This window comes from Chamaea fasciata, unplaced genomic scaffold, assembly GCF_029207755.1.
Source record: "Chamaea fasciata isolate MVZ Bird 193981 ecotype frontalis unplaced genomic scaffold, bChaFas1.0.hap1 SCAF_5, whole genome shotgun sequence".
Classification (NCBI taxonomy): Eukaryota; Metazoa; Chordata; class Aves; order Passeriformes; family Sylviidae; genus Chamaea; species Chamaea fasciata.
This window is the reverse complement of record NW_027094090.1, coordinates 43,388,549-43,460,637: the sequence shown is the minus strand read 5'-3', so window position 1 is coordinate 43,460,637 and position 72,089 is coordinate 43,388,549.

The window sequence follows — 72,089 nt, the reverse complement described above, 5'->3', positions numbered from 1 at the left end:
TCCTGCTTCTCCTGCCAGCTCCGGAGCAGCGCCTCGCTAGCTGCCTCTGCCACACGGCCAGCCGCGGCGCTGCCCAGCAGCGGCCCCGCTCCGCTGCACTCCGGAGCTGCTGCCAAACAGGGCAGCAGCGGCGTTTCGTCACTGTCAGTTCTACGCGTATTTGTCACGACGAAACTGGCAGGCCCTTTGCAGCAAAAGGGTTTTATTTGTGATTGTAGCTTTTTGTCAGATCCGAGCTTTCATTCCTGGCACTGAAACCCGTCTCTGTTCAGCAGAGCTTTTAGCACCAAGCTACTGCTGACTGAAAGGAACAGATAAAACTCAAAATATCCTTTCAATTTCCCTAACACATGACACCTGGGCACTCAGGCATTACATTTTTTGGGCAGGGAAGGGACAGTCATTTTAGGACAAGTCCTATATAGTTTAGTAGCCTTAATGGTTAAGAAAAAAAATAATTCAAGAAAGCATGAATAACCTGCCCTCAGCCATGTAAACTCTGAATTTCAATCTCCACTCCAGTCCTGGCATTCTGAATCGTGATGAGTGAATTGCCAAACAAATTTAAGCTTTGATTTTTCCACAGACAAAACAGCAATCTTTTTCTTGAGGCTGCTGGATATTCCAGTGTGTTTAATCCATTCATAAACAGTTTAGAAAACTGTGGATGCACACTGCAAAAGAAATAAAAATATTTGTGTATCCAGGGGTCAGCCCAGCTCTTGTTTCAGGTGGGGAGTATTTTTAACTGTTACTGAGAAGCAAGAACTGAAAGGCAAGAGAAGAGGCTGGTTTCAGCCCCAAAGAGGATTGAGGGTTGAAAGTGGGAGGAGAAAAATTTGAAGGCAGTAAAAATTCCCGGGAACTGAAAAGCATCTACTGCCTGAATCTCACTGCTGGTGGGAGTAGTACAAGCTTTCCATCTGCTCATATCTGGTATGCAGAGCTAGTCAGAGAGCCTAACAGAGCATTTTCCTGCTTGAAAACACAGTTTGTCAAAATTAAAGCATAGTCCAGGTTCACAATGAAAAATTGTCACTGTTTAGAAAAGAACAATGGTGACAGAGGGGGAGATTCTGCTAAAAGCAAAATGGAACATGTTATAGTTTTTTTTCCAAGTAATTTTTCATTTCTATTAACATGAGTTTTAAGAAACTGAATTATCTATAGATGATAATACCAGGTCCATCATATATCCCAAAATATTGCTAAAAATTACCATTATATTCTGCTGCCATGTTGTCTGGACATGGCACAAAGGGTGCATAAGAGCTACTTTAGAAATGTTTTGGAGACTTAAAAAAAAAGTCCACACATTGATTTTTTTTAATGTCATTATCTCTATGGAATAGAGCTTGAGAGGATGAAACCATCCCCAATTCATTAAGTATAGTGGTTATGTTATGCCCACATATTGAAAAAAAGTGTGAGATTTGTTTAGAAAGGTGCCAATAGCTGGTGAAATATGCCACTGAATTTGGCACTTTGATGCAAAAACACAGTTTTACCATTCTAGGGTTGAATTTTCTCCTTTTTAGGCTCAGTAAAATAAAGGTTAGATATACCTTGCTCTTAAATGTAGGAGAAAACTGACTTGTAATAGATTATCTGAGGAGACAGAGGCAAATTAAAATATAACAGTAACTTTCAGAAAAAGGAGTACTCAGCAAGAAAATGTCTGAGATCACGGGAGATTCATGAGGTCTTCATGCACTGGCAGAGAAAAACAATAAACTGTTCTCCAAAGACTTTGTCTTCATAATATTGCTTCTTTCATAGGTAACCAAGCTCATGAAGATTTTTTAAAGGCTAGCAAATTGTCCTATTTACTGTACGTTTGAGGCATAATGGAAGGTGCAACAAAATTATTCTACTATTCCTGTGACTTCATGGGAAGGAAGACCCTCCAACTGCCTGGGGAACTAAACTGCCTGGCTATATTCTATCTTCTCTCCCTGCCCTCAGCACCCAGCCCATGACAGCATGCTGCTGAGTAGTTTGCTAGAAAAATTACAAAAATCCAAAACACATCAAGTCTAATTTTCAGTCTATAATAGTAAGATTGTTATTTGTATCAGTGGAACTCTGTCACTTTGTATAGATATACGTCATCCATATTATTTAAAATGCATGCAGATTTGTCTTGATCTTTCCACCAGCTTTTTTTGCTGTCTTGCCTAATTATCAAAGTGATGTCTTTCCCCTAGAGAGAAAGTAATTTGATATGTTTTTCTAGTTGCTGCAGTAGCTGAGTCATAATACATGGTTTGTGAAATTACATCCTTTCTTTGGTGATGGCAATAAGATAGAGGGAGCTGCATGAATTAGTATATACGTAGGAGAGTTTCAGAGAAGAGAAAGATTTTGGCAAGGTAAGGTCTACTTTTAATCCACAGAAGTGTCTCTGCTGTAGAAAAGAGGACTAAAAAACCCACTGGCAAACTAATGGTTTTGGCAGAACATTTCTCCTGGAACCATGTTTTGGTGTGAATTGTCTCTAAAAAAAAAACCCTTAGATAATACATTAAAGTAGCTTGAAAGTACTTGTACATTTTTACATCCCTAAGCACGTTTAAAAAAACCTAGAAATTTTTAAGAAGAAGATGGCTAATTAGAACAGAAATTGCGAAACTTCTGTAGTGTACTGGAAAACAAATATTCACAGGGAAATTTTTTTCCTGTTTTTTTTTTTGCAATTAATCTTTTAAATAAATGCCTCCACTGATTAAGATAGCTATCTTGGCCAAATAATTAATTAAGAAAGCAGTCAAACAGAAGGCGTAAGTGAACAGAGTCCTGTGACTGGAGGGCTTTTTAATGCTGCACATGTTCCTACCAGTCAGCATTTCCTTTGAAAGGCTGGAACAGCCTTGTTTGCTCTTCAGTGACAGATTAAGCACAGATGGCAATTCAACAGTCTTGTCTGCACACATTGGCCCAGAGAACGTGACCTGCATCCGTTTTAAGCAAGAGACTAATGTGTTTGCTCAAGACACCAGCAGGCATTGCTGAGTAATCCTTGGATTCACACGACAGCCTCTTTTCTTTCCTCCAAGACTTCTCCAATGTGGAAGAGCGAGTGTTCATACGTGCTTGCTCTAGGTTGAATGACGGCTTTCGGAAACAAGGCTGAAATTTCTATTTTGAGAGATTTTTTGTGGAGAATGTGAAAAGGAGCATATTATATTTTAGAGAAAGGTTAGTGGATGCTATGCCACCAAGATTTTGTTCTTAATATGTAATCATATTAATCATGGCAGCAGGCTATGATTCAAATGTGCATTTTGAATAAAAATCAAAACATTTGTTGCAAGTCTAAGAATATTTACTCTGTACATGTACAGCATTATTTGCAAACCAATATTTTTGTGAAGTAAACACAAAATCTACATAAAGCAAGTTTTCCTTCAAATAAACAAACAAAACCACTTTATAGTTTCCTTATTGTATAAATTTCTATGCAACACTGGATAAAACAGCACAAATTTCGTCCTTTGTTCAGAAAACTGGTAAGATATAATTAACATGGAAAATAACAGTTTTGTGGATTTTTTGGAAAGAACTCTGAGGTACTATCCCAGAGATGTCAGATAAGGCTGAGATCCTAATGCCCAATGTTGGCGCTTTTTTTTTTTTTTTTGGGGGGGGGTGGGTTTTTTTAATCTTAATGAAATCTTTACCTTGTGTGTAACATTCAAACAATTGCTATTAAAAAAAAAAAAAAGTGCAGTCACATTTTGAAAGAGTTGCTCAAACTTCACATTGCTGGAATTTCTATCTGGTTGTCACAGGAATTTTTTTTCAAAAATCAGTTTTATTTGTCCTTTTTTCCACTGATGATAATATTGCTCTGGTGATAATATTGCATTAGACCAGGATCACAAAATGTGCATTTTGGGGGTTATGGCAAAAAGGCTGAGGACTGCATCACAATAATAAGGAGAAACTATTCATAATGTAGGGACAATTGTAAATTTTAGACATTTTTGTTGTCAGATTATATACATTGCTTTCAAGGAAAAGAAATTTCATGGTTTTCACACAATTCAGTTGGCACGACCTGCAATTCAGCAGTTAATTTTAATGCTGATATACTTACTTTTTAAAATACATTCCTAAAACTCTTTAAACTCACAAATAGAATTAACTTGAAGTTCAGTCTTAAGAAACTTATAATTTAATAGGTTTTTCAACCCTTCCAGCTCTTTTTGCAATATTTTTTCACTTGTTCTTCACAAGGAGGACAGATATAAATTCTACAATTTTAAGGAACTAAGAACAGGAGATTTTGGAGTTAAAATATTAAATCATTTTTTGATACAAAATTCCTGAAGCACATCCTTGCACTTTAATGAATGTCTCAGTACACAATACTCCTAAAACAAGCTAAATGTGTATTTTTTTGTCAATTTTCAGCATTAAAACCTTGCAATTTCATGAAAAATCAACATTTATTTTTCTCCAGAGATGGTAGTTGAACCTTGTAATATTTTTTCTTCTGGAATCAATTTCTGGAGCCAAATGGCAAGACTCAATCAATATGACTAAAGAAAATCCCTGATCAGTTTTTCTATTTTCCTTGGAAGGTATTTTTGAGGAAAAAAATTATAAGAGTCTGTCATTTATTTTTTACATGTAACTTGCTCTTCAGTAAAAAGTGTCAGAAAATAAAAACTTTGAATTTTTAGATCATGTCACTGATTAACTTATTTTAAAAGAAATAGAAGTAAGAATCACTGAAGTGTCTGCAGTGTCCCTGTCTAAATGAATCAAGCAGCCTTCACCTAATAAAGGCTGTTACTTGGAACTGTTGGAACAGATGGTTAGATTTTATATTTTTTTAAATTTTTTTTCATAAAGACAAAAATGAATAGCATGTTTGGTCACATGCAAATCTTTTTCCCTTTTAAGTGTTAGATTTTGTGAAACTTGAAAAACACAGGAGACCAAAGGAAGACTAGGAAATGTGGGCTAATTCTTCACTGAATTGTGGACCTGGTTGCACAGGACACAGGACATGGAACAGATGGAAATACCGAATACCCTCTTTGTCTCACACTTGACTAGCAAGACTGGCCTTCAGGAATTCCAGGAGGAAAAGTTAGAGCTGGACCCTTACTGGAAGAGGATCAAGCCAAGGAATAGTTAAGAAACTTGGCATTGATCATGGTGTCTGAGAGACCTGCCTGAAGACTGGAGGAAAACAAATGTCCTCAATGTCTTCCAGAAGGGTAAGAGACAGGACCTGAGGAACTACAGGCTGGTCAGCCTTCATCCCTGGGAAGGTAATTCCAGAAACTATTTCCAGGCATATTAAGAATGAGAAGGTCATCAAAGTAGACAGTGTGGCTTCACCAAAGTTAAGTCATGGATGGATGAGCACACAGTGAGGCAGATTGAAAACTGGATGAATGGCTGGCCCCAGAGGTGATAGACAGTGTCATAAAGTCTAGCTGGAGGCCAGTGACTAGCGGTGTACCCCAAGGATCAATACTGGAGCCATTCTCGTTTAGTATTCTCCATTAATTGTCTGGATGATGGGGCAGAGTGCAACTTTTCAAATGCCAAATTGAGAGGGAAGGCTGTTACACCAGCGGGTTGCGCTGCTATCTGGAGAAACCAGACAGACTGGTGAAATGGACTGCCAAGAGCTTCATGAAGTTCAGCAATGGGAACTGTGAAGGCCTGCACCTAGGGAGGAACCAGCCCAGGTAGCCAAATGTGCCGTGAGCCACACAGCAGGAGAGTAGCTTGGCAGAAAATGACCTGGGGGTCCTGGTAGACACGACATGGAATGAGAGCCAGCCATCCTTCCCCTTTATTCAGATCATCAAGGCCATTTCAAAAGTATTGGGGCCAGAGATCCCTTCCAGCTTCATCCATTCTGTTACCCTGATTTTGTGACATTCTCTCTGCTTAGCATTCAGCCCTTGCTCAAATGCCTTCAGAAGTGCAAATATACACTTAAAATACACAGGAGAGAAAAAGAAAATCCAGATAAGGAATGTTGACAGATATCTACTAAACACACAAACTGAAAGTGCAGCAAGTTTTAATTGCTTTACTTCAGGAGGACAGAAATAGATATTGCTAAGTACGTTATCTTTCCAACTCAGTACAACTTGAAAAAAAAAAAGTATTAAAAACTTTTAAAAAGATAATCCAAACCAATCAAATGAGGAGGCATATGAGGATGAAAAAAGTAATCAATGTGAAAAATTTTACAGATTAAATTCCTGAAAATACTGGATATTTTAAAAGAAAGATTCAGTTCAAACTTATGCACATATTAGGCATCTTTTGTTTCTCATTAATTTAGAGCTATGGAGAGAAGTAGATCAGAGCAGTGCTATCCTGACTTTGCTGAAGTAACCAAAAATTGGATATTTTCTAAGATCTTTCCTTCAAAACTCTGTTCTCTCTGTAGTTTCGATCTTCACCTGCAGCATTATTCTATAATATTTAATCTTGCATATCTCGATAGGGTCGCAATATTGCTCATTTTATCTAAAGAGATATCTGAAACATCTATTGATGTGCTTACTTGTCTTATTGCATCCAAATTCCTCTTCAGCCACAGCATAGGAACACTCAGGATTTTATACATTTCTATAAATATGTTGCTAGAGAAACAAATAACCTGTATCTCTAGTAATAAACTGAAGAGTACAAAAGTATATTTCCAGACCCTGAAGAAATCAGCATAGAACACCAAATTGTTAGACTAGGTGCCGTGGTGATCTGGCAAGCCAGCTATCCCTGCTTCAAACACCTCCTGAGTGCTGTTCAGGGGTTAACATGGGTTGAGTATTACCCCCATTAGGCAGTTAAAAGGCTGTTTTGGTTAGAAGAGAAGAGTTTAATACCACAGATCATGGTCCCCAATACATTGAGCTCATTAGTCTAGATGGTTCCTAATGTCTCTAGTCTTTTGGTAGCTGTAGTCTGAAAGCTTCACACATAGCCTGAAAGCCAGTCAACCCTAAAGCTTTTTGTCTTCTCTTGGTCACAGAAAAAAAAAATGAATTAGGCAAATTGCATGACAGCCCAAATTTACCAAATTCAGGCTCAGATAGATCATCACAAGAATCTCATGAAACCTTTTATTTACTCCTCCTTAAAGGAACCAGACACTTTTTGCCTGATGGTCTCAAACAATCACCATTCACCTTCAAGATGAATAACTACATAAAACAACATAGCTAAAATATAAAGACACCTAAATTTTATGCTCACACTCTTATCTAAGATCACAAAAGAATGTAGATTTTGCCACTGTAATGACAGTCTACACACCTTGCTCAATGTAGGTCTGAAATTCTACTTAGAGATCCCTGCATTAGGTGCCATAATCTACAAACTGAATCTGATTCTTCCTCTATCACTACAAATCCAAACTAAATTCTGAAACTAATTTAGGGTTGATTTGTTGTTTGTTGTTTTTTTTTTCCCCTTTTGATACAATGGAGTTATAACTATTTTTATTTATTGACTAAAATAGCTAAATGGTGTCTGAGCAACCCCTAAAAAGTGTATCTATGAATGAAAGCTCAAACTAAAGGAAGCTAAAAATAAAGGCCTTGACTTTAGTATGGCAATCAGTGTTGACTGTCATCTTCCCATTTCAAATTCTAGTTACTTTAATGTTTTATTTTGGTTTTGGTTTCTGTTCAAAGATACTCTGTCAACATTTTGGAGCGTCTCAATTGGTCTTGCTGATACAGGTCAAGTCGGACAGAAAACAATTGATTTTTGATCTCATCATTGAAATATTTTCCTCCTTTTTCTTGTTATTATAAAGTATTGATCTGTGACATAGATAGGGCTTTAAACACGTGCCTTAGAACCAGTGGATATTAGGAATTCATTAGTTCCACTACATCTTCAGAGAGATTTGAAATGTCTTGACAGATAACTCACATGATATTGTGCCATAGATTTTTCTTATGGCACCTCCCTACATTAAAGAATTCAAAGATTTATTAACTGCAACTAGAACTTAACCCAATGCATCTTGACAAACAACAACAAGGACAGTGAACTGGACTATACATATGTAATTATAGAAAAATAACTACTCTTTCTTTGACAAGATGATTTCAAATTCTTGCAAAATACCAAATAAAGCATGTGTATGCTAAGAAAGGAAAATTAGCAATGAAATGGCTGTAAAAGCATCCATCTCAATAGCTCTTCTGTAATAAGATTCATAGGGTTTTTTGAAGAGAAGTCTTATAAAGCTGTAATAAAAAATATAAATGCTACAGAAGAGGTGTGTCACATACATAGATTTGATGTTTTGATAGTCCTGAGATTGAAGAATTAATGTTAACACAGGAAAAATCAGCATACTGTTTTTATTCCCAAAACAAAATAATTACTATTGACAAGGTTTAATTTGATAAATATTATTTATGCTATAAAACCTAGAAGTACAATTGACTATTTTAATGTCATTCATTTTTATTTAGAATCCGTTTCATTCAGCCTTGATATGAAGAGTTTTCTTAAAACAAGTTTATTTTCCAGGCGTGTCAATGAAATGGTTTTAAGACTGACAGAAGACAGATGAAGAGAAGACAAGCATCGACAGACAGTACTTCACTGTAATTAAATGTAATGTAATTAAATCTATGATTGTAAATAGTAAAAGCATTTAGATGAGTCTCTGATGTTTCTTTTTAGAGTTCACAGCAATTGATTGAGCTTTTAAGCCTGTCAAGGAAGAGAGGTATTTATCTACGGTGGCCCAGGAATCATAGCCTGAGCTCTTAGTCAACAGCATTGAAAATTTCCATGTACCATTTTCAAAATTGTGTCACCAGTGTAATCTCTTCCAGCCCTCAGTTACAGAGCTGCCTCCTTCACTGTCTCTGCACACAATTTTGAATTCACTGCTCTAGCACATCTGCCACATACTCCTATGGTAGTTAGAAGATTAGACTTTTCAGAAAACTGCTAGAAATGAAATAATTTTTAATATTGCACTGTTGGTGTGAAGTAAGACTGTAGCAACTGCTGTCCCAAGCCTACAGATACAAAATCTAAATTCTGATTTATTTCATTACAGATTTCTCCAGGTCTGTGAAAAGTGGAAAACAAGATTATCCTTAGTCCATGCAAAGGAGGAACACCCTTAGGTGGCTGTGTTCTGTGCTATTAATGATTAAAGAGAAAGAAAAACAGAAGAGTTCATCAGTTTTCACCAGCACAGAATGTGAGTGTCATCAATTTAAGACACATTTTGTGACCTATAGAGCATCCCTGCCCCATCCTTTGCAGACTGTGATATCCTATGTTGCTTGAATGAGAGCTGTCATGCCTCATCACATTCCCTGAATACATTTAAGAATGGGGTTTAAATGTCATAAATGCCAAGCAGTTTTCTTCAGAGGATAATGAATTTGATCCTCGCTATTTTGAGGAATGCTTGTTGACACCTTGATATGTATCATGATTAGAGAAAGGAAATTAAGTTAATGCAGAACTGATAGTTTGCTTAAAACATAGGCTTATACTTCCCATAGACCAAACACTTTTAGCCTAGGTATAGAGGGAGAAACTGAATAGCCTAGGAACTTTGAAAAACATCTCCTTTATGATCCCCTGTATTTTTAAACAAGCATGTACTTCCAGTAAACAGGCAGAAATTCTCCAGCAGCACTGAGAAACCTCTTTGACAGACTCAAATTCCAACTCAGACTCCCAATTCAGGGGCATTACCCTGACTTTCTAACCCATACATTTTTTTTTGCTGCATAAAAGGCTTTGAGAATAGTTGATACTTCTAGTTGGTGGAAATGGTTTTTAAATATTGTGTAGTCAAACAAAAATGATTTTTCTTAATATCCAAGGTGTTTGACACTTTCAAAAACTTTTTCACCCTTTCACTCATATTTTCAATTGCAAATAAAAACTTTTCAAAGACTGGAGACTCTTTCCAAAAATAACAACAACAGCAACAACAAGGTTATAACATTTCCAAATTTTTCCATCATCCAATTCTTTTTTTAGCTGATCCTGAAATTGAGGGATGTTCACCATTTGAGAAGGCAACATTCTGCCTGACATGGTTTTCACCCTTTCTGATGGAGATGATGTAATTATCTCCTTTTTCAAATCATTCTCCAAACTGAATGGAGATATGTAAAGAATTAAACTTTAGTGCCTGACAAATTTACTGTGGAATTAAAAAATGTGTGTTGTAGAAATATCACATACAAATGAGAACTTAGCCTTTTAATTTTTTTCTAGCAATAGATGAAATAACACAGGGACATTTCAATACACTTAGGTGGCACATGGTTGTTCAAAAGTACTCTAACATGTCTGATTTTCTACTTTTAGCAGTAGGGTCTTTTTGTTCTAGGCTTTTTTGTTGATAACTATGACATACAGTAGCACATCTCCTGTCCAAATTTGGGTCTACTTTCTTGGAGATCCTGGTCCTCAGGCACTATAAAGTTCAGCTATAAAAGAGATATTGTAGATCTGGGAGTTAATCTCATCTTTTCAATAATTTGTGTATGTTAGAAACTTCTCTAAAGCTTTTCATTTCTGCATGACTTTCTTGTAGGATCCTAAATGAGGGTACCATGCTAGCTGTGGCTTCTAGCTAATAAGATGATTATTTTTATCATCTGTAGTAATTAATTGGAATGGGTCACATACCTGAAGGCAATGAAAAAATAAATCAAAAGAACTGAGTTAATCAGGTGAAAATTTAAAATGTCTGCAGAAGATTTTTTTCCAGTATATAAACTAACTTTGATGAAAGTGCCATAAAGTGACATAGTTGAACTAAATACAACTTTTCAGATAATTGGAAAAAAAAAAATTGGTCTAAATCCTGGAATGCAAAAGGGAAATCTTGTAGCAATAATATGTAAGATTTTTATTCATAAAGCTACATTTCCAGTTCAATTCCTTTCTAGTTGAAAAGTGTTTTTCCTGATCAGTATATGCATCTGAAATAAATCAGATCAATAGGAGACTTGCCAAGGCTTGGATTTCACTCTAAGTGCTTTGCATGTAAGAAGATGACCTTTTTAAAATAGCAACATTGGCTACTAGGTCTGATGATCCTTAGACTTAGATTTAAATTTCTGCTTGCATACTAACAGAAAGAAAGGCAGATTCATAGGAAGAAAAGCTATGTAATTAGACTTTCAGTTTCTGTATTCCCACTGCATTTGAGAAATTACGAGGGGCTGACTCAGTATTGTTATGAAGTGGGAAATGACTTACCCTTTCAAAAACAATTTTTTGGTACAGAAGCAGTTCTATGTTATTTTGCAGTAATTTGTTAGAAATCACTCTTCATAGCTGCTCAAAGCAGAACTGGACAAGAGCTTGATAAACACTTCTTTTGGTCTGTTTTCTCCTCTCCTGATTGTAAGGACTCAGGGTGCTCTATTTCTGTTGCAGCTTGAAGAGACCTATGTAGTTTCATTATTGCTGCTGTATTAGAGGAGTTCCTTGTGGATCTTCATTTCCCACAGCCCTAATTTCCTTTCAACCAACATACAAATACTTCGGGTTATCAGTATTTTAAACTATTCTAGAGATCATGGAGGTGGAGGGGAAAAGGAGTGCTGCTGTGCTGAAAGATGGTGGCTCCATAGCAGGAGAACTTGTTATGACACAAGAGGTTTGACTATCAGACACAGCTAATATCCACACAAGACACTTCTGACAGAGCAGGCATCTTGCCTGCCATAATCTCTGCTAATTCATTGTAACTCAAGAATCTATAGTATCAATATACATGATAAGCAGATATAGATCTGAGATTCTTCTCTACAAGGAGATCACATTTTTTCTAAAAGTATGTAATGTCCTCTACTGCACTTTCTGCTACTCATCTTCTTGTGGAAACCCTTTGTTAAACATGAAGAAGTTTTGCTTTCTTTGGTTTGTTTTCTACTTTCCATGACAGACAGTCTCCCTTTCCAAAGCTTTCCTTAATGTATACCACAGAAATCTCTTCTGAGGAACCAGGGGTTGCTTTTTTTTCTGGAATAGAGTTTCTGAACAGCTATTTCTAATAACTTGTTTGCTTACAGCAGAGGTTAATTAAACCCTTTATTTATACTTGCTGGGTGGCTGCATAACTCAGGGATGTTTATACTCTATCATAAGTTCCATGTGTGCCTTGTGAGTCGCTGTGGTTTCCTAATTTCCAGTTAATAGACATTCCCACAGATGTCTTGTTCATTTCTTAAGACTTGTTCAAAAATCACTGTACTTCAGTCAGAAAAGCTAACATTTGGTGAACAGGACCTTACTGTCTTTTTGGATATCGATGATACAGTTTGAAAGGATAAAGAAAAGCCAGGCTAAGGTACAAGGCACATGGAATTTTGTACTTGTGCACCAATGCTGGTATGTCACATAGTCACACCTAGTCAGTGATGTTCTGTGTCTTGTGTACTGCGGTCAGACATGGTTTAGAGCTGCTGTTTCAAACTAGTTGTGGGGCATTGTTAGGAGTGGTGATCTAAGGAATGGACCATTTGTAGTCTTGCTGTCATACTGTCTACATGTGGGCTTTCTGAGACACTGAAAATATAATTCCACTAATTCAAAGCTCTGGTTATTTCAGACAGAAGGACTGACATGAATTAGTCTTTTGATATGTTTTTTTCCCATTGGACAAAGAGCTCAGATTGTCTTTCTATAGTCACACAAGTGAAATAGTTTCTAATTGATCCTCTGAGGCACTGACAGCACTTTCATCCAGTCAGAGAAATGGAAAGAAGAGTGTTGATTTTCTATAGAAAGACAAGATTCAGCTTTCAAGTGCATCACAGAAGAGTATCAAAAGATGTTTGCAGACAGGCAGGAAGAACACAAAGTTTGTACCAGCTGCAATTAAAAGTTCAGAGAAGGTTTGCTGGAACTAATACCTGAATACTGAGCAGACGTGAATCAGAGCTGCAAGGTGCTTGACATTTTGATAGTATGTTTCACAGACCTTCAATGAGCATATAAAGCTACAGAGCAAATGGTGGACTAATGAATACATAAAGCAACAAAGCAAAAAATAGATTGTCATTGAAGAATAAAGCTACATAGCTGACAGGAGACAGCCATTGTGCACATTTCCCTACCAGATTATCCTTTGGGAATGCACACAAAAGGGAACCACTCCACATCCATAGCTGGTGAAGGAAGTCAGGGAAGAAATGGAAAGGAAGAGTAAAGGAGAAGATTGCAGTAAGCTGTCATTAACAACTGTTAATACAGCTTCTAGGTAGTATAATGGTCTAAACAGATCAATAATGACAAATTTCCCACAACTGTTGGAAGCAGCAGATTGAGTAATATTGTCTGTCCATGGCTCAAAGCTAAAGTGGAGACCACGTGGGCACTCACACCTCATGTGCCATGCCATCACCAGCAGTTTCCAGAGTTTCAAATGAGGCTGAAGGCAAGATGGGCTAGCAAAGGGTAAGGTTCCTGCAAGTTCTGAGTTGTGAGATTTTAAGATCTTTCTCTCTGCTAAACATTTGTTCATCTCTTAAAAAAAAAAAAGGTTAGAAAAAGAAAAAACAAACAAAACAAAAAACAGCAACAACAACAAAACCCCCAACAAACCAAACCAACAAACAAAAAACCAGGACTGAACATAGTGGTACGGCTTTCTTTCAAATGCACCCTTCTCCATCTCCCACTTCCCTCCACCACCTCCCTGCAAAGATCACAAATTTTACAGAATCACAGTGGAAGCAGAACTTTGATATCCCAAAATATACAAAGCTACTGAATGCTAAAGGACATGTGACTGTCTTTTGCTGGCTCTTTAGATACTGAGGAGAGTGAGAGAATTATAGTAGACCTTGCACTGATATAAGTTTTTTTAATGGCATCCACCTGTGGCAGTGTATATTCCAGGAAGAGACTGGAGAGCAGGGTGTCATTCATCTAGAAGTTATATCTACATTCAGGATGAAATTCACCTCTTTTCCAAGAAATCCCCAGAGTTATTTATAGAGAAATCTCATATACTGGGCCCCAATCAACTCCCTGAAAAGGGCCAGCGTGAGTTCTAGGCTTGCATGAAAAATGTCTGCCATCCCTACTTGCATGTTGGAATAAATAAAACTTGCAGTAATGTGCTCTGGTACATGTCATACTGTGTAGCCAGTAAGGCCCTGAAAGTAGATTATTTTTTCCTTTATTGTGCTCTGAAAGGTTTCCATGTTAACAGAACAATCAGCTTTCTTTTTAATCATAAATTGGCATTTCTAAGCTGTTCAGTGTGGGTGAGCACTGTCACTACTGTAGTTTTTTTGCCGCAGGAGACTGTGGAATGAATAAATAAATGCTTATTTCCAACATTCCCCTACTCCTTGAATGTAACATCTGTCACAGAATGAATCAGTTGAGTCAAGAACCGTTGCCTTCCTTTGACACATCTATAGCTCACACATGCTCAGTCATCAGCTGAATTAATTAAATATTCTTGTAGAGACTTTTTGATCACAGAATTCTTGTAGCAGAAATTTGCTTAAAGAGTAATAATAACAATAATGGCAAAAGTATGACCAACGTCTACTGCACAAGCAAAAAGACCTGAGAAATAAAAATACTAATTGATGATCCATCATGAGTGTTTTACATGTGAAGAGTTAAAGAGACATTTAACTAATATGAACAGGCATATTCCATTAGTGGTTTACAAATGGAACAAGGTCTTCATCAGCATCACCAGAATATAATTCAGTGAATGTGTTTTCAGTGTTCAGGTTTGCTATAAAATCAAGTCAATGATTCTGAGAGATCAGTGTTACAAATTAGTGCAAATCTTCTTTGGACAACATGAGAAGAAAAATAGAATTGATATCCTATTACAGGATAACATTACAGATATGGAAGTATCAGGTAAAAGCACTGACTAGTAGTAAGTTGGAAGGAATGCACAGGGGATGAGGACACAAGGAGTAAGAAGGAGTAGGGTTGGTGTGCCTTGAATGAGCAGAGATGGTGTCACTTGGAGAGACAAGAGATCTGGCTGTGAGGACCCGATGGGACGCGGACTGTAGGTCTTGGGATGTTGAAAGTCAATCAGAAAACAGAAAAGGCATATCCACTCACTGATTAAAGCATTTTTATCAAACACCTTACCATGGAAGAGAAGGCCCTTGAGGAGTGGATGGAAAGAGAACAGAACTGCAGCTCCTGGCTCCCTGCAAGAAGTTGAAGGAAATTTTCACAGTGGTGGCATCCTTCAGGCCCTGATCAGGCATCTTTGGTCCTTGTCCCTCCTGCCCTTACTGTTTCACTGCTGTAAGCCAAGGCAACTACTTATAAAGCCACTTTCTTCCCTGCCTCCTTACCTTCCCCTTGACTCCTTTCATCTCCTAGCAAAGCAGGAAACAAGAAGTCTGGTGTAACTGAAACTGACAAGGATACAGTGTCAGGGAAGATGGAATTTGAGCACCAGTGGGCCATGGATTGTATGTCACTAGGGAGTGGGTGGGTGAAGCCACAAAACATTGGAGGATTCAGGAAGATAAGAGGATACCACAGATCCTTTGGGAGAAGGGAGTTAAACAGATGATACCAAGATTTATTATTAACGTTGCCACTGGACTTTCTACAGTTCAAAAAGAGTTTCCATGTTATCACACCCCCATTCCACTGTGTGCATCCCTGGATGCTCAGCTTGTTCACAGCCTTCACCAGGGAAGGAGGAGGCAATGTCTGACACACAAATGCTGCTCTGGATGCCTCATCCCCCAGCAAAGAGTGCAGAGGGCTGTGCATATATGCACCAAAGACAATGGACCTGGGTCATGTGGGCACGAGGTTGCACAATGCACAGCAAAGAACTATGTTTTAGATAACTGGGGAATGCTGGTATCATGTCTGTCACACCAGGCTTCCTGCCTTGCTGTCTGAGGTCAGAGCTTCAGACATTACATATAATCTGTGTTTGTACAAATGGGATTAGTTTTCATCAACCTGTGGAATCCAGGTTAAACCTTTGGGGACAATACGTCCAAATGGAATATTTAACAAGGAATTTCTCACCAGAAGTTAATTATGAGAGGAGGGATACCTTTAATGAAACATCTCAACCTCATTCTTGTAAGTTTAGGGTTTGATCACAGTTCATAGGACAAGGAAGCATTTCCTTTCTTCTTAAACTGCGAAATTGCTTCCTTTGTTTGTTCTCCATATTAAGAAAAATGATTTAAAGCAGTTTCTGTCACTCTTCTCTCCTAAGATAACAAAGAATATTCCCAGCTCCATCCCTTCATTTTTTTTAGCAGTGGTTAGCTTTCCCACTGGAAATCACTAAAATTCAGTGTTTCTTAGAGTAGAAAATATTTTGTCTTACAAGGAGTAAGTATGGACTTTGGCCCAGTGTCTCAAATCTTTTCATCCACAAAAGACGGGTTTCATAATTTGACTGAAACATATTTCCAGTGAGTTCCACAGGATATTCTAAGCAGTCTGTGGTATTTTTTGTTAGTTGATTGTTCTGCAGTTGTTTCACAGAATGCACTGTTGAACACATCCTTGTCATGGCAGAAGATCTAGTCATAACCACTCATCAAGTAGTTATTTCTGGGCTTTCTAAAATAAAATCAACCTTCTTTATTGAATTGATTTTAACTTTTTTCCTCCCCCCAAAAAAGTGTCCTGTTTACAGCTAGGGTAGAGTTAATTTCTTCTCAGCAGCTGTTACAGTGCTGTGCTTTGTATTCGGAAGGAGAATGGTGTTAATAACACACTGATTTTTTTTTCCCTAACATTTTTTTATCTTAAGTCAAGGATGTTTTTCCTTTTCTCATGCTCTGCTAATGAGGAGGTAAACAAAAGAAACTGGGAGGGAACATAGCTGTGGAAAGGGATATTCCACACCACAGAACATCATGAACAGGGAGGAATTAGCTGGAAGTATGGTTGATCTGGGTTCAGGAATGGGGACCTGGCATTGCATTGTGCATCACTTGTTTGTTTCCTTTTTATTGTAATTGCTGTTTTTTACCATTATTTTTTTGTATTTTGCTTTATTGTCAATTATTAAACTGTTCTTATCTCAGCACACAAATTTTACTTTGATCTGTCTCTCCACTCCACTTGGGGCAGGGGGATGAGAGGGGAGGGTTGAGTGAGCGTCTGCATGATGCCTAATTTCCATCTGTGTTTAAAACATAACAACAACAACACAATAAGAAACCTCTACAAGTTATTTTTTAAAATTCAGCTTTGTCTTCTAAAATAGTTGTTCCTCATGAAAGATATGTTTATCAGACAGAGACAGTCAAAATTTATTATAGCAAAAAAAAAAAAAATCTGCCTTATCTCCTCTGCCTTATTTTCATCACATTTAGACTCTCTGCATTTTTACTTTTCCTCCTGTTATCTCAGAATCTACTCTTTCTTTTTATACTTGCCATTACAATTCCATTCCACTCTCCTGTGCTCATTTTCATCTTTTTCCTTCATTCCATATGTAGTTCAAATAACTCATTCTCAACTCGTAAGTGAATTCATGGTGCTATCCTTATCTAAATCTCTGCTTCCAGTTAACACAGTCTATTTTTGTAGTTATTTTTTACAAATTTGTGCCTTCATCCATTGTTAAGCGCTTTCCTCCATTCTCCTCTTGGTATCTGAAACATCTTTTTCTTCTCAAGTGATGGTCTCTTCTGTATGCTTCTGGTGCAAACTCTGAGATTCCCCAGCATGCATAAACTTTTGAGTTTTCCGTAATGTAGATGAAATTTTTTTTTAACCCGTGCATGAATGCATTACAGTATCACATTGACCCAATGTGCATTGACATGTAGCCTCATTTTTTCAGATATTGAACAAATTGCACTTGCTATTTTTCTTCCATACTTGTAAGTTGTAAAAAATGTAGCCATTTCACTCAGTTGCAAATTAGAAGTTAATTGCGATTTCCTTTCATAGTGGAAAAAAAATCAGGATGCAATTTTCTGGGACCTCTAGGTCATTTGACAATCAATTTTTTTTTATTTTAACAAAAATTTCAAACTTTTAATATCTCTCTTATCGAAGTCCATGACAAAGAAACTCATATCAATGAAAATGCAGTGCTTAGATGGGGAAAGCCCTTTAAACAAATTGTTTTCAGGAGGCTTTCACTTTCTCCAAAAGAAGATAATATATTTGGACTGTTTTATCTGATGTTTTCATTTGCATAGTCGTTTCAACTTTAAAAAACTGAGTGAAAGTAGAGGGTACCTTCACCCCTCATTTCCTCACCTTGCTGAAAGAAGGTGGAGGAGGCATTGGCCTCTGCAACAGCTGAGGGGTACAGATGGAGTGAGAACAGTGCTGTACTAAAAGGCAAATATACTTCACAGCAGTGAGGTGGGGGTAGAGTAAGAAGTCTGATTGACAAACGTTGCTTTGCTTTCTGGAAACATGACCACTGAGATGAAGTTTTATTCAAGAAACATGTATTAGTACAAATACATTCCCTTTCTGGTTAAACAAATTGAAGGTTTTATTGCTCTCCCTTTTCTCAAGCTAAAAACTGTAACCACTGTCAACTTCCTCAGCTTCAATGAAATATTCTAAAAACATCTGCAGAAGAAAAATACAGCTTTAGATCAGATTGCTTTAAATACCACTTGCTAGTTAGTGGCACTTCAGGGGCTAAGCCAAGTAATAAAAAAATTTCTTCATGTGAATTGCCTGTTTCCTAAGATTGTGTCTTCTGAGCTTAGACCTAGAACAACTCCATCTGTGCTATTTTCAGTAATGGTTGCTGCTACTGGATTAACTCTTCTTTTATTCTTTCTGAAAGAATTATTTCATAGGTGATACATCGATCCATTGACCAACAAAAGAATATACAGGTCTTTGCAAGATCTCATTTGGGTAACTCCTGACCATAATTTTAACCCTCAGTGCTTTTGGTTACATTTCTGAAGTGGAGTGGGTTTTTTCAGACCAATCCCCACATTTCAAACCTTCACATTAACCAGTCTACTGTCTTACAGTTAGCTAGGCATCTTCTTTTCATGCAAGGTTGTCCTGAATCCCCACAGCAATTCTGTCATTAACCTATTCTTCCATTGGGAATGACCTTTAATTCTTTTCCATAAGCTAATCAACTAAGTTAAGAAAGAAAAAGGAAAACACATGCATAAGAACTTTGAGCCAATTTGTGATGTGCTCAAGGTAATATCTCAGATATCCACAACTTGCTAAAGACACATCCAAGGACAATACCAACAACTCACTTATACACTGTTCTATAACTTACTATAATATGGGGTTTTTTTGTAAACAAGAAAAAAAATATAATGTTTTATAGTACATTAGTTGCAAAAGTTTGCACAGCTGAAAGAGTGTTTTAGGATGTTTCACAGTATTCCACTGGGCTCTCGTTTAGTAAACATTCTTCCTGTATCCCCTCACCTATGGGGAACTGTAACATAGTTCTGAAATACTTCAGAAACATAATTTTGAGGCTTTTACACTTAAACTACAATGTCTAAAACTGATTTAAAAAAGAAAAATCCTTGTCTGACTAGAGGATTAGGATAGACTTATGGAATTGACATCTGCTTGACAGAGAAGAGACCAATGCAACAGCTGTAAAACTCATTCTTTTCTGAAGCTGATGCATTGAAAATATGTTAACCTAGCTTAAAACGTGTAAAAATAAGAGACTAAGTACAAATGACCATATGAATGCTTGAGTTGTATTTAAGCTGAGGTATATAATAGGTCCAGTATCCCCAGAGGTCTTTAATATATGCTTTAGAGAATATATATCTTTACCCTGACAATGAATCATTGTTTACGTCAATTATTTTGGAAATTAACATTCTATTTTGTTTTAAACTCACACATGAGTACCAATGAGACTTAAACATGAATGTATTGCTGTATTTAAAAGTCATGGCATTTGCTGGATGTTGCATCATAGAATTATAGAATCACAAAGAGTATGGTTTGGATGGGAAAAGATTTTTTAAGGTCATTAGCCCAATCCCCCTGGCAATGATCTGGGACATCTTCAACTAGCTGAGCTGGCTCAGAATGCTTCCAAGGATGGGACATCCGCTGCCTCTCAGATTATCTTACTCCAGTGTTTCATGATCCTCATTGTAAAAACTTTCTTCCTTATATCTAATTTGAATTGACCCTCTTTTAGTTCAAAGCCATTACCCTTTGTCTGAGTGCTGAAAAATTCTGTCCCGATCTTTCTTACAAGCCCTCTTAAGCATTGAAAAACTGCAAAACATCTCCCCCAGAGCCTTTTCTTCTACAGGATGTGCAACCCCAACTGTCTCAGCCTTTCTTCATAAGAGAAGTGTTACATCCATCTGACCACTTTTGTGGCTTTCCTCTGGCCCTGCTCCAACAGGTCCATGTCTTTCCTGTGTTCAGGGGCCCAGAGCTGGATGCAACATTCCAAGTGGGGCCTCACAAGAGCAGAGCAGAGAAGACTGGTGAAGTAGAGTGGAAGATTGATTGCTTTTTATTTTGATATACTTTCATTTGTGCTTTTAGAATGGAGCTTGTTAGCTATCGTATATCAACTATCATGGATTTTTTTGTTGTTGTTTCCAACAGTTCTCTGACTGGAAACTCTGTATGCTTTTCAAGCTTGCATCCAGCTTTTCTTAACCTGTCAGCTACTTCTGAGTTCTCATCTTGACTAAATTATATGCAAGTTATGTTAAATGCCACAAAACCAATTTTTTGGAAGATTGAGTATGGATAGATCTGCATAATAGTTGTATGTCTTAATAATTTTATTTTGTTGTTTTGTGGGGATAAATTAACGTAAATATTGTATCCTTAAAATGTATGCTGTACTTCATATATGCAACATATAAGTGCTTGATGTACAATTCTCATGTATTGGCATGTATTTGGTCATATAAGCTAGTTATTAGAGTGAGTGCTAATCCACACCTGGACTAGGCAATATTTTTGAAACTTTTGCCTGCATTCACAAGCTAATATGTGGGAATTAATTAAAGAAGTAGGATGTACACAAAAAAAGGTATTGCACATATAACAAATGCACAGAATCTTAAAAATCTCAACATGGCAAGTAGAACATTTGATGAGCATTCTCTCTACTTATAAGCAAGAAAAAATGATGTTTCCTTCCAAAATTAAAAAAAAAAAAAATAAAAGGTGATTTTATAGACCTTAATAAGAAAAGTAGTAAATCTTGTTACACAGGGAATTCTCACTAATATGTGAGGTAGGTGATGCTGCATGTTGCAAAATCCTTCGTGTATTTCTGATGTCCTACTTTCTCAGACCTGTCCTGACAAATGATTTACATGGTGATTTTTGTGATATTAAGATAAGTCTGCTAAAAGTGATGAGATTTATATTTTGTTTTTACTCTGTTTTGATACAAAAGTGCAAAGCCAAGTTTGCAGAAAAGAGTTTTTAAGACACTAAACCATGACAGTCTCCTATATTTCCTTTTTTAGAAGAAAAATATTGCTCTCAGGTTTGATTGATAGAGAAGATTCAAATACATTTACTCAACCACACAGAATAAATTTCATGAAACTTGAGTGTTGCTTTTTCTTAGTGTGATATTACTACTGTCAGTCTTAAGATTTAACTTATCCATCATTAAAGCACATTTCTGGCATTTTGAAATAAATAGTTGAGCAGGAAGTATCAAAGATGAAGGAAGAGAAAATATCTAATAGTGGTTTGCATCATATTATTTACATACATAATTTCTCTGCTAAGATACTGGCATATCTGTTATCAAGTGAATGGAGGGGGAATATCAGCTCATACAAAATTGAATGTGTATCTTCTTAGGGTAGACAAGGACTTATGGACTATTAAGTTTAGGTTTAGGTGCCTCATTTGGATACCTGAAGTTACAGATAGTGTAAAGATGATGCCTCAGGTCAGAACTCTTTTTTTTTTTTTTTTTTTTTTTTTTTTTTTTTTTTTTTTTTTTTTTTTTTTAAAGGCCTAATCAGAAATGGAAACGAATTGCTAGTCAGTCCACACAGGGACACAGTTACTAGTAGTGTGTTTAATGTATTTACCTGTGTTTGTAAACTTAACCTCTGACACAAATTAATCACAATTCATGTCTCCAGTCTTAGAATGCAGACTAATTGATGTCATTCCATGTTACACCTTCACATAAACACTGTCAAACCCCTGGCAAGAATAAAAGAACCTAGGAGAGGCAGAGATCCCATGTCTTGGTGCACAGTGAAAATACTTTGAGAAAGGATTAATGCTGACCACCGGTACCGTGTTTAAGCAAAAACTCCCAGGTTTTGCAAGACAAGACCCATGGTATTACATACAAGCAGGCATTTTTTCAAGTAACTTGGAAAGGCTTCATGGTGAAGGGCAATACTTGCTAAATTAGTGTTAAACTTGACTGATCTTGAGTTTCTGCTTCATTTTAAGGAGATGGAACTAGTGCATTTTCAAAACTGCAGTGAAATCAGTTACAAGGAACTAGGGCAGGAAGAAAAAATTTCAGAAGAAAATAGTGCTCTAGCAGAAATGGAAATGGCATGGCAATGTGTGTTTCATGAAATGCGGAGTAAATCGTTGTCTGACACTAATGCAGAAGACAAAAGCTAAATTCCAGCTCTTGTCAAATACAATCCTTCCTACCTTTACATGGCATTTGAGATAGATTTGGAACACTTGAGAGGTGCTAGTCCTCTGAGGAGCGATCAGCACTTGTAAATATTGAACAAAGGCACACTGCAAGGCTCTGAAGCAATGAATAGCTTCTTGTATGCTTACTCAACTCACATGGACAGTCAAAGTACTTCCACAGATCAGCAGGCAAGAAGGCACACGGATCTCTGCTGTTCTGGGTTTAGCTACATGCAGCTAAATGTAGCTACTTTTCCCCCCTCCCTTTTCCCTCAAATAGAATACCATTCTTATTTGAACTTCACAATTGTTAGCTAATTAACACCTTGTCAATTTCTTATTTAATTTTGTGAGTAACTGCTGTAAGAGGCAACAGAAAGATCTTGAAAATAACACATTGGCTGAAGTCGAAAAGGAAACAAAAATAAAGGCATTATGATAGCTTTCTTCCATTAATTTACTCAATAGTTGTAGTGTTGTTTTCATGCCTTCAAAACATTCAGAGGTTCAGAAATAAATAGCATCTCATTTCATACAGATGAACTGTAAGTTTTTTTGTTTGTGAGGACTAAGCTGTACCTCATCATCCTTATTGCTTATTTACTAAGACATTCTTGTTAGTTAGATGAGTTTCTTCTTTTCAATAGCCTATCAAAGCAAAAATTTACCTCCATATGCATAAAATACCTACGAAAATACTGTTTCCAGTGTATTTAAGAAAATGCCACAAAGAAAAATGTGATTTGTGTGGACTTTGCCATGTGCATAAAAGTTTTTGAGAGGTTAAAGATATCTCTGCGCAAGTATCACAATTCAATTGTAAAGGGTAACTAATGGCCAAAGTAATGCCAAATTTGATGTGTGTTTTGCCTAGGCTTAAAATTTAGTAATCTATTTTTAGATGGTCATCTAGTTTTCTTCAACAGTAATTGCAGAGGAACAAACAGAAGATGTCATCCCATCTTAGACACTTATGTGTGGGTGGACTGAAGTTTTCCATCCCTTTCCATTCATAGAGGGATAATTTAGGTTCAGTAGATCACCAGCAATGCATATCAAAGAAAAACTTTTTCCTTCTGTTCTTTTAGCAAAAGAGAGTAAAGTAAAAGTATCTTTTACTGACTTCAAGAGTAACAAGAATGTTGTAGTGAAAGTGTGCAAGCTAAAAGCCTTTCTATTTCCACACAAATATAGACAAAATTATAATAATTGTATACAAGCACAGTTCTCTTTCAGTCACAGTTAAAAGATACACTAAGCATTTTGCCTCCCCAGAATTTGCAAACTTTCAAGAAATATGCCGTGATATTTGTTCTTATAACTGGTGACAAGCTTAAAAACATATTAATATGGCAGTTACTGGTCAGCTGATGTACCTTGATTACTTAGAATAAAACCCCTCTTAAGTATCATGCTTTAAAAGGAATACATGTAGTCAATGAAATGACTATGACCTGCTGTTTCCACACTATGGATTCAGGACTGTTGGGCAACGGTACTCATGAATATGCTAATTAAGAGACTCAGTCAATCTCTTGCCAATTTATTTGCAAAATGAACATAGAGACCTGCATTAAACATGGAAAAGTGCTGTGAATTCCCCTTTTCTCAGAAAGAGCTGAGTTATGGTTGCTATGGCACCCCTCACTACATTCTCAGTACTGCAGAAGACTCAACAAGATATCCTTATGCATACAAGGAAGTGCTTTGACTTTGGAATTGTTTATATGCTTTAAATTGGACATCTGCTGAAAGGTCTTGTTGAACAAGACCTGTTGTCTCATTTTAATTATCTTTTTAGTTTGTGAGAAGAACTATATAATAAATGTTTTTTTTACAAACAGTTTGCAAGCTGTAGTTTCTGGTTTATGGGCTGGGTATAGGCTGGACTTTGTTGTTTCTAACTGTGCTGTGAAATAGAGTGAATAGCTCTATGTGAACCTTGTGCTGGGACAACATGATGGCTCAGAATGCATTATAGAAATTCAGAATGTCTATACTCTTATGAAATTAGAGGAAATCACAGAAAAATAAGTCTGGGATTTTGAAAGAGAAAGTATCCAGTAACAGTTGCAGTCTAAAGTGCATTTACTTAAAAAAAAATTTTTCAAGGTTTTTTATGTGTGTTCAAAGTATGACCACACAAACACTTGTGCAGACTGAACAGGGTCTAAGGAATGGGAACAAGAAAGGAAGGACAAAGGCAAAGAAGAACAGAAAGGCATCAAGCTAATATTGCTGCTGGTAGTTCTGTGCAATCACAAACTAAGGAAGGCTACTGTGAACACAGAATGTTACTGAGTCTATTCCTTTCTTCAACATCATATGACCTTCTGGATCATACTGACAGGTGTTTTATCTAGCATCTTTTTAAAGAAATGAAATGGTAGAAATTCAAGATTGGACAATCTGTTCCTGTGATTGTCTTTCTCTTCATGTAAATATAAAGAAAAAAACCTCCTAATATCCATCACATGCTAATACTGCTATTATTACTACTATTAATAAAAATCATCATTCCCTTTACTTTGCAAGAGTCCTTATTTTTAGAATAAGCATAAGCATTGGAACAGGGAGCATTGCTAACTTTTGATACACAAAAAGTAATCTATAAAATATAGTGATCAATTTCAACTGTATGAATTAATGCATTTTTTATCCTGCAAAATACATATATAGTAATTAGTGAGTATTCATTAATAACTTGTATATTTTCTATATATTTTTCTTTTATTTGCCATAAAGTTCAGAAACTATTTACTTAATCTAAAGGCCTATTAAAAGTATTGTGGAGTGTGAAATAATGTCAAATAACTCAAGACTAGCCATTTGCACCTCACCTATCAAGCATATATATATATTCTTATTGCATTGGAGACTGGTTCCTTCCAACACCATCCTGTCTTCCCTTTTATGATTCTGCAGTAAGTAAGTGCTATTTCTTCATCTTCTCACAGGCATTAGCTGCAGCCACTGGGGCATTAATATGATCTTTCATCCTTCTTTTTCTGTTCCTTTGTGTGAAGAAAAGCTCTGGAGGAAATACCCAACCAATAAATTGTGGCATCATGTTGTAAGTTACAAAACCAGGTGATAAACTATGCCATGACTCACTGCTAAGGATGGTAGTTAGGCTTATGCCAAGAAAACGTCTACCTCACGATGTTACTGTTGCATTTTGTCTACAAATCTATGTTTTAAAGAATCACTGAAATCTCAGAAGTTCCCAGAAATAGGGAACATTCAGTATGTCAGTGTGTTTTGCTAGTTGCCAATTGCTTTTGACAACTGGCTACCTGTTAGCTTGTTTTGTTTTTCAAATAATCATCCGTGGGTCTGTCCTGGAGCTCAGACACTTGGGATCTTCTGGGATAAGTGGCATTCAACAGAGTGAATGTAAAAACAAGGATGGTTTTCTTAAGAAACACTTTAAAGCTACTACTGCTTGGTGCCAGCCAATTTGAACAATTGGCCATGACAGAAGTCACTTTTGTGAATATGTGAAACACAGAAAGGTTTTAGTTCTCTGAACGCAGGTCCGGATAGCTTACAAGAGAAAGTCTGAAATATGTGGTTTGAAAAGATTTAGCTCAATTTTAAAGATATTTTTGACATTATCATCATAATCAGATTGGGATATACATGATAAAAAAAGACTGTTTTGAGGAGTGTAATTTATATGACTTTGCCAGCTATTACTTTTGGGACACAACTAGGAAATTAATCAACACATAGAAATATATAAAAAGAATTGCTCTTGTTGCACATAGCTTTCATTCATAATTTTCAGTGGACTGTCGTCCATTTTCTTTACTCAAATTGTAAGTCTGTAAGTTCTCAATTTGTTGTTTTCTTTCAAATATACTTCAGTTTGCACTGTGCTTGATGTAGGCTAAAAGGCAAAGTCTCTTTTGCTATAGGTGGCAGCACTAGCTTATTATAAGGGTTGACTGGCTTCCCTCTCTTGAAGGAAACAGTTACAAGAATACCTGGGCAGCATATAGATTCTATGCAAAATAATTTTTAAAGATTTAGACATTCAAAATACAACCACATTTAGGGGGTTTTTAGGAAAGAAAATATTTTTTTTTATTACCCTCATGAACATTTTCTAATGCCTTATTAGGGATTAATAGATTGAAACTATATTTTTATTTAAAAAAAAATCATTTAAAAATCCACTGAAAATTAGAACACATTTGTAAACCAGTGGAACTATTTGCTCTTCTAACGAAAAACTCTCCTAAACTCAACTTCCAGAGCATCAGTATCTCGAGTATTGAAAATTTGCCACACTGATACCAATGTTCTTTAAGGATTTGCTGTCATTTCTTCTGGTATTCAGTTGTATGCTATCTGCAGTTCTTCAGGAAAAAATCCTAAACAAATTCTAGAAGAAATTTGAAAGAAATTTGATCTCTGTTCCTTTTATTTTTCACTTTATGTTTTTCTACAACACAACGTTTCCTCTTCCTCCCTCAGTCACTTGTGAATGGCTCTTCTATATTTTACCCACATTCTTACATTCCTTCTTAAGCATTTTAGGTAAAATTTATCATGGCATCTTTAACTTTTAATAAATACAGGACAACCTGGAATAGATATACAACACTAACGGTTATTGTTTTATGAACATCAATGGAAAATAATTCCTCCTATATTTTTGGTCATGTTTTTCAAGACTGAAGAACTGAAAGTATGAGCATCAAAGGCAACCAGAAAACTTGTGAGTAGAAATCCTTTCCTGAGGCTCTGCTTGATAAGGAAGGTTAAAAAATTTGCTGAGTTGCCAGACATTGGCTTCTGTCATAAAATATTATTTAGAGGCCTGTTGATTCCATTACTTTTCTGCATCAAAGTATGGTCTTCTGAAAAACAAAGACATCAACAAATTAGTGCTCTCCATTATTCTTTTATATTTAACTGTGCCTGAAATAAAAGCCATGCAATACACCATCAAACCTATGCCAAAGTCATAGTAAGATGTCAAAAATTTTCCTATTTAAAAGCATGAGATAATTCTACTGCTAAAAGCAAAAGTTTTCAAAGTCAAAAGACAGTTTTTAGATTTCTCTGTTCTTCTCTAGTATTTCAAAATACTAAGTGCCAACTCTAATTAGCCTCAACTGAAGCTTCACTTAAGCTCTATTTTTCCTTAAAGGAACAAGACCTTTTCCAGGTGGGTCCTTGTCATTTCGCTTATTTCTTACATTGTTTTTATGACTGGCATAGCTCAGTTGGTCTTATGTGATGGCTAAATATGATGATAAAAAGTGAACCAAAGCAGCAGGTGAAAGCTAACTGTTCCCTTCTTTTCTCTGAGATCTTTCAATGTATTGCTTCAGACACTAATGATTAAGGGGAAAAAAAAAAAAAAGTAGACTCTTTAGAAGTTCATTTGGAAATTCAACCACAGGTCTATAATTTCATTTAAAGTAGTGGGCAATCTTAATTTCAAAGAGATTTTTTTTTTCTCTTTTTTTTTCTGTGTATTGATGTGGTGCATGAAAAAAATTTGCTATTAAAATCTGAGATGAACATATCAAATGTCTCATATTTTTCCCTAAACTACTATTCAGAGTTAGAGTACTGTAAAGATCAGAATCTTATGGAGAGTGTCTCAAAGTGATTTTTAGAAGAAGAACTGCTTTGTTTTTACAAGCTGTGCCAGAACCACATATCAGCAACTGTCTTTTCTTGCCCACCTTTCCTCTTTCTCTTGTTGTGGCTCATCGTAGACTGGAGTTCAACTGTACTGTGATCACAACACAGGTCCATAACCCCCTGTGCATATCCCTAGGTGGGTGAGAGGAAGGAATTCTTGCCTCCCTTAGGGAACTGTGTATCTCAATTCTCCTTCATAGCAACTACAAAGCCTGGAAAATTACTCTCTGTAACTACTCTTGCATACATGTCAAAGAGGGAGGGATACATTTTACCTCTCTTGCAAGCTGAGAATTTTCTGAGACCCACTGGGTGCCCTGTATAGTTACTTCCTCCATTTTCCAAAGTATTAGTTCTTATCTCACTAAATTTCTGAAATTTTGATGAGAAGCCCAATAAGCAGTAGAGATACTAACAAACTTCTTATTTTCTTCTGTGGAGCCAGGATATTTTTAAAAAATCAAAAAACTAACCAAACAAAAATACCCTACCATAACCCCAAAACATAACTAGAAAATCAATGGTTTGTTCACTAGGGAGAAAAGAACTTTTCTCAGCTGATGATTAGTGCGTAATTTATTCATTAAAAGATTTGGGCACTGGAAGATTTCAGTCAAGAACAGTAGTAAATTCAAGTGTGATAGCAGCCTGAATTAAAATGCTTTACTCTTGATCCTTTCCTAACTATTTCTTCTCATGTTTGTTAATTTTTCTTATGGAATATTAAATATTTGTCATTGTTATAAGCTTCAGCATGTTTCATTACTCATCACCAACAAGCAGCAATCTTGACCACTGCAGAAGTTGAGGGTTTTTTTTGCTAACTCCTGCAATGCATAGAGAGAAAAGGTGGGTTAGTATTTTTCTAATGCAAAATGTGATAATTTATATTTGTATTAACCTTTCAGCATAAAAATGACATTTATCTTTCTGACCTTGACCTGTTTTCTATCTGTCCTCAAAGGTTTAACTACTTACCCAGGATGCTCCACCTGGGAGTGTGGTACAGGATAGCATGTTTATTTCATGTGGATAAATCAGAATCAGATGGGTGAACTGCTGAGATTCATTCATGCATTTTTCAATAGGTCTGCAAAGGCTATACATTCAATGTGGAAAAGTAGTTAGTGAAGATTAAGCAATTAAATGTTTTGATCAGCTGTCGGGATTGATTAAACTTATCCGAAAAACTGGCATGAAAGGAAAGAGGTTTCACAAGCCATTTCAGGGAGAGAAGAAGGTCACTGATAACAAGAAGGGCAAATAAGGGGAGAGCAAGATAAAGCTAGGAAGAGTGATCCCATACATCTCAGAAGACCTCTTGACAAAACCTCATACAATTCTGGTAAGGAAGAATATGAAGAAGGAGAAGGTGTGTACTTTTTCTCCTCTGTATTTTTGCTCTGGCTATAATCATAAAAACAGTAGGAGAATTGTTGAGACCCTTGGCTTTCAAGGGCTTCAATTACTATTTATCCTTCGAGAGTTTATTGTAAATCATAGTAATTACAGCCTGGACTACTGGAAAATGAGTGTCCTCAGGGTACATGTCTGGAAGAGGGGCATTAGTCCTAGGACCTTGGCAGCCAGATTAGGCATTCCCAGTCTTCAAGACTGATGTTAAACAGAGGTCCTTTAAGACATCATATTTAAAAGTCCAAAGACAGACTCAGTAACTGGACTATATTGAGACTTAAAAAGCTTAAAATTCACATGTCCAGTAGGAGAGGGGACCAAACAACAGATTTCTGAATGATCAATAATGGCTGATCAATGAGGGCTGGACAAAAAACTGCAGCAAGATATCTTAAAAAAGCCCAAACAAACACACAAAAAACCAAAAACAAACAAAAATGCACAACAAAAGAAATAGTATTTCTAAATTAAAAGCAGAAGCAAAGCTCAAGAGAAGACAACAAAGCTCTTAAGCTTTGTCAGACACCAAAGACCCTTGTTTCATTTTTGGGTTGTCTTCATTTTTCTTTACAGGAAATCCAGCCTACTCCATTTCAGTCACAGCTATTTTAGAAATAATTGTATCACATAAATCTCTTCCTGGTATCTGTTTTTGCTGCCCTCTTTCCCTGTCTGCAGAACCATAGAAAATACTTTGATCAATTAAAATGTAAAATAAGGACACAAACAAACTTTTTTTTTTTTTCTGGTCATCAGTTAGTAAAAAATTTTATTTCATTATAGTAATATCTTTTATGACACTACACTTTTTCCTTCTGTCCGACTGTCATTTATGACAGTCAATTTTGGTGATAATATAAAGTGATGGAGAGAAGTCAAGATGAAAGTTCATCAATAAGTGTAAAGGATATAAAAAAGTGTTTACAGTAAGGCACTGGTTTCATGACCTTTGCAACTGGCTACATTTCTCCTTTGTGCCAGTCCAACTGTCTCTCAGTTGATGGTAATGTGCAAGGGCTGCAAGGCCTGGGTAGGAACAATCAGGTCTAGTCATTGCCTCAGGGCCTGAAAGGTAAACCACATCAGAATACATATTAAGCTAAAATTAAAATTGACCACAGAAATAAAAAAGTCAATAAAAGCAGTGCTTTTAATGTATTGATTAGGTTCTCATAATCTTTGTCTTATTGTTTATGCAACTTCAAAATTTGTCTTCTGAATAACTGGTGCTGCTACAGAATATATTTTACATTCAGCAAATACATAATTGAAAAAAATTTCTAAAGCATTTAGAGCCTACGAGGAACATGCACTTTTGTGTTCTGAATAAAATGAGTAGAGTAAGCAAAGTTATCATAAAGACATGCTAAATTTTACAAGCTCAAGAGTCTACGAAGCACCTAATTATGTGATTTTTTTATGCTTAGAAAAAGTAAACAAAAAATAACTTTGTGAAGAAGATTTTCCCAAAAGTCTTACAAGAAGACTATTTCCTGCATTTCTAATTTTCCTGAATTAATAAGCTCATCAAATTCAGTGACAGAATCATTTCCTTTTTATGTCTGCTTGTGACTCTTTCCTAAAAGCAGAAAGCTCTGCAAGGTATATTAATGACAAATAAAAAACCCCTCAAAACATGAACAAGTCTCCCTAACTTCTGGAAAGGTTTGGGATTACTTTTATTAAACTTTAGTACTTTTGTTAGCCCAGGTGATAATTTCCTCAAAAACTTTTAATGTGAAATAAAGAATCAGGAGGCCAATTTCATTTAGCATGAGGAATTTTCAAAGCAAATAACAGAGTTATTTGTACAAGCTAAGCAAATATTAGAATGCATAAGAAGAAACAAACCCAAGGGATGCAAAGTTAATGTCATGAACATTACAAATCTGGAGGGACTAATGATGGGGAATCTATAAAGGCTATTTAAAGTTAAAATCCTTTGAATGTAATTCTATTGGACCTAATCTTTCAGAAACACTCAGGAAATTGTTGTCCAACTATTGCAAAGAGAAAAAAAGTTTAAAATGTCATTAGAATGATTAAAAGAAACTGCTAGTCCAAACTCTAAGTTATTAATAGAGCACCTGTGACCCAGACTTCACCAAAATCTCCATTTTTAGTAAGCCACTAAAAGCTGCACTTCAGAGTTGTGTTCATCTCAAAAGTATAGGTGACCACAGCAAAATAAGAAAGGCACTGTGAGTATTTACAGATTTTATGCCATCATTGTTATTGTCCTTCTGAAATAATTTTATGTTACACTCCCCTTGAATTTTGCAGTCTGGATTTTGGATAAGCTGTGGAAGGGCTCTTAACCACAGAACCCTTTTGTGACCTGACCATGCCTATTTTAAGACTTCAGAGGTGGCCATCAGTGTCCCCTTCAAAAGGATGATTTGAGGGACCAAAGACTGCACTTTAGACAGCACAGTATTTTATGCTGGAGGTGTATATTCAGGATTTTGCACATGCTACGTAGGTGCCTGTATTTGCATCCACATGTGACAAAAACAGACAGAACAGTGCACAGCAAGCATGCTTAGTGCAGGCTCTGCATTGAGAGTAGAGCTCATGGACACAATAGACATCCTATTGCTTGCTCTCAGTAATGAATTTTTTTTATTTGAAGTGAAAAACTGGATTTGATCCCTTACTCTAGCAGCTTGAGGTTAGAGAATTTAGGATTTAGGCTGCAGTCAAAGGTATTGGGCTGAGACCTAAAAAAATAATGTTGCAGTCCTCACAGAAGTTGTTCTCAGACAGGGGTCTAAGTGCAAGCCTAGACTGCCCAGAGGGAAGGTGTCAACACAACCCATCCTGGAGAAGAAGTCTTGCTTTGTCTCATTTCACAGAGTTTGGAGAGAGTTGTATTATAACAGAGTAGGATGAGCATGTACTTCTCTCCTTTCCTGAATTTAACTTCATTTATAGGACAACTCAGTTCCTGGTCCTATAGGCATCCTTTCCCTCTGTGTTTTGGTGAGTGGATTTACACACTTTCTTTATCTTGACCCAGCATCAATAAAGGGAAGGGATCTTAAGGAGATTTTTGGGGTGGGCTTGGTTATCATGTGGCTAGTTCTGAGCAAAGGTGGAGATTATGGCTGACGTATTGTGCATGGCAAAGAGTAGTTATTTGCGTCCTGGAAAATCAAGCTGTTACCACAACCGAGGGACCAGTTGGCATATGTACTCTGGCAGCAGCTCTGGGAGAAGTGAGAGAAGCCCCTTCCAAAAGCAAAGTAATTACCTTCATTCCTCCACCTTGAAATCTGGAGAGTATGATTGCTAAGATGTTTCCTTCCTCCATTCTCTTCTGCCTCCTTTTGAGAAGCCTGAGATCACCTCTGTTGGTTTTCTTGGTTATTTTTTTTTTTTTTTGGTTTTTTTTTTGGTTTTTTTTTGTATTTTTTTTAATTGTGTTTTTTGTTTGTTTGTTTGGGTTTTTTGTTTATTTGTTTATTTTTTTATTTTTTTTTCTGTATAAATGATTGACATAGGACATTAACTTGACTCACTTTAAGTAGAACTGAAATAAGCTATTCCAGAGCTTCTACACAGATCCTCACCTTGAGGGGTAGTCTATAGGCTGTTCTTTCCCAGGGTCAGAGAATCAAATTATAATTTAGGTTGAAATGACCTGCAGAAGTCATCTAGTTGGTTGACCAACTCACAAAACAGCACTGACATTCAATTTAGGCCTAGTTGCTGTAGGCCTCCAGCAGAATGTTGATTTTCTCCAAGATGGTGTCTAAGCCAGGTGGAAGGAGTGTGTTATTCGTCTGCCTTGGGTTTAGATCCTCAGAATGTATGCTAACTTGCAAATTGCTGCAAGGAAAGCAGAAAAAATCCATTTCAATCACTTGCTTTCTGCCCCTGTTTCTGGATGAGGCAGCCCTGAAGAGTTAAGAATGGAAATGTGATGTGGGAAGGCAAAGCTTAGGATCCCCATCAGGAATCAGCATTTTGCTTTAGTTCAGCCTCTGTTGTGAAAGGCAAGATTTCAGCTAGAGTTGGCATTTCCCAGGGCTTTACTTTCCGAGGTTTCCCTCTCAGTGCATGAGATTTGTGGACCACCATTTTCCAGAATCAAGCTATCCTGATTCTTTTCATGTAAAGTGTCCTGGACACTTAATTTAGGGATCAGGATTCTGCTCAGAGGCATTGCCATACCAATATGCAGAGATTCTGATATCTTATTTTATCTAACGTTTGGCAGATTATAAAGATTATAATCTTCAATTCTTAGCTATCTATTTGAAATTATACTTAAGTTTCATCAGGATCTCAAACAGTTTTACATTATTACCATTGTTTTATTGTTTCAAAGCTGTCAAGAAGAAATTTTAATGCTATGATGATATATTTTACTCTCTATTAATGGAAAGTTTGCACGTCTACCAAAGTTCAAGCAAACTAGTAGGCATTAGAATGATTATTTTATGCTAATCTATTCATTTAACTTTAAAGTAATTAGCTGAGTTGAGCAGCAAAACAACTCTTTCTTACAAAAGTCAGTAAATGGACTCTCTGTTAGTGCAAAAGCTGATTACTTTGATATAAAGAAGGACATTAATTTTTGCACCTCTGGAAAACTGCCTAACTTGAAAGCCTCATAATCTGATTTTCATAAATCCTATTTAACACATTATTATTTTCTTTTTAACAGGCAACACCTAAAGTGGTATCACTCTTCTCTGATGTTAGCCCTTCTTTTTCATAACAGAATCCCACGTCCGTACTTAAGCATAATTTGTGTCATAGTCACCAAAATGCTATAATAAATCTAATATTTTTACATTAATTTTCTATTAAGAACTATCAGAATAAAATTGCATATGGTTTACATTTCTACAGTTATGCTGACTCATATCTGTGTCAGATTTTAAGGTCCTGGCTGCATGGAAGGCTAATCTTTCTCTGCCATCAACTCATGCCTCAATAAGATTTCAGTAAATTTAACCTTTGACCTGAAAGGATATATGCCAATAAAAAAGAAAGATAGAAAGAAACAGCTTTACAGTTCATTTTGGCAAGGTCTAGAAAATTATGTTGTAATCAAGACACAAAGGACAGACAAGGCAGAAAAAACCCACACATTAAAAATACAGATTGATGTGAAATTCAAAGGAGCAACTTTTTCCAATTGAAGACACTTTATTTGATCAGAAATCCATCTTGAAAAATGGGTTACTCCAATGTATCCAATACATTTGTATACTCTGATATATCCAGTGGATAACTCCCAGAACTTCTTTATCCAGCTGTATTTTTAATGTAATAAGCAAATGCATTTCCACAAATTAAATTTGGTACTGTTATGCAGTCTAATGAAAATTAATTCTGGCAAGTCCCCTATTATATTCACTATCAAAGTCCTTTGCTAGAAGGGTTCTCTATAGGACTCACAGTGTCTACTAGACAGCATCTCATCTGGTTTGCCATTGTCAGAGGTTTCATGCAATCCCACGCATAAATATGGCAACCTTGAAAAGGGTAGATACTCTGGAGCAGGGATACTACTCTGAAGGTTATTGGAAAGCTTGTCTCATCTTTAGCTTCTTTCCAAGTTGGCTTATTGGTATTTGTTGTGCCAATATTGTTCTTGAGGCACATTAATTTTCTGTCCTGTGTGTTTAACTTGCTGCAGTATTTTTGTCAAAGTGAGCAAGCATTGCCTTTCCAGCCAGGTAGTTGTGAATCTCCTCCTTTTGCCTGGCTAATTAAGCAGCCACTCGCATGGAACTTTTTCTGCACTAATATGGTCTATCAGGGATTTACTGACAGCAGGCTGTCCTAGCTTGGGCACTCTGTTAGACACCATCCACTACAGGAGAGACAGACAGGCAGACAGAGAGACAGAGGCACAGAGGGCTAGACTCTATCTGCCAATCTTGGAAAGTGAACAGAAGACCTCTGGTTTTTACCTCTCCTCACACGACCAAGGGTACCACTTCTACACTTTCCTGCACATCTGCCTCCCAATTTTTATCTTTATTTCAGAATAAATTTTCAAATTGAATCCTAGTTTATTTTTACACTCACTTGTGAACAAATTTGAGTCTGTGTCCACAAAAGAGAAAGTCATTTCTCCTCGAAGAAAACCAAACAGATACGCAGTGATGTTCTGAAACAAGTTCTGGGTTTGCACACAAAAATTGACTCTTAAAAGGACGAACTTAGAGTTGATAATGTTGATAGAGTTTGTTACTATTCCCAGCTTCCGTGTGATTCAAAAATCATTTCATGACCCTGCAGAACCTTTTGTTGCACAGACTGAAAAATCAGGGAGATTATTACATTTATCAGAGAGGACTTCTCATGAGATGAAAATCAGAGTTATCTGGGAACATGTGCATTAAAGAGTGGAATTCTAGAGACATTCCTGAGAAAATAATAATTTAAAAAATACTAGCATAGAGGTCCTCCTCTAGGCATTATGATTTCTGAGATATGCTGACTAACAGTGTAGCTGGCACAGAAGACTTGTTTTCTTTCAGTCACGATGCCTTAACTTTCACTCCGTAGCCAAACAGTTTCTGTTCTATGAGTACCTACTTGAGTATCTGTCATTGCCCTTTATTGTGGCCTAAATGTTGACTAAAAAGGAATACAACCATTATTAAGTCATAGTGCTGTTTTTAACTCCACATTTCAAACTTCAGGTTTATTTGATTGCTTGTTTGGTTTTTTAAATTATTTTTAATCTTCTTTCCTGCTCATTCTAGGGACAAAGGTAGAATTTAGTTAACATCAGTACAAAGTGGGCTGCAGAATGACTGATTTAATCCTACCAAATATTTCACAATTTGTCTTCCTTATGTCAAATAGAAGAGGAGAAGAAAAACTCCTGTGTTGTGAAAGTAAGAAAATGTCCAAAGAGTGAGGAGTCTGAGAAAACATACACTTAGTGATTTGAACTGGTGGAATTCCCATGGCTGTATTCTGTAGAATCATGTCCTTTAATCAGCAGAGTAAAAGGGTGGTTTTTGCCTTTCACACCCTACTTCCCATAGCAGCTCTTTACTTAAGGAGCCTCGGTATTCCTTATTCACATCAATCACCTGTTAGAAAGAACTCAATTCTCCACAAATGAAAAAAAGTATGAAGATAATTTCATGAGTGAATTAAGAAAAATAAGTGGAAACTAATCAAAGTAATATTTAAAATTTAAAAAACCCTACATCTCCAGCTCTGAAACTTTAATCTTTCAGAAAGAGAGGTGAGTAATCTTTCTTGATCTTGAAGAGGTATGTAGGTTTGAAAACAGACAGACCTGTAGCCAGGTTCTTCAGTGAGCTGATTCCAGAACAAAAAGCAAGCACTTCTCTTCCTCCCACTACTTTTTTGATACCTACATGTATTTAGTGCCGCCTCCATTTGCTGTCTATTGAGTGACATTAATCTAGGCACTCCAGTTCTTTAATATTAATATCTTTTTAATTGAATCAGCCCATATGCCAATTATTTATCAATTCTTTATATTTTCTTCTGCGCTTCTTTTAACTCTTAATTTTTTTCAGTTACAGGGATTTTTGTGGGAGGCCTAAAGTAATTACACTTCTATTCACCAGCTATATACCTAATTAACAACAATTCCTTTTCTAAGGTCTGTGAATGACATGCTGCTGAGTACAACAGATTTCAAATTTAATAAGAAAAAGGAGGCACTAAAGTTTAACTTTTTTTAAGTGGGATTTTTTTTTAATGTTATGTTATCACAGCAGAATTTTTTTCATTTTCTATCCAGCTCTTGTAACTGTAACATCTCAACTTGCATAACACAAGGTAATAATTTTATTTCTGTGATTTAAATTACTATGTGCATATATTTGTACCATGGAAAACTTTGTGTCTATCTTTTGCTATATATGTATGTATATAAATATACACTACCAAAATTTATGCCTTGAAAAAATATGGAATGCAATTTTATATACAGTGTTCTGGAGTTTGTGTGTTTCTTTTAATTTTCAGGGTTTTGTTTTACTTTGATGCTTAAATTTGGATTATAAAAGACAAAGTCAAATTAAAGACCAATTAAAAAGGAAGGATTGTGAAACTCACCTGAAATAATTACCTTTTCTCCAATCTCAACTTGTCTCGCTTCAGCTCCCTGCTACTGAAGGCTTTATTTCCTAGATTTTCTTCTTACTCTGTACACATCTTGAAACTTTAAGATCAGTCTTCTCTAAGCAATTCCAGATGTTTCTACCTTCAGGTAATGCATTTGAATGCAATTGTCTTTCTTGTGATTAAGATTTGAACACCCAGGAGTTTTTGCAACACTTTTCTTGAAGTTGGAATGCAGTCTAGAGCTGAACACCGGTCTCTGGACTACTCCAAAAGCAAAATAGCTTCTTCATGTTTCCACAGTAACTACCTATAAATTCAAGATTCAGCTGAGTCCTTTTGCTCCTGCCTTATGTTAGGAGCTCATATTCAGGTGACTATGTACTGTCCCAAGATGTTTCCCAGGACAGAGTCTGGAAGGGTCCTTGCGTAGCCTATGCTTGGAAAAATTATGTTGGCATAGGGGATATCAGTGTTAACAAGGGAATATCAGGGTGTGTGAATGAAATACACAAAACTGTCTGATGGGACATTTGCCCCAAACAGGTTACACTGTAGAGCAAGATAATCACCAAACAGAATAAAAAGTAACTAGGGAATTACCAAGAGGCTCTGGAAACAAAAAAGTCAGCTTGAAAAAGAACCATAAAGGAAGGCTCGCACCTTTTTAGTGGTGGAGAGAGAGACCTTGCAGTGGCCACAGCAGTGGTCATACCTTGGTGTTGCCAGAAGTGTCCCCACCACCATTTCAACCTGTGTAGGCCAGGCAGGGCTTCCTTCCTGCCAGACACCAGGAGCATCATTCCAGCCAGCTGACCAACAGTGCAGGTGAGAAAATGAGGGGCCCACATGCAGGGGGTGCCTATGTGAACTACTGGGGTGCTTTCTGGCATTAGTGCATAGTAGGGAGCAACTCCACACAGAAAAAGAAAGAGCATCCACATGTCCAAGAGGAAGTGTTGGTTTTAAATTTTTAAAAAGGTCTGATTGCTTCCCCCTTTTTATTAACTTTCCCTGCAGTATGTCAACAGTCAAACACTGAAAGATAAAAGTTTGTTTGCATTCCAGGGAAAAAAACCAAACAAACAAGATCTGCTGTAGGAAATATGACAATTTAATTTTTTTTCTTCTAAAAGATTCTGAAATAGACTACCACTTGTCAAGAAATCTGTGATGTATTAGCTCATCTAAAGTTACTAAGTGTCACTGTAAGTGCATGCTTAATCACAATACATGAGCTTCTCCACTATGTGAACACTGTTTCCTCTGCCTTTAATGATTTCTTTTGTTCTTCCTTGGGTGCCTGGACAGCATTCTCTCAGTGACTTCTCATCCTTTTCTCACAAAACAGTTGTAAATGCAGATGTTCTGCAAAGCCTGCCATCTGAACCAATCTTGGGGAGGATTCTTAACTCCTGTAAATTGCCTGAGTAACACTTAAGTGTATAAGACTTGTATGACTTACACCATCTGGCCCTTTGAGCCACTCTGTGTTTATTTGCATAATTGAACATATTGTTTCAGGCTCATGCTGTTTAACTGTAAGATTTCCTGGCCAGAGGCTGTCATAACAGCATACTGTACAGTCCCAAGTAAATTTTGAGAGCTATATAAATAGTGAATAAAATAGATCCATTTTCTTTTACCCCTTCTTAAGCCTACACCCAAAGAGCAGAGCTTTCTTTGCATGAGTTAGGTAAGACTCCTGGCGACTGAGTTGGACAAGCTCCTGTCAAAACTAATAGAACAGGCTTTCTCAGAATTGACACCTAACTCAGACTCTATACTTGAGAGTTAATACTGTAGGACCAACACTAAGGTTATTGACTTATTTTGTTATATTACATACTTTGCTGTTATTTTTTCTATTCAGCTTGGTTAGATCATTCTTTTCCTGGATTATGTCACCCTTCGCCTTATGTCTTTACTTTTTCTGAAGGGCTTCATAAGGATTTCACTACTCAGTACAAAACCAAAGAATGTAGCCCATTACCATTAGGTGATAAAGAGTCCCTGCCCAAGATCTAGATGAGAATGGCACCCTATTCCTTATGCAGTTTTTTACCAGATGAGCCAAAGAAATAGTACCAAGAGTTGAATTCTAGGTTCTTACTTGGTTTATAGTTTCTTAGCCTTCTTAAACAGGGATGAAGCAGCGTTATTAGTCTGTGCCATGTAGGAGATCTTTCTTTCTGCTGAGAAAATATTTGTGTTGTTTATCTCTTATTTGTTCTAGAAGAAATTAAACTACTAAATTAATATGTCGTTGTCTAATTCTCTCTTACATGGTCACAAAAAAAATACCCCACTTTTTCTCTTCATCATAGCAGTCTGGATATGAGAGTCTGGTTGGAGGAGCAAATATGGCTGGAGGAAACCTCATGCTCCTCAGACTCCATATTGTATGCCCATGTCCATTCCTAGGAGGTTGTCCATGTTCAGCATGAAAATCCACAGATCCCTTATTCATTGGACCAAACAGGAAGTATTTTGTTTGTCTTCTAAGTGTGTGCATAGACCAAACAGGTATTACCATGCATACTCCACTCAGAACAGTGCTTTCCTGTTTCAATGTCTTCATAGACTTCTTATTTACTCCTTCTTAATATTTCCTTTCTCAGTATATAACTTGACATAACACTCTGGGGTTCTTTTTAATTTAACTTAATTTTTAATGTTTGTTGTTTTGGTGGGTCATTTTAAATTTTTCTTCTATTGATTTTTTTTTTTGAGTGGCTTGCTGTGAGGCATCCTGAATCCTGAATTCCTGCATTATTTAATCCATGATGTCTGAGACAACAGAAGTTATCATAAAAAAAGTCATTTCACATTGCACAGTGTGACTCAGACTGATCAGATGGAGTCAGGGGAATCAGCAAATATTTCCTCAATCTATATTTCTAGAATTTTTAACTACCTTTCATATCTAAGGCATAGTAGAAATATAGAACATCCAGACAAGAATTTGGTGTGATATTAAGAGAAATAAGAAGATCTATATAAATCAAGAATGCTACTGCTTGCCGCCTAAATTTTTCAGAAATCAGTTCTATTCTATCAATATTTTCTAAGATATTGTAGTAGTATTCATAGTACTTCAGTATTCTATATCTGTAATGTCATGGTATTTAAAACTAAAGTTGTGGTTTTCCAGTAATATGCATTCATATGTACATGTCTATTTCAAGTATTTATTTTCAGGTATGGCAAGATAAGAAGAATCAAAGCAATTAAAAAATATTTTAAAGCGCATTTAAATTAAAACAGAAATAAGCTTCAAAATGAATTTGTCTTGATTTTTTTTTAATTATGACAATAATTTCTTAATTTTTTTAAAGCTCTAAAAATCACCAGATATTAAAATAGTGTTTGGGGCAAAGGGTAGATTTGTTTTTTTGTTTAGTTCATTTTGATGTGTTTTGGTTTGGTTTGGTTGGGGGTTTTGTATTTTTAGTGGTGTTGCATTTTGTGGGGGGGTTTGTTAGCATAGAAAATTTTTTTAATCCAACAAATTTATCAAATATAGGAGATGTTAATTAAATATTTGGCTTGATTTGGTAGCATTTTTTGTAGCAGTTGTTTTAACCAGCATTTGGTAACTGCCTATATAACTCCTTCTGGATACAGTCTGAAGGCCAAGTTGATGCTTCTTTTGCTGTGGAAAGGAGACATTATAATGCAAGTTCTGTAGTGCTCGAAAATGCCAGTGCAGAAGTCATACAATTTGGTGCTCAAAATCCAGGAGCTGTCTTTCTTGTAGCTAATGGAGAGCAGAGAGGGAATTCCTAAAGTCTCTTGGCATTCCAAGGTCAGGCTGCTATAAAGCACATTAGATACAGTGCCTAACTGGCACAACAGATAAAAAGGATATGTCCTCTTCAGCATCTTTGCTAGAATCTGGAGCACACTAAAGCAAATATCCTGGCTGTTCCCATTTGCTGGGCTTTGGTTCTTATTGCATGGATGACTCATATCAGACAAACTGAATTTCATTTGGGTAAGATGAGCCAGAAGCTGCATTCCCAAATTACATCTAAAGCACACCAGCTGCTGAGAACACTCAGTGCATGGGACCAGGCTGGATACAGTTCAAAGCAAAGCATCCTGAAACAAATACAGCATGGACATAAGGTCCCCAACAAGATGCGGTGATTTCTGCAGATATGTTCCTAATTCTTCTAAATGAAGACAGAAACAATGAGAGATCATCTGGACATCCCCTGCAGTTTCATAGAAAGACTTTTATCCTCTGATTTACTTTGTTATTCAGCAACATGAAATACAGCTGAGGAAAGATAAAGGCATTCATATACATTCTTTCTAGATTTTTTTTCTTTTTTTTTTTCTTTTTTCTCTAGGAAAACCCTGGCTGCAAGGCAAGATGTCCAGATTATATTCATAAGTCGGTAAAACTTTTTGGGTGAGTAGTTATTTTGTTTGACAGCAGCAAAGCCTTTCATGTATAAAATCATACTTGTCTAGCTTATCAGGATTCTGGGAATATGAATAAATAAATGTTGAAACTACTTTAATGGTAGGTATAGTAAGCTCACACAAAATTAAAACTTAAATTTCATGTTAACCTTTCCTCATGCGTATTTAGAATACTCGAAGAGACAAATTTCTATTTGCAAAACTGTTAGAAGAAATCAGATACTTCAGATGACAAGAATCACAAAGATAAGAACCACTTCTGTCAGATTATTACGTAGAAAAAATACCTAGAATTCCAAAGAATAAGAGATGCAATGGAATTTATGAATATAGAACTAACTTTTAAAAAATAAACCAGTGAATATTGCTTGGTATTTCCAATAAAAGTTGTCTCTACCTTCAAGAACAGATTTTGGGTTCTAAAATTGCAGAGCATGGAAGTGTCTACCTCTGTCTTACCCAAGTACTGGAATGGTGCAGGATTTCAGGCATAGCTTTTATTGTATCTTATTTATCTTGAGTGGGACTATTCCAGCATGAGGGGCCAAACCCTTCCCAGACCTGCAACATGAAAGACCTCGTGGACAAGTGCAAACTCTCCAGTTCTGCTGGTGAGGCAGGAAGCAGGACTGTTGAAGAAGCAGGTTAGCAGGGTTTGCACAATGCTGTGCCAAACGTTCCATGCTCTGCAGTGTTCAGAGCTTGGCTGAAGGCAGGTATGTCTACAAAAAATTACTATGTGGGGTGTTGGTCTTGCTTTGGGCCATATTCTTGAAAGCGAGACACAGTGGAGTCTAAAAAATATGTGTCAAAATTTTTGTGAGATCTAGTCCATGGACACTAAATAAATGTATCATCATGAAAACAAAAAGTGAAGAATTAGCTGAATACCAGTGTTAAAAGGTCAGTGATTACCTGTTGAAACACAATTGCATTTGGTATTTTTCGGGGTGTTGAGTATCTGCCCTTTTGAAAAGAATATGTATCAGTTGTGTGATAACATTTCACAAGTTTCTGAAGGTTTCAACTTTAAGATCTTCTTGGGAAATTTCATCTGGTTGGTGTTCTTTTTCAACTTCTGAATGAGTTTAACTGGTGTTTTTGCTGTGATATCTTTAAGCAACACACTTATTTGTAAGTTTTCTGTCAACCTCTTTTTTCTCCTTTGGTGAGACTGGGGTTTTTTTCTTTTTTTTGTAAGCAGTAAATATTGTCATGTGCTGGAGGTTATGTTATGATATAACATTTATGTGAATCAGCATACACATGGAAAGACTCAAGACCAGCTCCAGATCTGGGGAAATGTGGATATACAGTACAGAGTCTTTTGAAAACTATAGTTTTAAAGTCTTGTCATTAAGAAGTCCTCATTGATGCTGGACAGAATAAAAAGCCTTCTCTATTTTGGGGGCGAGAGGTTTCCTAACCTCTCATTTTGTAACTCCGAAGACAGAGTATTATCGGTGTTTGAGGTGGAAAAAAGACAGTGATACACTGCTATCTCCACCCCACACTTACACACTCTTCAAAAAGTGGCAAAAGGAGAGATGCCACTGATATCTAAGATTGCCTGTACATGCAACTAGGCTGGACATGCAGCATCCTAAAAATTGTTTCCTGAAAAGGTTTCCTGCTTTATTTTTACTAAAGTTCATACAAATTTACCAGCATTTTTATCCCAATGGATCTTGAAAATTCCACTTAGAGGTTATCCAAATCAGCATATAATGAATTATAATAAAACTGAATCACAGATTTTAGCTGATATAAGTAATAAACATCAGTCTGTACTGATACATAAATTTTTATTTGTGTCACAAAACTATCTTCTGATTGCAAGTTCTGCTTTGCAATAAGTGTAGTGTCCTGACTTGCTGGTATCTGGCACACTGTGGAAATCTACTGCTTTTGCTGAATTTGACATGCAATTACAACAACATAAGCTGAACACATAGCCTGCTGGAAGACTGTAGTATTTTATTCTGATAACTGTACTATTTTTTAAGTGACAGTCTTCACAGAACTACAACTAAAGCATGCCTTTGATTTAAAAAGTTGGAAAACTTACTTTCCTCATAACATGAATTAATAAAGTAATGCTGTTCTCTGTTGTGACTTGTTAGACAACTTTATTGCCCTGGAAAAAGAGATACATTCTTGCAATTAAATTCATCCCCATCTCTGAATGCTAAAAATCAGTAGATATGGAAACTACTGACACCATTCTGGCCTGCATATAGATTTTGGCTTCCTTGTTTTCTTTGAACACCAAAGAGGTAAAAGAAACTGAATTACATCAAATGTATTTCAGTGCCAACAATTTTGATGATGTTGGACTAATAGCAAAGGAACTTTGTGTTAATTTAAACCTTAAAGCGCTTCTAGACTCATGCAACAATGTATAAAGTCTGCTAAAATGGAGGAAGAATTGCAGTCACTTGTCAGTCAGCTTTACCAAAGAATAATTTCTAAATTATCTGAACTAGGATGGACTGAAATATCCCCTTCATTGTCTTCTATGTAAAGAAGGTGTTGATTATAGTTTCAAAAAATAAAGATAACCTAAAAGTTTAGTAAGACCCAAGGAATTTGTTTTATTTAATTGCTGAATAAGATAAGAATGAAGTGAAAAATAAAAGAATTTAGGTCCTTCACTTTCTTTATATCAAAATGTTCTTTGAAAGGAATGAAGAGTTTCAGTATTGTCAGAGAAGCCTTGTAATTTATTAGACCCTTTAACCAGATGCATTATCAAAATTTAAAAAAATTAGACACGCCAGGCATGCTTAATATAATTCTTTAATATTTAATTTTGTCATGTAATACTGTTAAACTATTTAAGGCTGAAATTTCATCAGATCTTTAACAGGATTATCTAAGTACTGGTTGAGAGATTAATAAGGGTTCCTTCCCCACCATTTTCATCTCCAGAAAAAATGTTGGAAATGTTAATGCCTCACTAGGTGTCACTCTTATCTCTTTGAAACTGCCAACAGGAGACAATTCCAGCATGGTAGGCGACAACATTCCCTTCTGGAAATGCTATCTCAGCTGGAATGTTAAGCTATAGCCCTGGTAACTTGTAGTCATTAGGAAGTCCTCACCCTTTTTCAGATGACCATTGCTAATCACATGGCATAACTGTCTTCTTGCTTAAGTATTTTTTTTTTAGTTTAAAATCAAAAATGATTCACATTTCTTTCTGAAACCAGTATTGGCATATACACTCATCTTCATTATTCTTTACTAAAGGCATCATTTTTATTGGTTAAAAGCTTATATCAAGAGAGACTGTACCTCATTTATTAAAGCATTAAGATATGTAACCCTTTGAAAATGAGAGATGGTAAGTAATAAATACTGTATAGGAGACCACAAGCACAAGAGATATCCCCCAGAATGTGGCTATCATTGAAATTGTGAAATTATGGTGTGGTATTTTTTACCTCTCCAAACTCCCACAATGGGAGGTGGGTCCTTTCCAAAGGAACTTGTTCACCACTGAGGTGACCTGGCTCAGCCTTCCACCTTTCAAAACAAAAGTTTATTTGTTCTCACTGTGTTCTTGCAGACCTCTTCCCCTTTGCATGGATTGACAGAGAATATTTCCCTGCCTTAGTTTTGAAAACCATTTTAAGGCAGGTAAAGAAATGTGTGGGCCAATCTTTTATATCCCTTTAAATGTTAAGTAAGACTGAGAAAGACCAGTCCAGAAATATATTCATCTGTTGGTTAAGAAATACCAGACTTGGGTTCCAGTATCCACCTGGGGGTTAATGTTTCACAGCTGTCAATGTCATTAAGACTGATCAACTCTGCTCCTATTCTGTGAATTCAGCCTCTTGTTTATTTGGCCAATATTAGAAGGACTACAAAATGAAATATTTTTCACAGTAATTCCCAAGAAAATAAAAATCTGAAGAAAACATTTTTCATGGTCCATTTGTCTCACTGTCTGTATTTTTTAAAAGCAAGGTTAAAACAGGTTAGGCTTGACACTGAGGTTGTTTAATCTGTTGTTCATGAGGCTTCAGACAAACTGTCCAGATTTTTATTTGTCCCTTTCTGAATTGTGACATGCACTGCAAGATTTTTGGACTGAGAAGAGAGATTTCTGTTAGGTTTTTACAGTTTTAACGTACTAATTTTTCAAATCATGTGCTATGTTCCATTAATGTGACAGGAAACAGATTTGTGGAAGAAAGTAGTCTACATAATAATCAAGGTAAGACAGCATTGCAGAAAAACAGATTTTATTTGTAGAAATCTTCAAATAAAACATTTGCATTATTGATTCTTTTAAGATAGTATCCACAGAACCATACAAAGATTTATGTTTCTGCTTCCTGTTTGCTGCAAATGCTTAAAAGATGAAAATACCCTCCTCAAATGCTTTAAATCTAAACCAGCTTAAAGAAAGAGACAGAGAAGTAAAGGTTCAGGATGATGAAGGCTATGTCAATTTAATTCTGGTTTCTCTTATTTATCTTTCTAGTACAGGCCAACATGTCGACAAATAAAAATGTAAAGACCGAGTTATTTTGTTGCTCAAATAAATCTGAACATTACCGTGGGGATTTTCTGTTCATCCTTTCTCTTTCACATTGTTTAATGTCACTCCACTGTTCTCTTATCACAAAAAAATACCTCCAGATGTCCAAAATTTTCTCTAGAAAAAGGAATTTCATCATTCAGCCAGGAAAAATATTGCAGGTGTTTATTAACAAGTGTATTAACAAGTCTATCCACTTGTTAATAGAAAAAAGCCTTTCTATTTTAGTTTTGTAATAACTGATTAAAAAGATAGGGAGAGGTTAAATCCCAGTAGATGTGCAAGAAGAAGAAGGTAGGAAGGCTTTGTTGCTATGGTACTCTGAAAACTCAAACCCTTGGATTTGGGAATATACAAGGAGGTCAATGATGTATATGCTGAGGAATGAGGTACTGCAGGTGGATCTTCATTTAAAAATGAGGTGATATGGGGCAGCTTATGGTCCTATATCAGTCTGAGGTGAATCACATCAGTTTTATCCCCTCTAGAGATCCACTTCCATAATAAAGTTGAAAATGCCATTATGAAAGTTTTGTTCAGTTGCAACTATTAATATAGCTGTTTATTTAAAGGGATCACCAGTAAGTTCTAAGCTAAATATCTCTGTAAAGTCTTCATTGCAGATTGTCTTGGTACTCATTTATGAAACATGGAATGTGAAGAAATCCAAACTGGTTTAAATAAGCTTTTGACTTTTTGAAAGTCTATTTGAAACCTACTATAAAAGAGCTTCTAAAATAGCTCAGTTAGTTTGATATTTTTCTGTAAGATTCTGGAATCAGGAAAAATGGCAGCAATTGCATACCCAGTTGCTTCCTTCTTCATACTGAACATTTACAAGTTTACAAGGGGATTCTGCATAATTACTTTGGCTCCTTGATCTGCTTATAGATAATACTTTCAGTTTAGTAGTATTTAAACTATTTATAAATAAATTTGTACATCTCTTACACTGCTCATTTATTGTGCTTATGTAGAACTGAGAGTCTGCTAATTGCTTCGAGAATATCTACAGCATAGTTTTCCAGCAACACTTGAAAAACTATGAAATGTCTTAGCTCAATATTCATATGTGCTAAATACTTTGGTTCACTTAGGAAAAACTGTTGGGATTTGAAGTTCACTTTTATTGTCTGTTTGTGACAGAAATCTTGGTGACAGAAAAGAACACCCCAGTGTAACAGAACCAGAGAATTAATTTAAAATGTCATCTGAATACTGCCAGAAACATTTTCACTATTTGCCTATCTTGACTGAAGATTCAATAATGTTTATTCTTATGAAAAGTAGGCAGGTTTCTGTGTGCATCTTGACTAATTGAACAGTTTTGTTGTGCAGTTTCTGACAAAACCCTTGTGCTGTGACTCACCAGTGTCTCAACCAACTCATGCGTTGTGGTCTGATGAACTGCGGGCTGATACACTGGTGATTTTCTCCTATCACAGAGAAAACAGTACACTGTGTATATCACAAGCAGTAAACCTTTTATGCTTGAACCTATTTCTTTATCTTTCTAGCTTTACAATGAAGAGCACAATTTGAATTTAATAGAAGAAAAGCAGTTGTGTTTTCGTTCTCAGAATCACTAGCTCTGCCAAGAGTAGCTTGATGCCATTTTAAGTCATAGAGTGTTTTCATTCTTTCTGCCTTGCATAGAATGCACCTCTGTTTCCTCATTAACAGACTGAGGAGCAAAATATGCCACTGAGATACACAGTGGCTGTAAATTTAAAATATTGTTCATGCGTATTTTCATGCAAAAGTTGATTAAAATATGACTACAGATGCAAGTCCTTAACTTCCATTTTGCAAGCAAAGTATTAAGTTTAAGAGGAATTTCCTCCAGCATTCCTGGAACTCACTAATTTAAATAAGTTGGTTAACAATGAGCTAGGTTTCTGCCACCTTTGCTCTTACTGCTGGTGTGGCCAACTTTTTTTTTTTTTTTTCCAAATATAACTAGTTAAAACTTTCTGCTTTATCTTTTTTATGCTAAAAAACTTACTGTGTAAAAAATTTTCACAGTATAAATGTGATTGCGGTTGTAAGTACTGCAATAAGACAAGTTCTGAAAAATATTATAATGGGGGTAAGGAGGTAGAGTTGTCTTTTCAAGAGACAAGCTAATATTAGTAATGTTTTTTTCATAAGAATAATCTTTTGCAAATAAATTTCACTGGATATTAAAAGCCCTATAATTGCATAAATGAGTGATTTCAAATTTTCTGTTTTATACCTTTGTTGTCTTCTCAGATTAGTTAACGCTCTTTCTAAGAGACTGGACTGGATGTGATTTTAAAAACCTGCCCTAGGATTATGGAAGTTTTATACAGATCAGATTTATGAGGTTGGACTTGGAGTAGAAGGCTGAATTTTCTGTGTGAAAATTTGTCTGTATCAGATTTACATAGGAAAAAGGTAAAATTTACTTCAGTCTAGACTGTGATGGATGGTATAACTCTTTTATTTGTTAGATAATAGCCTATATCCTGAATAGAGTATACAACTATTTAAAGTTGTCGCCAGTACAGAGACTGGCAGCGGAGAAGTCAGTCCATTTGCCTTGTCTAAATGAAGCAGAAAACATGAAACAAGCCTGGCAGGAAGAGAAAGACAAATAGAGCAGAGACTTAAATCTTGAGATGAAGGAGGAAAATATTGTAGAGGAACCAAAATAAACTGTGTACAATTTGATTCGGATGAAACCTGCTGGAAAGTCAATGGCTTGGAAAGCAAGACTGGAGAAAAGTGGGACTGGTGAAAATGGCATTAGTTTCAGTTCTTTTAGCACTCACTTCAAAAACAAAATTTGAAGTTTCAACTCAAAGCTTTGGCTGACTTGAAGTCCCATCCTGAAAATGCCTGACAACACCTATACAACACTTGAGTGATTCAGCACAAGGTTTATTCTGGTTGTTGGCCCAGAAAGCATAGAGAAATGTGAGAATAATGGATTTAAGGCTCCATTACACTGGAGTAATAATTTATAAAGTGTTATAAAATATTTAATTTGGCAGAAAATAGAGCATAATCAAAAGGTTTATTTGCTCTATTATACATTATATCATATTTCAAAGAAGAAAGACTGAAATCTACTACTTTGCTTTTTCATTTTATAATGCTGTAAGATTATGCATGTGCATTGGGATAGAATACTTATGCCCTGAAGCAAGAATTTTTGTGCTTAAGACGGGTCTTTACTAAGTTACCGCTTAGAGAATGGATACTTTAAACAAGACATGTACAGGCAGACAGACATGTAGCAGGTTTAGCCGAGAATTGTAACCTGGAGGGGCTTCAGCCTCACCCAGGGGGAAGATACCAGAAAGCAGCGGAACGGTAACACCTTGTCACTGCAAGTGGCAGTGCCTGTTCATTCCCCTGTAAACACAAGTGCATATTAATTCTTATTTGTAAGAGAAAATTACAGTGTGATATCCCACTTTTAAAGGGTTACAAGGCCCTAAAATGGGTGTCAATGCACAGACAAGCATCCATGGAATGAAATAGAACAAGAGAAACAAAACAGAAGACAGAAAATGTTACCCTTATTTTAAGTTTTAAAAATAAAAAATACAAAACAAAACAAACCCAAAAAACCCGTAACTAGGGCTATTTTATCTTTTCTTCTTACCTAATTTACTAGACACAAACAACAGCTGAGTCAATAATCTACAGATGCTACATTTCAATACAATTATATTTTTTATTCATTATTTATTACTTTAACCTCCAAAACTGTAATTTTTATTTTTCCAAATAAATAAATAAATAAATAGTAGTAATTGCAGTGGTAAAGTATTCTAAATTCTCAAGGATGCTTTGTTTTTAAACAACTTATAGATTGTAAATAGGTGACTGAAGGCTGAACAAAGGAGGTAGGATTCTTATTCAATACTTGATTTCATATTCCAAAAGTGTTATCACTTAGCTGTGCTACCTTTTATCTGTTTAGCTATGTTATTATGTACTGCCATCACATCAGAGTCTGTTACAATTTTTAGTAGTTTTTAGAGAAATTTATTATTTCTGCTGTGAATGAAATCTTTTTGTTTTTCTTCAAAGTTTGAAAAAAAAAACTGAAGTAGTGATTTTTTAGAAGCCTTTGAAAAATCCTCGTGGCATTTGCATTTGTATTCTTAACAAAAAATACTTTGATTTCCATATTGTTGTACTTGAGTTTGTCGAGAAGATAGAAAAAATATTTTGCTTAGTATAACCTAACACAAAATTCTCTTTTTCATACTCTGATTTATTGCCTGAGAGCAACTTTTTAATTTTGGGAAACATCATAATGCTGAGCTGACCCCAAATGATGTATAAATATCTATTTGTTTTTGCAATTTTATGTCATTTTCTACTTCAGTGTCTGTTAAGGTAAAAGAAATATTCTCTCTGCATTTAATAGTAAATTAAGGTAATTTTCAGTGCTGAGTGTTCCAAGAAACTTGTGCTTTTGGATTTTTTTAACTGAAGAGGGAAAAACAACCCCCACCAAAAAAAAAAAAACACCACGAAAAACAAACAAACAAACAAAAACAACATGATTTTGACTACTATGTGTAATGCCTTGTAGCAAAGCAAAGTTATTTAAAGATAAACATTTTGTGAAGTCAGGTGTATTTATCAATATGTTGATTGCCTATAATGATATAAGGTCTTAGTGCTTCTTAATACCTTTTATGAGACCTTCTTGATGAAAAGATGTGGTACAGCAAATTTAGCCAAGTGATTTTTTTTTTGACATTTTTATTTTTGGAAGTTTGACATTGTCTGTTGCTGCACTTCTATAGGATTGCTATGTTTATGCTAAGAATCTCTGCAAAAAACACTTTTCTCTTTCTTTCTTTTCATTACAGTGGTCCTGACCAGATAGAAATAAAAGTTCAGACATTATTTCATTCACACCAAATTTTTTGATTTATTTTTTTAAATATACTCCACATAGTCCCTTATTATAGGGACATACATATGCTCACAATCTTGTGTAGGTAATTTCACTGCAGTCAGTAGGACTACTTATAAATTTAGATTAAATGAATGTGTATAAGATCATGTATTAGAGATGACTTTCATTGATGTCATTCACAGGCAGAGTTTTTTGAAGATTAATCAATGATAAATGAAGACTAAGGAAATAATGGTCTGTCTGAGTATCTACAAAAACAGCTGAAGTAAAGAGCTACTTTTATTCCTACTGAGAAAATCTTTATGGTTTCAGTAAAGATTTTGCTGGATTCACATGATGTGAGCAGAAGAGACAAAGTTCTTAGTGATTCAAAGCTGGAGACAACACTTCAGTTCTTGCTTTTGCTGAGAAGCTTTTCTGGAAATTTCCCTTTAGAATTACGATTTAAATATTTTGTCATAACCGAGTGAGGCCTATAAGTAAATGGATTTGGTTTCTTTTCCAGTATCTCCAGATCAGTTTTCATTTTCCTAAAATGCTTCAGCAATCTTAGCATTACCTGTTACCATACAGTCTCTATCAACATATTCAAGAGGCAATTTGTATCATCTTAAATTTAGTTTTTAGCATTTCTTGCTATTGCACAGGATGCTTGGCTTAAGTAGTCACAGTGCACTCCAGTAAAAAGTCAGGCACAAGTATTCAAACTCTGCAGCCATTCACTCTCCTATACAGCATGAAATGACTAGGACAAGTATTAAAACTTCTAGAAAGCAGAAAAACTAATAATCTAATGTAATCTTAGAAGCATAGGAATTTCTGATTCCCCAAGAGGATATGCAGTATGTTTTCCTTCTTTTTATTGTTGATGTGTTTTATTTTTGTTTCATTTTTCCTTTCTCTTCTGGTTCCGATTTCTCTCACCATGTTTGGTATGCACATCTGTGCTTCTAGACTTGGACATCAGTCAGTGATCAGCGGGTGACAGCCTGTCCCAAACAGTGCTATGCTCTACAGCCATGATCTGTTATTACTTACTTTTCCCATTTTGGACCTCACTGGAGCAAATCTGAGTGTGAGGTCCTGAGATCTAGTAAATAGTGGCATTTATGGGGTTGAATTAGGATGACATTGTAATTAAAAAGAAAAAAAAAGCCAAAACAATAACAAAACCAAATAAAAGTGCACAAAACCCCACCACAGCTGACAATGAGCCCATGAGAAGCATCACCCAAAAATAATTTTTTTGAATCTCTGCCAAACAAAATATTTCAAACTTCCCATTAATAGATGGAAGAATCAACTGGTGCTTCTCTTCCCTTTTCTCTCCCTCCACTTTTATTTTTTTGATGAACAGTTCATAGATGCCTGTGAGCATTTATTCCTTTTTAATCCCTTACACCACTGTGATGTGCAATATTCTCCTGAGCCTTGATGCATTAGAATTAGGACTGGCAGGGAATGGTTTCATCACATAATTTCATACATCTTATTTTGCTGTTTGTTCTGTCTCTCTGAGCAGCCTGTCTAACCAGTGAGGAGAAAAGAGCTCCTTGAGAGAATGTTTCAGTCCAGAAACCCAGCAGAATGCCCTGAATTTCTCTTTGAAGGAGTCTGTCTATCCATTAGCCATTTTTGGTCCACAAGAAAACTAGATTACTTCTCATAGTGCCTTATCTTAAATATATGATATGAATAATATAGTCTATATACAGAATAAATATTAAAATATAAATTATTATATTTTAATTATTCTATAATAAAATCATTCCCCAGATCATGAGATCCCTCATTTGAAGACTTAGAACAAATGCCTCAGAGGTTCATTTTTACCTGGCTTAAGTAAGCCAAACTCTGTAACAGTTGAAGATCTAAAGTCCACTACAGCTATAAAGACTGCTTCTTTCTAGCCACAAACTAAACTGCTCATTCCAAAAATAGCAGTGGAAATTTTTCACCATAACTGCTTTTTCAGGGTTCTGAAGTGACTGACAAGCTTTAGACCATTCTGTGCTTGCATAGGTACATACCATGTAGTGTTAGTAACATGTCTTCTCTTTGGATGGCTGCTGAAAGATGTAGTACTTGATGCCACTTGACAACCGGTAAAAAGAGCTACATACAGCATTAGATAACAAAAGATAACAAAATATATGCATTTTGAAAACCGTTCTACCAGATGGCATTAAAAGATTTGACATGAAAGTAACATTATTTTTGTAAAAATCCTTCCCGTATTGTTCGACTGACTTTCAGGTTTGGCAATTAATTTCTATATAAATAACACAGACATATTTCAAAAATATTTTAGAAAATATTAGGGTCTGTGAAGCACAGGTGATCTAAAACCCAACATCTCCTAATGTTGACAGCTCAAATGTGGCCTTTATTAATAAGATTAAGCCCCACAAACCCATGACATACCTCAGTATGGGCAGTGAGCAGTTCCACTAAACCTCTTTTTTTTTTTGGCTTCTTGGGCTATTTTATAAATTCTGCCATGACTAAAAGCTGGCAAAACCAGTGGGAGCTGGGGTCCTACAGATTACTGAATCTTTTCACCTTCTGGGGTTGTATTTTTTTCTTTAGTCAGAGAAGTGTAGTGGGAGTCTGCAAAAGCAACAAAATTACAAAGGATTTCCTGGGGTCACACAAAAGTGGTTTGGTAGCCGAGGAGCGTAAATAAGAAGCCAAGAAAATTACAGATGATGAGGAAAGTAAAAAAAGGTTCTTGGAAAGCAGCCTGTGGTTGTTCAGCATGGAATATACACATCTTTGTAATTGTGTTTAATTACTGTATTCTTATGAGTGTTCATTTTAGCCTGGAGAGAAGAACTGAATTTGAAAGGCATTTGGATATAGAAACAAATGCAACTGAAAGCCAGAGCACAGGCTGCAAACCTACAGGATTGGGGCCTATTATATAAAGAGTTTAAGAGAAGGCATTTCTTCTTTCTCCCAGAAAAACAGTGATGTGTATGCTTAATCATCAATGCTTTTTACCATTTGTACCTTAGTGTCTCACTCAGAAAAGGGTGAGTAAAAGCTAAAGATCATACACATGTTTAAATGCTGTTACAGGTCAGAGTCAAAGATGATGAATGTTCTAGACCAAATCTGGGATGCTTCAACTCTAATGATTGATTTAGCAATGTGCAGTGCCTCTGAAGGCAGTCCCAAACACAGACTGAATTATTCCGTTGGCTGCTACCAGAATGTGGTACTCCTTCCATGGAAGGGGTAAGAGTACAAGAAGGAATGAAAAAAAGAAAGCAAAGAAGAAAAACAATTAAGAAGTGCATGGTTTTTGTGGTAGTCGGCAATATCTGATTTGGAGCATTTTAATTATACATTCTATAAAGAAAAGGAGTCCGTATCCCAAATATAACAATTTGACGAGCCCTTTATATGCAACATTCACATGACACCATGATAGATTGATTCTTTTTGAGAATGAGGACCAGCAAAGTTGGACAAGACGCTTCTAAATTGTATTTTGAGCTCAGAGGAGAAAGTCTGGATCCTCTCTAAGGTCTTTTGGCACTTTCTTCAGGATGATTGGAAACTGTCTCAATCTCCAGATAAAATTATGCACAGCCTTTCTCTGCCATTCTTACCAGTGCACCCTACCCAATTATTCCTCATTCTGCCTAGTGAAAATCCTTCCCATTGTCCTTCACAGAGGTAGAAATTTTGGAGTGAGACACGAGGATAATAGGCAAATGGCACATAAAGGAACGTGTACGTATACTGAATAGCATCTCTGAGCCATCCAGGCTCTTTAATATTGGGAAGTCCCATGGAAATATGGTGGCTGTTCTTCCTGTTGGCCTACTTACACCTGACAGCTGCATGGCAAGCACAAACCACTTCTCAGAAAGTTTTCTCTGTGGCTAGTTGGAGCATTCTCTTAGAAAGTCTTTGGGTTGAGTGAGGTTTCCTGTGGCAAGGCCCAAGACGGACAGCAAATATATTTTGGTAAGTGACCTTGTGCTTCCTTACCATTGCACCTCACAGTTATTAATCCCCTCCATTTTGTTCCACTTTCTGAGTACAATTTAAAAAAAAAAAAAAAAAAAAAAAAAAAAAAAAAAAAAAAAAAAGACATTTCAAGCATTGTAGGGAAGGCAAAAACTTTTTGTCAAGATATTTTGGGTAGCTAATAGCCTCTGTTGATGTCATCTACACCACAACAGGCTAGGGACACCATGGCATACATAGAGAAAAGAGAAGAGAAGAGAAGAGAAGAGAAGAGAAGAGAAGAGAAGAGAAGAGAAGAGAAGAGAAGAGAAGAGAAGAGAAGAGAAGAGAAGAGAAGAGAAGAGAAGAGAAGAGAAGAGAAGAGAAGAGAAGAGAAGAGAAGAAGAAGGAGAGGAGAGGAGAGGAGAGGAGAGGAGAGGAGAGGAGAGGAGGAGGAGAGGAGAGGAGAGGAGAGGAGAGGAGAGGAGAGGAGAGGAGAGGAGAGGAGAGGAGAGGAGAGGAGAGGAGAGGAGAGGAGAGGAGAGGAGAGGAGAGGAGAGGAGAGGAGAGAGGAGAGGAGAGGAGAGGAGAGGAGAGGAGAGAAGAGAAGAGAAGAGAAGAGAAGAGAAGAGAAGAGAAGAGAAGAGAAGAGAAGAGAAGAGAAGAGAAGAGAATGGAGTTGATATTTCTTAATTAAAATGATTCTTATTCTTCTTGTTTTCTTTTAGTCACCTAAAAACAGGAAAACATGCTTTTGTAAGATGAGTTGTTCTACAAACATGTCCAGCCTGGATGGGATGCGTATTTTTTTCCTTTACATGTCTGAATAGAAAACTATCTTCAAGAAAAGTTCATTAAGTTATAAAAGTACAAGTATTCTATTAGAGTTGTGGGCATGGGGTTTGTTTTCTTTAAATGTCTTTGTGATTCTCAGTTTATAGAGACGTTATTAGGTACACACTACAGCATTTCAGTTTCTCATCTGTGAAAGCATTCAGACACAGCATTTAAAATTAAAGTAGTAAATCTTTTTCTTTGCTTAGTGAATAGCAACTTCACTGGAATAGAGAGGGGTTTTTACATCAATAATAGCTTTGGAGGAAAAGAGGAGGACAGAATGGAAAAAGAGAAGGAATGATGGTAGAAGGTATAGCTATATGTGGTTTCGCATCAATGTCAACATCCTGGGAGTAAGGAAAGGGTGCATTGGTGCTACATCACAGACAGTGTTCTTCAAAACAACTATGAAGGAGGTTTCTTACTTACAATAGAATAAAATGAAATCAAAACCTGGTATTAGAAGCAGGTCTGTTCCTGCAATCAACTTTGCCAGCAAACATATGGCATCATCAGAAATAGGTGGTCCTGACTACTCTGGAGTTCCATCAGCAAAAGCCTTAGTCATGTGCTTTATTTTCATGCACCTCTTGACACAAAATCAATTACTAAAACTGCAAATATGTGCTTCAGTCCTTTACTGGACAAGAGCCAGACTACTCAGTATGATTCAGATTTGAGCCCTGGGTGCCTCCAGCTTTGAGTCTCTCCTGTGTTTGAATTATCATGTGACTGAATGAGCCACAGGTAGTAATGAGAAATACATGCTGTGTGCATGGTAAACTGTTAAACTGACAAAGAAACAAGAGAAAGTGTTTATAATTCAACATCAAAAAATCAATATTAAAATTATATGAAAAAAAAACGACAGATTGAAGTATCAAATTAATCCTAATTGTAAAATATGTCATACTGGGATTGACCGGTTGGTTGTAGGTAGAAGATGCCTTGTTATATGATATATAAAGTTACAGATGAGAACATTATAGACACTAATGGAAGACTAGGGATTAAAATAGGAGATCAATAGACAGAAGTCTTTGCTTAAAATCTTAGGGACAGAGTCAATACTACATTTTACTCTCTGATATATTCCCATATCACCTTGATTGTCATAATTTTTAAAAACTACTATGCCAGGTGTTTGTATGAGTTTATTTTCCATTTCCCTTAGGATGCAAATTATTTGGAATGACTAATTTGCTTCTGTTCCCTTTTCTTAAATAATCCCTTGGCTGCTCTTTGTAAATATGTATTTTGGCAAAGCCTTCTTGATGCTTGTTCAGACCTCAAACAGCAGTATTTCAACAGTTTTTTAACTCTACAGATTTAAAATGTACTACTTATTCAGTAGTACATTTAGCATTTCTTTAAAACATCCAGTCTCTCCATGTAGAAATAATTCATGCAAGAATGACATTATTTCCCACTGCTCTCACTGGATTGTCGTTTTTATCTTTCTAACCACAGCACATTCTTTCTTAGTATGAATTTTATGCGAATCACAAGTACGTTTATTCTATTTTTGGTTGCTCTTCTGTGTGTCACTGAACATTGAGAAGTAATTTTCTACTTGAAGTTACATCTGAAGTTATATTTAAAAACTTGCAGGGCTTAAATGATGGAATTCTCATTATTATTTCAAATCAGCATACTACTCATATATATGTGTGCCTTTAAGCTCCTGTTGATTCTAATTAAAAGACAGCAGAAAAGACTTTTGTCCTCGAATAACAGATGCTCTCATCCTAGTAGAGTGACCTTATCTATCTGTTTTGTTTATGAATTGCCTTGAAAGTAAAAATAAGGGAAACAGCACAATTAAGACAGTGTCTCAAACACTTACTAAGTTTGGGACAGTTCATTCAGGGTCTGTTTTTAAACTGCTACTAACTTAATTATGGTTCTCTCTGACTAGTACCATGTCCCACTCAACTACAAATTAAATGTAGTTTTGTTTTAGCAATTAAAACTGTTAAATGTAGATACTGAAAAGTCTGTAGTGCTCATCTTCACAAGTGAATTACATTCACCTGCTGTCCTGGGGTGACTTTTTGATCCTTGTATCCCAAATTTTCTGTTCCGTTTATGCTGTATGTTAAGTTCTGTACCTTTAAGACTAAGTAACCCCTGAAAAGTAACAGCTGTGTTAGTTAACCAAGAGAGCCTTGCCCCTGATGAGTAACAGCTATATCCAACAAGGATGAGTGAGATAAAAGAGGGGGTTAGCTGGCAAGAGGAGGATCATCATGGAGGAACAACCTTGAGGAGCATGAACCAGTGACTCATGAAGTAGGATCCTAGAGAGAGAGAGAATCACTGCAGTGAGACCAGTTCTAAGAGTGAAGGACGAGAAAGATGTGCAGAGTTTGTTTTGAAAAGAGCATTCACGACTTTTCCGTTCCTGGACTGTGCTTGTCTGATGTATGGACAGCAGCGTCATGGAGATCTGCTTTGCTCTTAGTTAGTTTAGCTAGCTGAGGCAGAGAAGCTCTCTGGACTGTTTTTTTCTCTTTTTCTCTGAACTGCTTAAACCTGCTCCAGACTGAAAACCCAGAGGAGCACTGGGAGCTGGCACCTGCGGCCCACTGGGGCCTGGACCTCCGGAGAGACTGATAGACTAGAAACTGAGTGAGCTGAGCTACCCAGGGCAAGGACTTTCTGAATTTGCCATCTCACTTCAGAACAACAAAAGGTTTTATTGTTTCATGTTATTCATTCTTTACGCTTGTGGGGACTTTGTTTGTTAAATAATTTTTTTTTTTCCATTTTTCTCTGAGGAAATTCTTTTCCCGGACCAGCTGGGGGAAGCGGCCGTTTGGGTTCGCTTCCCAGAGGAACCCCATTCAGGGGTTCTCTCACAGATTTCCTCTAAACCAGGACACCTACCAAACTTAAGTTTAAGCTCCTGACTCTCTGACACTGTACTGGATAACTCAAGACCTAAAAATGCATTGAATGCAGTAACATGGATTACTGCTTTAGTGCTCTAGACCCAAGTCTGAGCTTATCATTTGTGTTTCATTGTCCAGCTGCTGCTGTCAAAACACCATTCTCATGTTTAGCTGTCAACATGCAGGACCACATGGCTTCTGGAGATTGTTCATCCGAGGGATGAAGCTTTCTTTCCTTCTAGAGTTCAAGCACCCACAAGCACCACTGTTGCTGGGACAGGTGTTGCTGCCTTGGAGGAGCAGGTTGGGGAAGCAGAAGACTCTTTGAAACCCTTTTCCCTACTACTGAAACGTGCCTATATACAAGTGTGCCTAGGATAAATGACCCATTTCAAGTCTATCACCATTTTGAAAACACATTCATGAATTTCAGAGACCTAAATAATTAAGGAAAAAAAAAATTACTACCCTGTTGTCATCACTGTGATTTATATACATGCTGGGACAACCCCTTAATGTATGAAACTTTCATTATTTGTCTGATATTTTTCCTATGTTACTAATGATAATAATAAAGTTCTGCTTTCTTTTAAATCTGTGTGAATCAGCTCCCATAAGGTTAAAAGAATAGCCTCAGAAGATAATAACCCATGACCGAAAATCTAGTTTTCTACTTTGCCAAAAATTACAGACTTCTGGTTTTTGTGGTTTTTTTCCCTAAATGTTTATAAACTGAACTTTGAACAGTGCACACTATGGTGGCACCAGTTTATGGAAAATTCCACACTGTTTGACTCTTGCAAATTTGCCGTGTTGTGGCAAACTTCTACCAGAAACATGACTCAGACATAGGGGATTTTTCCAACCTCAGAAAGTCAAGTATTTATCCTCACATCAAGCATTTTCCCTTATATTTATTTATCAGAAAAAGAAGCCTTTTAGACCTTTCACTTAGAATTTATAAAAATTTTGTTTTAACTGTATCAGTTATTTGTATCTGAAGAGAGAATTCAGGCAACATATTAGAAGCAATAGAGAGTAAAAATCTGATTATCTAGTCTCTCATTTTTCCCACTACTAAAACCCTCTGAGCATTTAGGTACTTTCACAAGGTGGTTTATATACTGTGTTGCTTAGCATTACAATGCCTAATTTTAGAAGCATACCCACTGAGACTGGAATCTGCAGCCAGTGGTAAATCTAAACTGTCCTCCTAAGCTGGGGAAGCACGTGGGACTTGTCAGAGGATCACAGCAGTCAGTCTGCCAGATTGAGAGCTATCAGACTTGGCCAAGAGGAGATGCTGAAATAAGGGTGACTTTTAAATTCTACCATTACTGGGTGTCTAAATATTTTACATGGCAATAAGACGAATACATCATTGAATTTCACAGATCAAATACCTTTTAACTCATCAAGACCAGTAATTGCTTCTGTCCCATACAGTTTAGTGTGAAATGCATTTCAAATCCTTGAGAGGTGGATGCCCTTCCTACTGACAAGTGCTTGAGTCATCGGGTTACAGAGTTGACTCCTTGCTTGCTCAATAGCCCAGCAAGCTTCTGAACTGTCTTCATCAAGATAAGCAGTGTATGATATACTCCAGCCCCCCCCAATACATTTTTATGGAGGTAATTAGGATGATAGTACAGAAATTTGGAGCTGTTATTTAAATCTTCTCAGGCTAATTAATGCTTCTGCCTTTCTGGGAGCGCACTCGTAACTCTGCTGCTGAACCCATCTTCGGAGCACCATATCAAAAAATTGCTACCCCATCATCCTCCTGATCTCTTTTTTCTGCATCTTACTGCCCTCCTTATTCTGTTAGTTCAGTTGTTCATCTGAATGTTCTCTTTAATGGTCCATTTTAAATATAAGAATCCAAATCTGAGGATTAGCTTTATTCTAAAATGGACAATTTCTCTGGTCCATTTTATTGTATGATCATTCAAGGAGTCACATTGGCACAGCTGAGGATCCTGAGATCAGGATCACACATCAAATGACAGCATGGCCACCAGATTCTGGGGGGTGATTCCTCCCCCAGACTCCACTTCAGTGAGACCCACTGAAATTTTGCATCCAGCTCTGGGGACCCAGCAAAAGAAAGACATGAACTTGTTGGAGTGGATCCAGAGGAGAGTCACGAAAATGATCACAGGGATGGAGCACCTGTCCTATGAGGAAAGGCTGTAAGAATTGGAGCTGTCCATCCTGAAGGAAAGAAGGCTCAAGGGAGGCCTTATTGTGGCTTTTCAACACTTAAAGGAAACTTAAGAGGGGGACAGTCATTTTCGCAGGGTCTGATAGAACAAGGAGTGTTTAGGTTTCAGCTAAAAGAGCATAAGTTCAGACTAGATATAAGGAAGAAATTTTTAACAGTGGGGATGATGAAACTTTGGCATAGATTGCTCTGAGCAGCGGTTGATGCCCCATCCCTGGAAACATTCGAGATCAGCTTGGACTGGGCTCTGAGCTACCTGATGTACTTGAAGATGTTCCTCCTCCTTGCAGGGTCATCATAGATGACCTTTAAAGTTCCCTTACAACCCAAATCATCCTATGATTCTACAATTCTGTGAATAGTGATTGAAGGATGTAATTAATAAATGCTTCTCAGCAGGAAGAAGTAAAGGTTTCTTTAAAAATTCTTTTCAGGTAAAGGATTTGCAAGTAGAAATACATCTGAGAAAGTAATGCAGATTCTTGAACAAAAGTACATACACAATGATATTTAAGATTATCTTGCTGATGGCAGTTCTGACTATGTGAAAGTTCTACCTACTTCACCCAAATTAGGTGTGGGAGAGAGGGTATACTCTTGAAAATAAGCCCACAATATAGTCTGCTGAATCTGCATCAGTCAATATAGCAAATGTCTAATTAGAAACACAATGTCTGAAACTGAAATATGTGTATTTCACTTTTTCTTCTTTGATTTTTCTATGGACTAAGATGAGATGTTGCCTCTTACTCCTCCTTTATCCTGTAGAAGTCATACAACAATTCTACAGTGCAACTTAGTTCAGCAGGAAATACAGTGGCAGTTTACAGATCCTGCTGCTAACTTACTATCTGACTTATTCTCTGTCATCAGTTCTCTGTAATTATTTCACTTCAGCTTGAAGATTTTCTCCTTTCAGCTTTTTGCCAGATTTTCTTATTACTTCATATCAATTACCTTTAGCCAGTGCATTACAGAACTGAGTACGTTGACTTAGATAATAATTTCTCTTTCTTCTTCAGGGTAGGTTCTAAAGCCCTCATTTGCAGTTTATATCTTGACACTTTAAACTTAAATTATTTTAAAATGCCAGTCATTAATTATAAAGAAAACCATTGCTAATGCTCTGATGCTCCTATTTCTAGCAAATTTTAAAAAAAACCCAAACCCATTCTATATCTAGTTTTCATACTAATTTTATACCTTAGCACAGTGTATATGAAGAAAACTTAGTTATTTTAGACTATGCAGAACATAAATAATTGATAAAGAATGGTTGACTTTTCTAATTTACTCTACACTCAGAGATCTGTCAGACAAGATTTCACATGTAAATGAGAACTGAAGTGGAATAAGTACCTGCATATAGCAATCTTTTGACAACTGCTTTGAATTTTAAAAGCCTTCTTCTTCTTTTTATGTTTAGTACACAGAGACAAATTAGAGGCTGCCTTTACATCCCTGTCTATTTGATATCAATACAAGTGATAAAAAAGAGTAGTCAGCTTGCTTCCCGTACATATAATTTTTTTTTATCTTGATGCCACAAAACCTTGAAGCTTACAGTGCCCTCAAACATCAATTATGCATTAAAACAAAGATGTGATTCTTAAATTTGAAAGCTGAAAATTAGAGTATAGACTGTGGAGTTAAGGATACAACTAGTGAATGTTTAAAAATTATCACACACTTCACAACAGGCATAGGGGAATTTTGCACCTGTGGAACAATTCAGATAGCATTGAGTAAGAGCTGCAAAGGAATAAATTGGCCAAAAAATTACTGTAAGCTAAGGGCCCAGAAGAAGGATTGTCTGGAAAATAAATATGTGTCATGGGATTTTAGGAGATTCAGAGGAATTTGAATTCTATGTGCAACTATACTCTATAACCAATAAGGATTTAATGAAGAATCTTTTTTCCAGTTGCTTAGTGCTTGAGTCTTGTCCTGGATGAAGACCAATGACCTGTGGTATGAGATCAATGTTCAAAGCAATCCTGTTCTTCCTTTGATATGCAGTGCTCTTTCTCCAGTAGGGCAGAAATGGCCAGGGAGTCTGATGTTCCAGCTCAACCCAGACTGCTCCACCTTACAGCCACCAGCAAATGGCACGAACACTCTGAAGGAAGTGGAAAAGGGAAAGCATTGGCCAAGTAAAACCAGCCCTGATCCCGGTCCCAGTTTGCAAGCTCAGCTGATTTTAAAATGTTTCTGGGATGTATGTTGCAATGAGTTCAGTCTCCAAACCTATATGTATAAGAACTTAGAACAGGCTTGTTTCACCACCTTAAAGGAAGATGATGTGTAGGTCCTGAATTCAAAGTTCAGGTTTATATTCAGGCCTACTTATTGGAGATTTGTAAAATAATATATCTACAATGGCATTTGGGTGATAGCTCTTTAGTCAATTGATTGCTGTTTGTCTAAATGATAGGGGCTTATTCTTCTCTTACAATTTACTTCTGAAAATGATGATTACGAAAGAAAAAATTTCATGGCAGTAAGAAAAATTAATGGTATGTAATATAATGTAATTTTATGTAAAATTCATTTCTAGTGTCAAGAATGTTATATCTAGTCTGGCAAATAAATAGCCCTTTTTTGTCAATTAAATAATCTAGACATTTAAAACAAAGTCTACAATATTGTTTTTCTTTAAAATTCTTTTTACTCTTCGTTCAGAACTTTTCGTTTTGCAAACCTTGTAATTAAATACTGCAGCCATATTCAGAACAGATTATGTATAAAACTCTTACTTCCTAGCAACATGACTAATTCCTAATTTTGCTACCCATCCTACTGCTTCCTCAGGAGGAAAAAGTCAAAGCGTTAATGACGTTGTCCATGTGGGAGCTTAATGTGCACTACTGAATGCTTTTATTAAGGCATTTTAAAATTATCTAATTACCAAAATTTGGCCCAAATTACAATTGAGAGCAGGAAACAGCCCCATGTTTTAGGAAGTGCTACAAAAGTGAAGTCAGCACACAACTTCTGTAATCTGTGTCATGTTACATACATCTCTTCTTGCCTCACTAAGGGGGCAGCAATAGTGAGCACAGGGTGCTGGACTTGTACATTTTTGCTGTGTTCCCATTTCTTTGTGAGCTCATAAACAAACAGATAAGGCTTTGCAGGTAGATAATCAGCCATGCAAACTGCTCTGCACACCTCGCAGTATGATGCCTTTTGAAGAGGGTACATTTTCAGGAGTGGCAGAAGAGATCAGGGCGAACTTCAAATTGCCAGCTGCTTTCTACTGGTATCAGCTATGGTGGGTATGCCTTTTAGATCAATAAGTACACAAGGCTTCAGTATAATGGTTTTTGCCAACATGAGATTCAAAAAGGCCAGGTAATTCTTGGAAATTTTTTTTCTCACTTCATAAACTAGGCTGTCCACAGGAGAAAAACTCATCTAAAATATAAGCCTTTCTTCTTGCTGAGCAAAATAATTAGAATTTCTCTTCTATGCCTATTAATGGTATATATATATTACAACTTTTATGTACCAGCAACCTAATATTATGCAATCCATTTCATGAAACTTAAAATTACTTAATAGCCTTTTTGCTCATTTATTTTCATCTATGAAATATGATACAAAAAAGAGGCTAATGAATTATGGAGGGGTTCCCTCTTCAGGAGAAAAATCTCCACTCCAAAATCTTCCACTGAGAGCCAATTTTGGGATACTGATATTACAATCTAAATACGGTTTAAATACACCTTTTGCAGAAGCCCATTTCTGATGGAAGTCTAAGGGCCTGAAATATTGGCAGCACTGTTTCCCCTGTGCTTAATGGAATAAAATCCCTATATAAAATAGGTTAAATATAGGTAGTAAAACACTGGGGGATTTTTTAATTTCCCTTGAGACACAGCTGCCTGTTCCTCAGGGCTGTTTGTAGTTTTGTCTGTGATTTGGAAGGAGCTGCAGTGTGTAATGGCAGTAACTCTAGTCAAGGCACGGTTTTGAAAAAAATATATATTCAGCAATGTACTCCACAGGAGATGAATAAAGAGCTGAAGAAAATTGGCTGTAGATCAAAAATGCGTGGTAAATTCATAGCTGAAAATGCTTATCAACCAGATGGAAATGTTGCCATGAACAAGTTTCCAAGGCAGTCTCCCTACCTGCACATTTTCTAAGGTATAATTTACCACTATAAGGCTTCTTTGACCATCAGGATGGGATTTACAGAGTCCAGGCAGCTTAGTATGTATAATGGCAGTGGTCCTAATAGGCCCACCAGGGGCTACTGATACCGGGGAATCATGGACCATACCAACTCCACTGTGTAGAGGATGAAGTGATGGACAGGCTTGTCTTGCAAACTGGGCTGGATGTACTTGGGTACCATGTCTAATTTAATCAGAGATCAGACTAGTTCAACATCATGAGCTCTAGAGCAGAGATTCAGATGTGACAGACCCCATATACATTTGACTCACTAGTCCAAAGTGGTTTAATATTTGTTGGTTTCATGCATTGCACACAAACATCTTGTGTACCAGTCAAAAATATGGAATCTCTGTCTTTTTACATGTCAAATGCTAACATTCAGCCTCTGAGGTACACAGACTAAGCCCAGGCTTGTAGCAAGGAAGACTGAAGGAGCTTTGGATTTCACAGGCTGAAATCTTCACCTTGCTGGCATTTTAAACACAAAAAGGGACTGGTAGGAAGAAAAAACTGCAACAGGGAGAAGAAAAAGAATAGAAACAAACATAAGGCCATTTTAAAAATGATTCATCTCATTTACACACAGAATAGGCTGAGGATGTAGCTGTGACCCAAGATGGTACTTCAGGTAACCTGAAATTTAATTTAGTCAGGAAAGACAGTTTATGTATATGGAAAATTGCAAGAAAACCAAAAGCTATTAATTTTTAATAACTTAATTTTCATTCAACATAGTTGGCTTCAGGATTCCGGGGGAGGAAGGGTTGTTGTTTCATTTTTTCTTTGAAGAGCCCAGTGGGGTTTTTTTTAATCTGATTAATTTTTTAATCTCCTGTTGAAGACTAGAAAAATTTCTGCTGGTGTGAGAACTTACTGTGTGGCAGAACCTCCAAAATTAAGGGGCAAATTTTTTTTCTCTTCTCAACCTTAAAGTATTTCCTACAATTAAAATGTTGATAATAGACAATTTTATTTTCCCTGGTATCTGCACAGGGCCTAATGTTTCCCTGAAACTTCTGAAGTAAGACATGCAGTGGTATCATCCCTACTGTATTTTCTTCCATAGTTTTAAAGCGCGGTTCCGGTTTTCAGTCAGGCAGACCAAACTTGTACGTGTGTGAATGGGAGAGATTCCACTAATCACGTGCTTCTACCAGCACATACTATTTAACACAAGCACTGATCTACCAAAACTTTTGGAAAATGAAAATGGAACAAACCCAACATTGCAATTTTTCTATACATATTTAAAAACTTGAAGTCCACAAGAAAGATGCAGATAAATAGGCAGAGAATATTACATTGTTTAAAAAAAAAAAAAATTCAAAAAAAACCCCATTAAATTTAGGTGTCCTTACACCACTATTCCATAAAATCTGTAACTGGAAAGATGGACAGTTTGATCTTAAGTCTTTTGAGTGTTGGTGGTCAGGACAACAGGTCTATCCCCACAATATGTTCTGCTTGGCATATTGGAAACAATCTATCTACATTATTGTCTTCTTTTATATGTTCCATTGCAAAAAGTTTTACTTCCTATCCCACAATTATAGTGGTCTATAAGCATAATTAAAAAAACAAACAAACAAAAAAAACCCCAAACAAACAAAAAAACCCCCAAAAAACCCACCCCAAATGTAAACAACAAAACAACCAAAATTCAACCAAAAAGGTATAGAGCATTTTAATCTTTCTTACCTAACATTACAGAAAAAGTAAACTGCGTATAAGAAAAGAAAATATTGTTTGTTCTTACAGTGACATCTGGTTTAAAACTACCTTTAAATATCATCTCTGACAGCTGTTCTGTTTCTTTACCTGAAAGGCAATAATTTGCCTTACTGTGCAGCCATTAATGGTCCTGTTAGCTAGGAAGCACAGATTATTAATATGGAATATTCAAAGAATTTCTCTGTGAAATGAATATGATTATTAATATGGAATATTCAAAGAATTTCTCTCTCATCTATGATGAGAGAGGCCCTATGGTCTAGGCTTTGTATCTTCATTCAGGTTGAACTGCCATTTTTATACTTTATCTTCACAGTGCAGTTTCAAAGTTTTAAGCTTCCAGATGACTATATTGCATAAGTAGGTAAAATAAACTACTGGATGGTGCAGTCTTCTGGGCGCAGAGGGAAAGAAAAAGAAAATGTATTTATTTACATAATAAATGAAAATTTGAAGGGTTTCCTGAGGGGCTCAAGTTTTCTGAAATTGCATACCTGGGAAAAGTCACAGGGAATAATTTTAAATGTTTCTGAATGCTAATATGCTAAATATAAGTTTATTTATTTATTTAATACTTTTCCCGTGTGTCTCATAAAAGTCTCTGCTAATTTTAAATAAATCATAATCACCATCTGCAACGTTTATTTATTATTAATATCCTTGAAGAAAATGTTTCCTTTTTGGCCTTACTTTCAAAATGCTTCAGATTGTTGAGCTGCATTTTTAAGTTTCTTTTTATTGGTCATCCTAAAATAAAACTTTGAGCCAGATCTCTCTAATTATGTGGCCTCGAGTCAGATCACGGAAGCTTTTCTTATGAATTTGTACAATAATTTGTTAATCAGCCTTGCCATAAACTGGTAATTGCCATAATTGTCAGTGAGAGTCTGTAAATATCTGATCAGATTTCACAGGAAAAAGATTGCTTTGAAATCCTTTTCTCAGGTGATGTACTAAGTCCTGTTAGATTAAACTTCCATGCTGTAGTAAAAGCATAAATCAAACCAGAAAATGTCACTCTGCTTCTGCCCTGGATACTGTTTTGTCTATTAGTTAATGATGGGACAGTGAAATAACATAGCCTTGTAACAAAATTAAGACATGTTAGTATCTAACTGAGAAGGATTATTTAAATTGTCATAGAAGAGTTTACTTCTGCACCCTTTCCTTGAGGTGAAAAATTGCTAATAAAAACATTGCTAACTTCCTTCTATTTTTGTTATGCTGTCTTCTCTTTGGAAGGAGAAATTCTAAACAGGTATAGATTTAGGCAAATGCTGAAATAAAATATGAAATTTTATATATTGTTTAACACATAAATATAAAATGCATAAAGATATATTTCATTTAAAAAGGAAATTTATCAAGTGTAAAGTTTGAAGTTTTTCTGAATCCTACTGAAACAATGATGGAGCAAATGGTTTGTTCTCAGACACCAGGATGCAAAAAATGCTACAGGACTTTCAAATCAGGTCAGGTTATGGTGAAGGACATCACAAGAAAGCCTGTCTTAGCAGGTTACATTATCAGTCTTCCCACTGAAATAGTCTGTGTATAAATAATAAAATAGTCTCAGTTAGCTGATGACTCCTTCCTCAAATCAGAATTGGGGAATCTGTTCCTTATTCGGACTTCAAAGTTTATTTCAGTATCTCTCATAGGGCTCTGAAATCTGATGAGAAATTAGAAGTGTATTCAGTGAAGCTTTGTAAGTGTGTTTTCAAAATGGGCTGAGGAGCCTAGATGATAAATTCTAGAAGCTGGCCATGGCTATCCCTGGCCTCTTAGTGCAAGCTGCTTTGAGATATATTTTGAAGCCTTTCTAAGCAGAAAGGAATCACTGAACTTTGAACTGGAAAACCAAGTGAAGTCATATCTAGTAATATTTAAGCTGAATGTAGCTACAGTTGAAGTTCAGTAGAAGTTCTTTTTCCCATAGGGATATCACTTCCTCATTTGGGTTATAAAGAGACCTGAGGGAATTTCCTATGTCAACAAACAGAGTATCAAATAGAAAGCTATAACTTTTAGCCTTTTTTTCCAGCATGCTACTTAGTGCATCCTTAAAATGGAGCAAAAAGAGAACCTTGCAATTTGTTTTGTGAAAAGAACAAGATTTCTTCAAGGTGAACTTTATGCTGGGAAAAAAGTTCATTTGACAATTGCATTGATTGGTGTTCATCCAGAAAGTATTGATGGAATGATTAAGTCAGTCATCTTCTCAGTATTGTGACAAATAATTGGACTAAAATATGTTACTCACTTACTTAAATGTTCTTTTCTGGCTCATGGCATTGCATCAAAAAACAGACACTCTCTTGTCAGTTCCTGATTTTGGCTGGAACAGACCAGCAAGATCCTGACTGAAAGAGGGGCCATTTCTATTTATGTTTCTGGTATTATCTATTAGCTAGAGGAGGAGCAATACCTTCAAAGGCTTCTTTTGATAACACATTGATGTTTTAGATATTGCTGAGCAGTGCTTGTCCCAAGTCGAAGCATTTTTCAGTCTCCCATGCCCTGCCAATGTAAGTGCACAAGAAGCCAGGAGGAAGCATGGCCAGGGCAGCTGGCCTGAACTAGCCAGAGGGATATTCCATAGCATACAGTGTTGTGTTCAGTGTGTAAACTGTTCAGTGTGTAAAGCTGATGACCACTGCTTGGCTTCTGGCTGCAGTCAGTGGGTGGTGAATAAGTGTCTGGTTCATGAGTGTTTGTATTTCAATCCATAAGTTTTACCTTTTCCCAATTCTTCTCTCCATCCCACCAGGGGTGAGGGGGCAGTGAGTGAACTCTTTTGTGGTACTTAGCTGCCAGTTGGGGATAAATCACAACAAAAACATATGTTCTACAATATTTAAGAGATAGCTATAGCTTGAAACTGCATTTGAAGTCAATTTCTTGCTTTTGTTCTGCTTTTTTTTAGTGCTAAGTTAATTAAATGACTTGGGTTAAAATTTCCGTGATGTTTCTCTGTGACAGGAAGCTTTCAACATCTCCCATACACTTCAGGGTGTTTACTTACTAGGCTTGTTTTACCTTGGCCTATTTTAATCAATTTTTAGTTTGTTTTTTAACATGGGTCACTGTATGTTGAAAAATCATTAATGACCTTGGCAGATTAAAGACAGTTTAATGGCTCTAAGGAAGAGAAGACCTTGGCCAGTTTCTTTGAGTCCAGATGAAATTTCAAATGAAGAAGATTGATGTGTATTGGTGAGGAGGACTGGGAGAATCATATGAGCAACGTCAGTCACAGATGAGGTTGACTGAAATATGATGGAAAACACACAAAACCATTTCAGAAAATCCATTCTATCGTTATTTTATTTTACCCATGATTCTCAAAGGAAACATTTAAATTATTAACTAGAAGGATCTCTTCTAGATCTACAAAAATATTTACTCCAGGTTTGAGTAGGTAAACATGAAAACATGATTCTGAACATGAGGTGAGGAGGGGAATAAGGCATTACTGAGTTGAGACAGTTGTACCATCAGAGACTTAGAGCAAAAGGAATCTGGCTAGACAGGAGTGAGAAGTTTTACAGAAGATGAAATGAAACATATCTCAGTCATGAAAATCCAGAAAGCTCTCTCAAACAGAGAGAGTTTTAAATGTCAGCAGACGGATGAGACACAGATGAGACAGTTAGGAAGGAGAGATTCGTGTAGGAGAGATTAAGAGAGATTTTAGAGAAGTAGAGATTCAGCTGACAGCAAATTTATGCAAAATACTTCCAGAAGGCAGCCAAGGTGGTTTTGGACAAAATTCAGCTACCAGTTGATCTCATAGATAGTTTTAATTTGGAAATATTCACATGAAATTATGTCAGACAAGATTATTTTCAAGGACAGTGGCCCATGAAACAGCTGCAGAAAATACGAGGGAAGTAAAAAAGATCTTTAAAAAATCCCCTAAAATAAAAAGGAGAAAAGGCATGACCAGAATTCAGAATACTCTGTTGGTAGCAAACAGGAAATATGACACATGAAGGTATAATATTGAGTGGTAGACATCTCCAGATAGCACTTGCTAAAAAGGAAGGACAAAAAAGGATGGTACCATAAGACGCAAACATGGTAAACCTTAACTAAGACTCAAAAATATTTTAAATTAAATCCCCTCCCATGTAACCTAATTGTAAATTCACAAAATGTTTCACAGTTTGAATTCAATGAACTAAGTGAACACACAGCATCAGGTTGTAAAATCTCCAGTAGACACTTCAGATGTTCATCTCTTATTTGAAGTATTATTCTAATCTAGAAACATCTGAAAATTATGTAAATAAATAGCAATCTCTCTTTCACTGTAGGCCAGTCATGCTGAAATAAGTACTCTAAGGAAATATATAGAAACCCACTTAGTCACATTTGCTTCCTAATGTTGATAGTCTCATCTTTCTGAACTTGGGTAATTTTGTCTGTAGTATAAAATTACCACAGACTTAATGTGTCCATTCACCGCATTGTCAAAGCAGTTTGGGAATAAAGTAAACTTTTGACAATAGTGAGAGTTTATAAAAATACATTTAATGCAAGTTATGTGATGTCATAATGGAGTCATAAAGAGCAAAAGGTATTGCTGCT